Here is a 72,089-nt window from a genome sequence, read left to right as displayed (position 1 = left end):
GGCGGCCTGAGCCCTGAAGGGCCCTGGCCTCATAAGAAGGTCTTGCTCAGGACTTTCAGCAGTTTGTGCCACTGAAGTTGGTGTGGACACAGGCAGAGGTGACAGTGAGTGACTCTTGGGGTGTCCTGAATGAGGCCACCAGGGTGGCTAACTGGCACTCATCCTCCCTGTGGGTGCAAGAGGGCCATGGCATGACTCCTGGAGAGATGGGCACCTGGAGGGAGGTCAGGGTGGCTCATCCCTATGCGACCTGCGTGCCATTGGTGCCTTCCTGAGTGTGAAGCCATGGAGTGTGTGGTCTAGCACAAATCCAGCAGCAGCTGCTGGACCAAGGTTTCCACGGTGGTTTCTAATCTTCCCATGGTGGCCTCAAGGCCATGGTCAGAGCCATGACATTAGACAGAATGTGGACAGACTCTTCCATCATGCGATCTACACTGGCGAGTGACTATCGAAGCTCTACTCAATGTTCCATTGCCTTCTTTTACATCTGCATAATGAACTGACAGCTGCTTCCAAGGCTCATCATCTGACTGAGATTGAGCAGGGGATTGGTTTTCAGCAGCCCTCCGAGTGCCAGAGACCTGGGCTGTCCCTGCCTCTGACTGCTGCGGGGACAGGTCAGTGAGGCATTCTCCAGAAAGAGAGCCTGAGTCTAACCTTGAACTATGTCCGACTGATGTGTGTCTGTGCTGGTGGAGGGTGCAGCAGACCACTGCAACAGTTCTTCCAGAGCCCTCTCACTCTCAGACATGCTTCAGGGGCTTGGAGTGCTGCTGGGCTGGTGAGCTGTCCACAGTCTGCTGGTAGCTATAAAAAAAAGGATATTTTTAGTGGATGAACCTAAGTTAATTCAGAGTATATTGCACTTAGTGTGATTGTGAGAAATGATGGAATTGAGATCCGTACTAGATTGTTAGGAAAGGCCAAGCTCTGCATCGTCACAAATTGGATCCCTGGCGAGCACTGCAAACAGCCTTCTCTAACTCAGTGAGGCCAATAATTGCTTCTATCCTTCCCACCATTTGAGCTCACACCCACTTATTGTATACAAGTTTGGCCTGTGTAGGGACAAAAGAAAAGGGATGAGAGGGGATGGAGTAGAAGTTATGTGAAGTCCATTTCCCCTGTGTTTGGAGCTGGACCAACAAGGGTTATGGGATGGTGTTGTGAACATTTTGCTGAGCGTGAATGCTGTTGATAGGTGTCCCGTGCTAGTGGATGTGTGAGATCTGTGAAGAGAGTAGCATATAGGACATGATATCATGTTGAGAGTTTGATAGAGGAGACAGCTGAGAGAGAACTTACCTTGGCAGAGTGGATGAGATCATTCATCTACTTCCTGCGCTGGATGGTGTTTAATGGACAAGTGACAGTCGTGCTGATCTCCTGGGCAATGGCCTCCCAGGCTGGAGAGGTGAGGTTGATATGCTTCTTTGAACCATCTCTGGGGCAGAGGCCATACCAGTGGATTCAGGCTCTCGAATAAGGACCAGGAGGGTCCTGGCAGTGAAGATTAGGGTGTTGTCATTTTCTTGAAGTTGTTTGCTTTTTTTTGCCTGTGTTGCTGACATGCTGCACTGTCTTGTGAAGAAAGGTGGGTTGCAGAGAGTGACATGAGTGTGCTGGACTGGTGGTGAAGTCTGCCACCTGACCTCCAAACCCATTAGCTGAGGGAAGGCAGACAAATCAGCTGCCAGTCAAGTAGAAAATTGAGGGGTCAACTTCCCTCTGCAAAATTAATGAGGTTCCAAGCACAGAATCGGGTGCAGGATCCCCCGCAATACCGCACTATTAGTCAGATTTAACTTGGCACTTTCACTAAGGAGCTTTTCCAGCATTAATTGCTGCCTTTAGGACATCTTTTTGCATGTTGTGATACAGGAAGGATTAAACCTCAACCTCAAGCATAACCTTTTCTGCTGCGTCTCTTCCAGCAGAATACTTAGGTTTTCTTCTTCAAAAGGGGAAGAGGGTACAGATCAGTCCTTTTGCACCAAGAATAGTAGCAGTGCTTTGTAGCTGATGCCCTCTGAGTGTGATAATGACTGACAAACAGAGAGCTGCTTACACAGTTGAAAATGTGTAGGAAGCATATTGAAATTAGAATCAGTAGCTGACCTCACTGAATCATATCACCCAATCTGCAAGCATGGAATCTCAGGTGTAGACAAATGTCCTGGTACCATTTCAACCTGAAAGACGGAATTGTCCCTAGCAGATAGATGGAAACTTGAAGCATAGAAATTAGAAGCAGGAGTAGGCCATTCAGACATTTAACCCTACTCTGTCATTCATCTTGATCATGGCTGATCATTGAATTCAATGTCCTGATCCCCCCTTCTTCCCATATCCCTTGATCCTTTTAGCCGCAAGCACTATATCTAATTTCTAAATTTATGAAATCATAAATTTTGAAAGAAAGCCCAAAGAAGTTTGTTACTAATAGGTTTTTAAATTAATTCAACAAATTGTTCAATGGTGCTTTTATGTCACTAATTTTGCCACGATATAAAACAGAATTATATGCACAACGTGCAAAACCTGTCGTGCTGTTAGGAGTCATGTCAAACTCAAAATTCCACTAAATGCAAAAGAAATTACCTCCAGGAAGCAGTCTCAGCCTTTATAGGTTTCATTCCAGCTACTGTGTATTGACAGCCTGATTTTAATCCAGGACATTTCCTTGTCGACTTAATCCCTTCCTTGTTCTTTTTCAGGATTTGACTTTTTGCTGGTCGTGCAGCCACTGGTCACTCTGCGATAGGTCTTCGAAATATCTGTCACTGTGAATGTACAAACATATGGAAAAGGAAAGGAAGTAGGCCATTTGGCCCCTCGGGCCTGGTCTGCCATTCAATAAAATCATGGTTAATCTGTTTATGTTGACTTTCACATTCCCCATCAACCCATGATTACATTTAATTCCCTTGCCAAGCGAGAATCTATCCCCTTCTGCCTTAAAAATATTCGGTGATCCTGCTTCCTCCGCCTTCTAAGGCCAACAGTTGCAAATTCACACAACCTTCTGAGAGAAAAAGAACTCTTCATCTCTATCCCATAAGGGTGACCCCTAATTTTAAAACAGTGGCCCCTACTTCTGAGCTTACTGACAACAGGGAACCCTTTCAAAGTCCTCCTTGTCAATACTGTTCAGGATCTTATATACTTCAATAAAGTCACCCGTCACTCTTATATATAAGTCCTGACAGTGAGTGCTGACAGGCTTGTCAATCATGGGAAAGCATTTCAGTGAAGTCAAGTTCTCTTTTAGTGTCTCCGTATAACTTTCTGTACAGGTCATTATAAAAATATCAGGAGTAATTCTCCCCTATTGAAGCCAATTGTAGCTTCCATTTTTCTGCCTCAGCTCAGGTCATGTATCTAAATACAGATCAAGGATTAAATGACTGAGTTCCCTGGTCTGCCGACTGAATTACTTCCTGGACAATCTCTTTAAACAATCAAGTAGTATTGCCAAGCTAAGTGCATAAGATTTCATGCAGTACATTGAAGCAGAGATTTCTGAACTCAATTGTCAATGTTCTGAAGGTGAGTTAACAGCTCATACTACCGCCAGCGCACTCCTCATATGGAAATATAAGCTGCTAAAAGCACGGCTCAGGTGCTGTCTACATATTGTATTCTCTAGGCACATCCCTACCTCCTGTGGCAATCACAACATAATCAATGGTTTTATTTCCTGTTGTTCATTTTCTGCTTTAAGCTCCATTTGGTAAGTCCAAGGAGCCTGTTAAGTGCAATACAATTCCCAAGGTTAAGGACCATTTATTTCTTTTATTTAAGGTTCTTATGAAACATTCAAAAATTTACAAAAGCAAAAAGAAAAATAAAACTGACCTTGCTGTACAGTGCCATACTCAACTGTAAAGAGAGATCGGCTTGACAGAGTTGCCGCAGGAAATAATATTTTATTCAAATATAAGAGCAGTCCAGCAAAAACTCAAAACTATCATAGTGAGAAAAAAAAAGCGATAATTTGTCACTCTAACGAATGATCCCTTATCAATTAAAGAGATTTTTCACTAGGAACTGAGTACCAAATATTCCAAACACTTCCCCGAAATTTGAGTGATTTCAAAATAAACCTGGTATTTTTTGCATTAAAAAAAAATTCTGGGTATATTTTCCTGATATAATCTTATTTTTAATTGTAACCCATGGAAACATGGTGAGAGACACGGATACTCAGTGAGACTTTGATGTCCTCATGCATCAGTTGCTGAAAATTAGCAAACATACAGCAGAGAGTAAAGAAGGTAAATAGTATGTTGGTTTTCATAGTGAAAGGATTTGAGCATAGGAATAGGAATGTTTTACTGCAATCATATAGGGCATTGGTGAGGCCACACCTGGAGTGCAGTCTTGGTATCATTATCTGAGGAAAGATCTCCTTGCTATAGAGGGAGTGCTAGAAGGTTTACAAGGCTGATTCCTGGGATGGCAGGACTAAGTCAGTTATGATTATTTTCATTGGCGTTTAGAAGAGTGAGAGGGGATCTCATGGAAACTTCTAAAATTCAAACAGAGTTAGACAGGGTAGATTCAGAAAGAATTTTCCCAATAATGTGGATGTCCAAAACTAGGGGTCACAGTTTGAGGATAGGGGTAAACCTTTTAGAACTGAGGCGAGGAGAAATTTCTTCACCCAGAGGGTGGTGAATGCATGGAATTCACTGCTACAGAAAGTAGTTAAGGTCAAAACATTGTGTGATTTCAAGAAGGAATTAGATGTAGCTCTTAGGGATAAAAGGATCAAGGGATATTGGGGGAAGGCCAGAACTGAATTTGATGATCAGCCATGCTCAGAATGAATGATAGAGTGGGTTCAAAGGGCCAAATAGCCTACTCCTGCTTCTAGTTTCTATGTTTGATAGTCACTTACTGCTTTGAATCTTCCTCCAGCAAGAAGTTTTGATATGTCTGACTGAAGTCCAGTTTTGAAATCATCTTGCCTCCTGCTAGGGTTGAAAACAGATCTTCTACCCTGGGCAATGGGTAAACTTCCAGCTTGGAAATTTGATTAATGATAAATTGGTAATCCCTAAATATACACACAGTACCACACTATAATAACTGAAGCTTCCCAAGATGACAACTGAATGGGCTCAATGATTTCAAGCCTCTGCAGTGCTCCAAATCCTCCTTCATTTTGTTTTTCATGGCACTGTCCTCAGTTTATAGAAGTGAAGACTAGCCTGTGGATCTACAAACAACTGAGCTGTCGTGCAGAGTTTGTCTTTGAAAACCTCAGGGTATTTCTGAATGACATCCCCTGTCAGTTTTGTGTGATTTATCTCACCCCAGTTCAACTAAATTTTTTTGAGCCAGTCATACCCTGGTAGATTCAGACCATGCCCTTTTACCACAAGAAGCTGTGCTCTTGCTTCTTTGGCTGTAATATGCAGTGTCCACTGCTAACACTCCAAAACAATGATTTAGTCCTGTCGATGTATTTCCAAAAGTTGATGAGGTGTGCCATCGGTGGGACCATAATGTCCTGCCAGCACGAATGGCAGCAAAATGTCAATGATTATCTTGACGATCTCAAGGTGAACAGCTTGATCTCAGGAAAGGCCCACTGCTGACCACTTAAGAACCTGACTGGTAAGGAAGACCACTGTCGCCTGGATTAAATTCTGTCCCAAGTGTGCAGTTGATGATCAGCAGTGCTTGTTAGGCCCCTTAGGTGGAAAGTTGCACAAGAATAATGAGGCTAAATAAAGGTATAGATGCAAAATTAATTTGAAATTAAGTGGACGTAAAAGTGTACAAATTTTTGGAATCAGTAGACAGCCGTAGTAGGCCATTAGATGATCAGTTTGTTGCACTTATATGAACTAACTTATGATGAAGTTGTGTTTGTGATAAATTTGCATAAATGATTTGTGAAGGAAATTGTAAGCTTAAAGTAAATAGAATTGTCACAGACAACTTTAAGTTGTCACCTTTTATTGCCCATGATCATTTATATGTGTATGTGAGTATGTGTTTTCATACCCTTGGATTGTGCGAATCAATCTTACATAAACCTGCCACTTGCTTTAATATTTTAAAAAAAGGAAAAATGTTATTTCTTTGCACCCTCTGCAGCACTTCCTCTCAAACGTACACACACAAACTAGATACAGATAAAGATAAACACAATACTTACAAAAATTGAATAGATGTCAGTCTCTTTTTCGATGCAGGTCAGTTATTTGATAGTCATGTAGTTGCATTGTCTGAGGTGAAGGCTTTGAAATTGCAGATATGTTTCAGCAGTGACATTGGCTCCCATGGTCATTCTTCAGGACATTGGTTTTCTCAGGTAAACTTGAAGATGGAACGAGATGGGGGTGGAGCAATTCTTTATTTTTCTTTTAAGGAACTGTGGGCTAACACTTCTTTGTGACACTTGGTTGATTATAGCAGTTTAGTGGCTATGTTTGTTGATTGCTCTCTCCCTGTGTGCTGAAGTTCTGAAATGGAGATTTGTCTTGCAGTTCTGTCTCTGTAATACATATGTCTACAGGGAGTGAAGATGGCTACACTATCATGTGAGCCCGTAGCAAATACCAAATTATCCTCCAAATAAGGCATTGGAATAATTTTAACTACAATCTGAATTCCTACCACCAGCTGCAGTGGCTTTTCACACTTTAAAATTTGTTCTTTATTGTCATAAGTTGGCTTACAGTAACACTGAAATGAATTTACAGTGAAAACCCCCAAGTCACCGCACTACAGCACCTACTTAGGTACACTGAGGTAGAATTTAGCATGATCAATGCACCTAACCAGCAGGTCTTGTGGACTGTTTGAGGAAACTGGAGCAACAGGAGGAAACCCATGCAGACACAGTGAGAATGTACAGATTTCGCACAGACAATAACCCAAGCCATGAATCAAACCTGGGTTTCTGGCGGTGTGAGGCAGCAGTGCCACTGTCCTTTGAGTTTGGAGAAAGGCCTTCAGAGGCAATAGCTTCCATTTTTACTGTGAAACATCCATTGAATTCTGCGGTGTTTTTCATGTCTGGAAATGTCCTTTGTCTCCTTCGGCGGTAAATGGTAGTTGTCAAATTCATAAGAGATAATTACTTCATCAGAGTCCATTTTGAGGCTGTGCGTTTTTTATAAAGAAAGAAACATTGTAAGATACAGTTTTCATGAGCTATAATCGTTGTAACAAACTAGTGTCAACATTGCTAAATGAAATGAATGCAAAGGAAGTTAACTTGTCCAAATAAAAAGAAAGCAAATAGCTGCACTGATCAGAAGAAATCTTTTTAGCAACCATAGCTAAAAGCTAATCAAATTGTATTCCAAATGAACAATTGCCAGTGTTAAGGTCCAAACCAGAAAATCCAAGGTATTTGTGATGTTAGCCTAGACCCGAAGTTCTACATTTGTTTCTGGCATTGGTGAGCATAAGGTGTTTCACTCCAGATATGATTCCAGTGACCCACTAGGAAGCTTTTTATCGGACAAAGTTTATTTAAATCACAGTTAGAATATAACAAGAATTATCATAGCTTTACCAATTACAAGACTTAAACATGACACAGCATAACTTAATAGCTAGCTATCGCTGTCGTTCCAATTTAAAAGCAACCCCATTGGCATACACCTTTCTGCAGAATTAGTTAGCATTAAAACAAGTATGTTCATGTAATGCGAGATTTCCAGATTTCTAACAGCTATGGACAGAAATTCAAACGGCATTTTTCAGGGGTACCACAGCTTTCACCTGCACCAGCACCACTAGAGATACTCACACCTTTGTAGGTTCACTAAGTGGGTTCTGGTACAGTCACTCATGAACACCTCAGAGCTGAAAATCCACAACAGGCAGAGGCAGAGATGTCCCAAGGAACCAGCAATCGAAGAGATGCTGGAAGCCAGGGCTCTGCTGAGCCCAGGGCCAATAATGTAAACCTGGATCCAGTCAACCCAAAGTTGGTAGAACTGCAAAGGCAGAGTCTCAAGCATCAGGAGGTATGACAGCATCCCTTTGAACTGTAAGGCCAACAGGAGGAGTCCAACTGCCTTCTGTCCAAGGGCATGGTGCCATCACTTTAGCGCATCAAGGTCAACACTGCAAGGGTGGATCTGCGGTAGAGACCTTAGCGCAAGCCACGTGCTCCAAGACAGATGTCTACACCATTGTTCGGCTCATGACCTCCATGACTGAGGGTGTGAGGTCCATGGTGCAATCAAGTGAGAAATCATGAGTGGCTGTGTCAGTGGATGGTGGAGCATCTGGACCTCATTCCAGTTGCCTCTCTATCCCATAGGGGAGACTGGGCCATCGGGAACCCAAAGGGATAAGAATCATCTGGGGCACAACCCAGGGCCTTCTATTCAGGAGGCACTGAGCATGTCCAGTCCATCTGACTCCCCCCGTCTTGTGAGTGACTAATCTTCAGTTCCACACACCGAGGAGGGCAGCACTGTAACACCTGTACTGCCCAAAAGCGGGCCAGGACCCATAAATTCCAGGCTCACAAGGGACACCTGTCAAGGTCATCTCAGGTGACAAGGCACGGGAATCTCAGCTGTGGATTCTGGGGAAGCATTTAGATGTAGTGCAAAGGTAAGAAAGGGTAGGAAGTTGTAGGACCTAGTTGGCACAGGTGAAAATAGACACAAGTATAGAAAGGTCACCACTGTATCTAGTTCTAGAACAAATATTCAGTCTGTTCACCAACCGAGCCTCCACTGTGTCATTTGGTGCTAAAAGCTGGGTAAACTTCTGTGTACACCCAGTGCTTCATCCCTGATGAGTGTGAGAATGGCTGTGCATTATGTCTCCCACACTGAAGACACTATGACACTCAGTTGCAGGCAATCCCCATCCCGACAAAAATCCCGGGAAAACCTTCCCACATCCCTATTCACTGAAGGGACACTCACCCTTCCTGTCCATCCTCATCAAGGCACTTGAAGAGTGCAACATTGCTCAGTGTGCTCGAGGCCAAGGGGTGCACTCTGGGTGAAAGATGAAGCTGAAAAGCCGAGCAGTTACCCCAAAGGGGCCTGTAGTACCTGATGCTCATCTTAATACATCCATGAAGCCCACGATGTGCCTGTTCATTGGCAGGGCACATGCAGCTCTCTGTTAGTCAGGCACATCACTGAGGATGAGAGGGGCATTGTCCTGTCCTCGCTGCAAGTCATCATCATTCTCCCACAGGGTCAGATCAACAGCTTTGGTCCCCTACCCAGCAAGACATGCCACTTTGGCTGGATGATGCTGGCACCACACTTCTTGTTTTATCTAACACTTCGGGGGGGAGATCTGAATAAGGCTGCTATTACTCACCCCCAAAATGACAGTTTATAAGGACTTCTTTTGCTTGGTGGCCATTCTGGCTCTGTCCATAGCCCGGCCTATCTCGTCCTCCTTGGTTTTATCATGCCCACCTCTCTCCTCAACATCCTTCTCATCTGATGAGATGTGGTGCCTGCCCATCACCACTGGTTCCTGGTGGTCTCCCCTCTGCAGCACTAAGTTGTGGACCATGCAGTATATCACAGTAAGGGGGACTTCTGGGGACCTTTTGCTGTAGGGCACCCCCTGACGAGTCCAGCCACTGGAACTGCATCTTCAACAATCTAATTGCCTGCTCCACCAACAAACACATTGAACTGGGAGCCTCACTCTATTGAGTTTCTGCTGGTGTTTGTGGCCGCTGCACTGACAACATCAGCCACATCCTGAGTGGGTACCCTTTGACCCTGAGGAGTCATACCTCTTGCTGCTGCTTTTCCTCAAAGACAGTTGGTGTTTGTGAATGCCCCAAGATGTAACTATCATGGGTATTCCCCAGGAAACAGGCACACACCTGCATGATGAGCATTGTGTTGCAGAGGAATTGCACGTTGAGAGAGTGGAATCCTTTGCGATTTATGAATATTGCCAGTTGCCGCAATGCTGACTAAAGAGCCATGTGGGTGCAGTTAATGATGCCTTTCCCCTGGGGCATCCCTGCTCTGAGGGAAAAGCCCATGGTCCTAGTATCCTGGCTTGCCTGATCCCATCCAACTTTATAAATATCTCTGCCCTTGCATTCCGGGCATTTGTAATCTCCGTGATAAATTTGTGAGTGGCAGAGTGGAAGATGCTTCAGGTGTTCTCCCTCTCTTTCTCTGCATGTGTTTCCTTTGGGTCCTCCAGTTTTCTCCCACAGTCTAAAGATGTGCAGATCAGATGAATTGATCATGCCAAATTGCTCTTAGTGTCCTAAGACGTGCAGGTCACATGGGATTAGCCATGGTAAATATGTGAGATTAAAGGGATAGGGTGGAGGGAGGAGACCTGGGTAGGATACTCTGTCAGACAGTTGGTGCAGACTTGATGGGCCTTCTGCACGATAAGAATTTTATGATTCTATGATGGCTGGCCATGTAACATAACATGCCAAAGGCGCTTAAGAAACCTCATCCCTTTAATGAATCAAAGATATTTGTGCAGGAGCATTAGTAAACTGGTCTTTTGTAAGCCCATAGGAAAGTATTCTGAATGTCGGAGGGGAAGCATCAAAGCAGAAAAAAACATCAACCAAGGTAGAGGGCTAGATCTGAACTGTCCTGGACCAATCCAAATATCAATCGATCAGACTACTTGTGAAGTCACTTGTTGACTTAATTCTGTAAAAGAGGGGGATCCAAAAGAGGACTAAAGATTAATATAATAATTATCTTATTCCAATTGCTTTCTCCTTCATTTTTTTTTTCAATATCTAGATAATAGAGTATTTTTCAATTGAAAGTATTCCCTGCAGGCTTACCTTCTACTTAAAAAGATCAGAAGAACTTCTCTTTGTTCTATATCTGCTCTTAACAGCTGTCAAGAACACCCCATGAGCATCACAGTGTTTTACACATCAGAATTATATTAAAAGCAAAACCTGTGAAAGTGACAAGTTTATTCATCCCGTTTCCAAACATATTAAACCAGTGTCACAACAGTAGAATCTGGGGGAGGAGGAGGAAGAGGAGGAGGAGGGAGGGAAATAGCCAAATCTGAGCTTTTAGCCTTTGAGTTATTATACTCTATATCACTTTGCATGTTATTTAAACAGCCTATAATTAAACCAAAGTGAATACATCTGTCTGGATCAAAAACTAAAATAAATATGATGAGGTAGACTATTTTCAAGTTTACTTATTAGCGTCACAAATAAGCTAACATTAGCACTGCAATGAAGGTATTGTGAAAATCCGCTCGTCACCATAGTCCGATGCCTGTTCGGGTACACTGAGGGAGAATTTAGCATGGCCAATACACCTAATTAAGACATCTTTTGCACTTTAGAGGAAACCGACGCAAACACGAGGAGAACATGCAGACTCTGCACAGATAATGACCCCAGTCGAGAATCAAATTCTGGTCCCTGGCACTGTGAGGCAGCAATGCTAACCACTGTGTGACCATGCTGCCCCAGTAGCTTTCTGCTACTCTACACCAATAATGCTAGTGCAATTTTGGAGGCATTGGCCAAACCAGTGCAAAACGATAAGTGGGTTGAAAGTGTAATGAAAGATATCCATGATCAAGTTTCTGTGATCTTTTATGTTGGCTTAAGATCAGACCAGCTAAATCTACTATGGTTACAATGTTAGCCATGTCCCCAGGTCGGCAGTGCAAGCTTCCATTGGTTCATCAGATTAAACTCTTCCAATTGTATGGCACCGTGGCTGAGTGATTGGCACTGTGGCTGAGTGGTTAGCACTGCTGCCTTACAGTACTGTGAACCCAGGTTCAGTTCTCAGCTTGGGTCACTAGCTGTGCAGTGTTTGTATGTTCTCCTTGTGTTTCTTCCCACAGTCTGATAGTTTGGTGTATTGGCCATGCTGAATTTTTCCTCAGTGTACCTGAGCAGCTGCCGGAGTGTGACGACTTGGGGATTTTTCACAGTAACTTCATTGCTGTGTTAATGTTAGCCTACTTGTGACACTAATCAATAAACCTAATTTTCCTAGGTACACAAACACCTTCAAAATTATTTTGCATGCTGAAAAATATTTAATTTAGCTGAAAAACGACTTAGAGTGCATCAATGAAATTAGTCAATTGTTCAACTTAGTTCGATGAAAGTCCTTTTTGGTGGCAGACCAGATAATATTCCTCCAAAAAAAGATTTGCATGTGTGTGGTGAAAGTCAGTTTCAGCTGTATGAGTGAAACGGCACCAGTTATTTAATAATTTCATTATTTTAAAGCATGAATACTTCTTAATGCAAAGGGGAAAAATGATTATGTTCCATGACTGTCCAATTATGTTGGCTCATGCAGAATAATTCGTGGTGACGCAAAACGATTTTCTTTGAATAATGAACTGTAACCTAACCAGCGGAAATTTCCCCGTCACAATCAGTTATAATTTAAGTTGCACAACTGGAATATATCAGGACTTGTGGCTTCTAAAGCATGAAATCACATTATTAGTTTATAAATGTTGGCACCACTTGGTGTTTTATTCAAACGATGGGCTGGGGCATGCATTTTTTTTATGCGGAACTTTTTTTTACCATTTCCTGCCTCCGGTGTTTCTTGGGCATAAAAGTAACTCAAAAAAACTAAAGTAAGAACTCTCACAATATCAGGTTAAAGTCCAACAGGTTTAGTTAGTATTCTTACTTTATTCTTTGCTGATGGTGGAGATGGAATTTGTTGCTATCATCATGTAGCCGTTTCAATTATTCTTCGCTGTGAGCCCAAAGCAAGAAAATGTCATCGAAATATCTATTGTGTAGCGTTCGTTGAAGGTATTGTGAGACTTCTTACTGTGCCCACCCCAATCCAACGCTGGCATCTCCACATCATTGCGACCAAAAAGTAAAATCCCGACAGTGCGGAAGAGGCCCGTTGCCCCATCTGCATCGACACATTAGAAACTCAAATGTAATCCCACCTGCCAACATTTGGCCCTGAATGTTGGAGAACTGCAGGTTAAAAATGGGCAAACATAGGCGAGTAGGACTACCGGGGAGAAATGGATTGAACCGGTAAGTGCATCTTGTCAGCAAATGCAGGGAGGGAGCGGGGAAGTCCATAGTAAAACATTGATATTAAGTGCTGATATGTGTGTGTAGTCCTTTTCCCAGTTTCGGGAAGAACCAACAATGTTGTCATGAATTTTCAGCTCCAAACGGATGCAGAATGATCATTGAAGATCATATCCTTTGGGAAATCCGCGCCCCGATCCTACCCCTGCCCCACTCCAACTTCACAAGGCGTTGCAGGAACATTGGTCAGACTGTAGCCGCCGCTGTGAATTCGTGTACTCAATACTTACCGAAGAAATTCAGATATTGCGAATCCCTCTTTCAAGTCTACGGTCAGAAGAGGGCGGTGTTGAATTGGAAATCCTGGTTTATCTGTTGCTCACCAGACTTCTTTCTGTCACAAAAGCGCGGAATATTCCAAGGCGACCAGACAGATCACAGTGAAGTGGCGGGACCCATCATTTCACCCAAATTCCGCCTTAGTAACTCCACTCCGTCACCGGAGAGCGTGGACAGAGGATACCAACCTGCTGCTGATTTAACATGGAGAATTGGACCATCGAACATTGTTAGTCTGATACTCACTTAGCAAAGCACATAAAAGAAATATGATAACCCGGGACACAGTGTTATATTTATCAGAAGCATACTGAGTTGGTGCGTGGTATCTTAGTCTGAAATCAGCCCCAGCAATTATACTTTTAGGGAGTTAAGTTTCCTTCTGTAATGAGAGTCACTTTAATGGGACTATCTGATCCGGCTACAGAGATGGATACATAGTTAGTCCGTGCTGCAACTTGCGAAGGAGACCTTTACTATATCCCATTCTCTGGGAAGTCTGTTTAATATCACAAATATTAAGTTAGCAGCGATGCATATTCTGTTCTACAATCTTCATTGCAGTGTTAATGTAAGCCTACTTGTGACACTAATAAACACTTTTTTAAAAAAAAATGAGATAATGTTGGGTGATTTTATTTGTAAAACATGGTAACATGTCACCGTGCGATTAAAGTAAGAATCACCGAGATTCCGAGTTGCAAAACCGAATTATTTGGAGTGTAAGGGGACCATGTTCTTTACTTTGCACCGTGTAGAAATCCTGTACTGGGCGCTGCAGGATCAAGGGTCCCTGCTGTTTTTATTTTATTCAAGATTAGATTGCCGTTTTCTCTGCTAAAGCCGAGAAAATGCAAGCAACGCAGTGCTTGCCTACGTGCTGAGGGAGTAATGATGCATAAAGTCGCGGGTTTAAATCCGCGTTTCCCCATCGTCTTTTTTTTTAAAAAAAAGAAAAACTTTGCCCATATTCATCACAAGAAGCTTGAATGAAGTTGACAGTTTCATTCAGGCGCTGTTTCTTGGTACAGCCCGCAGCTCTATTCATCGCCCTCCTCTCTCCCTCTCATCACTCTTCCCTCCGTTTATTATGTGGCCGGTGTGAAAAGCGAGTGGGACCGAGAGGAAGATTACCCTTCTTTTTGATATACGACTGATCATAACAAAAAGGCTGTCTGACTTTGTACTTCCCGGTTGGAGTCAAGCTCGCTGCATCAATTCGCCGGGGGCGGGGGGAGGTTGCAACGTGACATTTAGTTGTTGCAGTCACAAGTGGAACCTGCTTGTTAGAGATCCCACTAGGAGCAGATGTGTGCACCTACATTAAGTTCAGGATCATCTAGGCGCTGCTCTGAGAGGCTAGGGAGGGGAACGGGACGAGATATTATGCAAATAGCCAGGGTGGAGCTGCCTGATGTGTGTGTGAGAGAGAGGAGATTAAAGCGATCTGAAAAAGGAGGCAGGGCTTTCGCGCTGATTCAGAAGTCAAGAAGTCTCCAAGTAAAAAGCCTCTGGCAATCTGATTACTAAATGAACACCGGAGAAGATTAGCTTGCAGCTTCCAGTGCGGATTTTGACTGCTTTATTTCGTGTTCTCTCATTCTCTCTCTGTCTCCTGTTGGCTTCTATTTTACAAAGAAAAGTACTTATTTTAAAACAGAAAACCACAGCAGCAGCTGAGGAAGCTGCAGCGAGTTGAGTCTGTTGACCTGGAGTGTGAACGCAACCTTGAAGTATCACAGAGGAATCATCCCATCCGCTTCGACTGATTAACTTTTGATCGGTTCGAAACAAGCAATTGCAAGTTAGTTTTGGCTCTCCCGCAGCCTCAGTACAATTCCGGACCTGTTGGTAAACTGACAGCTGAGGTCAAAATGAAACGCTTGCGTTCTCCGAGGGGAAAGGCGAAGTGATAGAAACTTCACTGATAATTTATCCAAATTTGTCAATCAGCAAACTGGACAGCTCGGATCCTGGGTGTGGGTAAGTGAATTTTAATCTATTGTACCTTACCCGCCCCCTCCACCTCCACGGGGAATGCACTTTACATTTTAATGTGTGGTTCTGTCTGATCTGATTGGGATCTAACCAGGCTCGATCTGTCCCTGGGTCAGCCCAACTACTGGTAAATGACCCACTATATAACAACAGATCCAGAACCGACGCTGTTTTTAATTCATCTTTTCAACAAACATCGATTTCTAAGGGGAGGGGGGAAGGAGAATGCGTCCCTCTGACTCAACACAAACAAAAGTGTTCCAACGAATACCCGCGATGCGAACAGCCACTGGGGCCGAATTGGTTTAAGTTGTTTGCTTGATGATGATAAGGTGGTGTTTTATGGGGCTCCTTCTGTTTATAATTACGCGTTTTCTAGGTTTTCCTGAGGCACGTTTGGGAATCAGAGTTTCAGTGTGTACCCGAGTAGGCGCTGGAGTGTGGTGATTAGGAGATTTTCACAATAATTTCACTGCAGTGTTAATACTTGTGACACTAATGAATAAACTTAACAGCCTTCGGGATAATCACTAAGAAGACATATTTCTGTAACTTCAAACGAGAATAACTATAGTGTCTATTTTAAAGCGAGGAATTATGATAGTGAAATGGTAGAAAAAAAATTCCGATTCCTGTAGGACCATGTAGTTCACACTTCGTTTTATTGGCTACATCTACCATCATTGTAATGGAAAGTGCCATTCTTGTGTTGGGAGTGTGCTGTCACCTCATAAGGTTGGAGGACAGTGCAGGTGATGAGAGAGACAGCGCTCATTCTCCATTGCTTCCCCCAGCACCCCAGTCAGGGGAAAGTTCCTCCTTGCGGATGTGTGCTTCTGAAACGGCTCCAGGCATGTTGTCCCCGTCGCAATATTCAAACTGTGCTGGTGTTCCAGGCGAATCATGTCAGATTTTCTACTTGAACACAGAAAGACAGTGCTGTTCGTTTCCAGCAGAAGTGAGTCCGAACTAACAATATCATTCAGACTAAAGATGTTCCGCCATCAACTTATTGAGCCGTGGACCTGAAGTGAATGCTGGCCAATCCACTTCAGTGGAAATGAAGCCTTAGCAGATTCCTATTGTGCCTGGCTGTCTTCCTGATTCAGGAGCTGATGCAAGTTGTTCTGGGCGTCTAGTGTTGATCGCTTTGTATGCACGCTGACCTACATTCACAGTCGAATCCTGTTCCGTGCAATAGGTCAGAAAAAGCAATCGAGTTAGCAGTTAACCAGGCTGTTGTATAACAGCTTGCGACAACCATGCAGTATAAAGTAAGGAGCACAGGTCACTGTTGGTAACAGCTTGCATCTATTAGGACTGTTGTGCTTGGGACTTGCGACGCCTATTCAGAGCCCCTTCAGCGTGGAGACGACCAAACAAATTCTATTGTCCCCTCCTAATCCCAGATTTCAAAAAAGAAAAGACCCATTCTTCAACTGTTTTAGTCTTGAAAATTTCGGAGATGGCATTTCGGAACAAAATTGGGAAAGTGGATCAGAAAGACAAACAAAAACTTTCTAAAACACAACTGAATGATGATCAAAAGTAGGAACACAAATAAAATGTCTTCTTAAATTTTTGAGCAGGATTTTGATTTATGTATTAAAGTATCACCAAAAAAGTTGTGGCTTCTCAATACCACAAAACCCAGAACCCAGATGTCTCAAAGTGCTTTAGAGTTAATGAACTATGTTTAAAGTGTGGTTACTGTTACATGTTGGAAAAACAAGAGCCACATTGCACACAGTGAACTACAAAGAGCAATGTGGCAATGACAGGATAATCTGTTTAAGTGATGTTGATTGAAGGATAAATAGTGGCCAGGGAATTACGGCCTTGATGTTCTTTGCAATAGTGGCATAGAATTTTCTACATCCACTTGAGAGGGCAGACGGAGCATTTCCTCTTAAAGACAGCACCTGCCCTACAACATTACACTAGAGCGTCCACCTTAAGGTTTATGCTCAAGATCTGAAATGGGACTTAAACCTGCAACCTTCTGAGTTAAAAGTTAAAAATAAAACTGCACAATAACAAATAAAAACAGGAAATGCTGAAAGAATTCAACAGGTCTGGTAGCATCTGTGGAAAGAGAAACAGAGTCAACATTTTGAGTCTTTATGTCTTTCTCAGAGCACAATAATACGCAACCTCTGTGCCAGTCACTCATCTGACTTTCAGGGCAATAAAACAGGTATGAAACCTTCTCCAGAAGCTGTGTCACAGAAGTCTCAGGTGCTTTAGGCAGTCTGTATGATCACTTGGGTGCTTTGCAAGCTCATTCGCCAAATTAAGTGGCATTGTCCAGTGTGATATTAGAAATACATTATGATTTGTCCACAATTTTAATAAAGGCATTCATTTAAAATAATTATTTTGTGATGCCTTAATTATAATAATTGTCTGCACAAATATATATGAATACATTGATATGCCAATATGGTATTGTTCAGTTTCACTCTAAATCTTCTAAATGTTAAAGCAAACACTTCTGCCCACTCCTAATGTTCTTTACATTTACAGAGTTCCATTCTTACTGACCTCAGTGTGTTACACAATTGGTGGAAAACCTTGATCTACTAACTCTGCATTATGCTCCACTGATATTGCTATGAGGCTGGTATCTGCAGCACAACTACAAGCTTACTTTCACATTTCAGCATGGATGTATGTGCATACAAGTCTTGCATCAAACTCACAGTCATCACATTTCAGATATATACTCAAATGCAGACTTGATGGTCTGTTTCTGTGCTGTGATTTTCTATGATTAGCCAAAAGTAGGATGTGCATTATGGAAAATCATATCGCAAATGTCAAACAAAGCTTTTTTTTTTCTGAACATAATTGTCACTTTAAATAGTAAATTGACCAAGAAAGAAAATCTTTTTGAAAATTTCCCTTATGTTGACTATGTGATATGGTTTGGAATTTTTATAATCCTGAATATTAGTGAACTGATGCAATTGTATGGCGTCTGCATCATTAATCTGTAATTTCCCTTTGCGTTTCACTACACACCTACACATTTACGTGAATCACCACAAAATTGTTAAAACATTAATTTCAGAGGCAGGCGTGAATAGCGCATGTTTATCTGCGCTGGTAGCAGATGTAATGCCAGCTTTTAGGAATAACACATTAGAAATCAACTTGTGTCATGATCCCTCTAAAAACAAGTAACAGAGTGGTAATTCTATTATCATTCTCAGATATGACACAAGCATTTGTGGGGAAAGATGGCATATAATTATGACAGCAAGATCTTCTAGACCCCAATTATCCTAATTCTGTTATCAGTAAGATGAATCCTAGGCATATATATATATGATAATGTTTCTGGTTTGCAGCCCCTAAGCCTGTCAAGCATTGTTTACCATATGACTTCTATGTATTAAGAAATTCTGCGTCCATCATTACTTACATTGTGTTCTCTATTCATGGCCAAATTCAGTCCTAAACAAAGTGGCTTTGCCTAGCTATTTACATGTATGTTGGATAAATCTCAGAGCTTCTTTATTTATATATTACCTATGCCACCAGTTTTCTTCTGATGATATTCAGAAATAGCTGACAGAGAGTCCTGTCACTAATTGTTTTGCTAAAATGTGCAACACCCCAACCTGTGCTAACAATGGATAAGGAAAGAAATCACAGATAGAAAAAGATCAGTACCATTTGGGAAACATTCAGATAGAAAGAAAAATAGAAATGCTAAAAAATGTATACATTGAGACTGACAATATTATATATTTAATTTGGAAACAACATGAAGTAAGCAACAAAGCTTAAAAATAGAATATGGGACTAGATGCCAAGTTGTTATACAAATTGGCAACATAAAATAGGGAAGAGAGAGAGAGGGAGATTAGATTATAGTTTTGGATGAAGTTCCAAGGAGGTCATATTCACACATGTGGCACTTCATATTAATAAACCTAACTTTAGTTAGTCATGCCAAGGGCAACATTGAGTTTCTGGCTGAGCACAATAGAAACTAAGAAGGAGAAAATAACTTCAATAGCTTGGACACCAGTGGTTGAATATAATGGTGCCAAATGTAATTTTTAAGTAATGTATTTGTTTATGGGACGTGTGCATCACTGATTTGCATTTATTGTTCAGCCCTGATTGTCCTTGAGAAGGTGGTGGAGAGCTGCCTTCTTGAACCACTGGAGTCCATTGGTGTAGCAACACCCACTGTGCTGTTTGGATGGGAGGTTTAGGATTGTGACACAACAACGGCGAAGGAACGGCAATATATTTCCAAATTGGGATGTGGGTGACTTGGAGGGGAACTTTCATGTTGTTGTGTTGTCATGCGTCTGTTGCCCTTGCCCTTCTAGGTTCTAGATGCCTTGTGTTTGCAACTTGGAGTCGAAGGGAATATTGCGCATTTTGACACAGTAATAAGCGATATACCAATGGAACAGAATTAAACTGGGAAGTGTGAGAAAGGGAACTTTGGATATTAATCTGCTATCATAGTCAATCTGGGAAGATAATTTTTAAAAGATCATAAAAACACTAGATGCACGTTACCTTAACAGTGGAATACAATTCTACAAAGATCATTTTAGGGACAATTGTACCAAAAAAAATCCAAAGCCCAGGACAGGCGGGAAAATAGGAAAATTTTTCACCTGATTTTTGGGCAAGTTTTGTGTCTATACAATGCACTGATGGGAAGACATGCAATATTCAGGGACTTGGTTCTCATTATCATTATAATTATGCTCAATGGATGCAAGAGTCAGTAAAATCAATATGAATTAACACTGGTTGCTTTCAATGAAGTATGTATGGTCCTCATCACCTATTGAACATTATGGCAGCAAGTTGAAAATCTGCTCGATTGAATCGGATTTGAAGAATTATTTTTATTAGTCAAAATTAAGGCTTACATTAACACTGCAATGAAGTTACAGTGAAATTCCCCTGGTCACCACGCTCCGGGCCAGTGCACCTAATGAGCACATCTTTCAGACTGGGAGGAAACTAGAGCACCTGAAGGAAACCCATGCAAACACGGGGAGGATGTGTAAACTCCACACAGACAGTAACCAAACCAGGAATCAAACCCAGGTCCCTGGCACTGTGAGGCAGCAGTGCTAACCACCGTGCCACCATGACGTCACTTCATTTATCAAACATATGATGCTCTCAGTTTCCTGCACATTAAAATTAATGACCTGTGCAATCAATTCTTTAACTCGTGCTCCAATTGAGTCTGATTCCACTTCCAGGCACCATTTTTTCATTCCAAAGTGTGCAATCCTAAATTTTACTGTACAAAGGCATGCTCAAGCCCTGAAAGGGTGCAGAGAAAAGAAACAGTGATCATTCTGGATGGTGGAGGATGGGTTGTGAGAAAACTCAATCTCTACAGGTTGAAGAGAAGACAATTCAATTTTTCAGAAATTATATGGCTTAATTAAATTGGGTCCAGATTATCATTACCACATAATTTCCCTCTCTTTGTGTAGCATTCTTTCTTGTCTGAGAGTTGCTATTCATAGTTGCACGATATGACAATGAGGCAGTGAGGAGAGGTCAATCCCAAGAACTACTTCAGCAGTACAGAGACCAAACCCACACCACTGGTGTTATTAAGTGCGTGCTCCAACTAACTGAGCTAACCAGCCTCCTCAAAGTAAACTGGCAGGATCAAAAGCTGTACCTGAAATAAATTTGAAAGAACAGAATTTCTTTACACATAGGATAATTGTTGGAGTAAGTGATCAGACTGTGTGCAAGGGAAGCACTATTGAGTGTGCTTTGCTCAAAGATTTGAGAACTAATTTCAGAATATTCTACTGCTGGAACTGAACTTTAGTGTTGACAGGAATACTTAAAAGTTTTGGCATACCATTTGTTTAGACAGTAAAATTATTGCTAGACTGTGAATCCAGAAACTCAGCTAATGTTCTGGGGATCCGGGTTCGAATCCCACCATGGCAGCTGGTGGAATTTGAAATCAATAAAAAATATCTGGAATTAAGAATCTATTGATGACCGTGAAACCATTGTCATTTGTTGGAAAAACCCATCTGGTTCACTAATGTCTTTTAGGGAAGCAAACCTGCCTTCCTTACCTAGTCTGGCCTAGATGTGACTCCAGAGCCACAACAATATGGTCGACTCTCAACTGCCCTCCAAGGGCAACTAGGGATGGCAGTTAAATGCTGTCCAGCTAATGACACCCAAGTCCCACGATAGAATGAAAAAAATATAGATTGCATGGTCACTTTGATGTTCAAAGAGGAGCAGAATCTTTATATAGAGCAGATTCAGTGGGTATATTGAAACTTAAGCCGCCGTGATAACCAATACAGCACTGATCAGCTTCCAAAGTGACACAAATAATAACACAATTTATGAAAATAAATGCCTCAATATTTGGATGCTAAGAATAAGTTTAAAAAATGCAAATTAAATACAAGCACACCGAAGGTTCTACATCTGAGAAAACAAAACTCAAGTAACCTACAAGTATTGGGGCCCAAGACTGGATCACAGGACACAATGATGCAGGTGCTGGCTCTTTCTAACACTGGTTAGTATATATAATTTTCTGAGACTGCAAGGCACTATAGGTATCTTATTGACAAATTATGCCAATGAACTTCCTTATATCTTTTTCTGTTGGTTTAATATTTCATATTTAGGACATTTGTACACAATGAGTTTCAGTAAGACTGGAGTTTTGATTTGAAGTATGCTTGCAGCCTTTATCCTCAGCACTGCAGAGATCCTGCAGAAAGAAAATGGGTAGCTTGCTGTGATTGTCAGAACAGGCTTGAGGAGCTAAATGCCTTGCCTCTGCTGTTGTGTTCCTGATATACTTCCCTGGCAGGTGAGGCATCATGTCAAGATTGCCCATGCCTAAAATCACCTTCGCTATGTTGCAGTGGTTGGCTGCTTGATGAAAAGCAGTTACCTCTATTTGAGTAAGAAACATTTATGGAGAATTATCCAAAGGGCACTTTATTACCCTTCCTCATGAGTGATAATTTGGCAGATGTCACAAAGTCCTTTTCTTGCCCACTTTCTTCACTATGGAGGCAAGAAGAAGACTTTTAAAAATCAGTCTCACTGTCACAATAAAATACATAATGTTATTACAAATTCCACAGCATCATATGGCAGTTGCTCCTTGGACAACACCTTCCAAGCCGTGACCTCTACAACCTGGAAGGACAAGGGCAGCAGATGCATGGGAACAAGTTTTTCTCCAGGTTCCCCTTCGAGTCAAACACCACTTTGACTTGAGCTCTATCACTGTACCTTCACTCTCACTGGGTTAAAATCCTCGAACTCCCTTCCTAATGGCACTGTGGCTGTACCTACACCACATGTATTGCACTATTCAAGAAACTGACTCACCACCACCTTCTCAAAGGCAATTAGGGATGGGCAATAAATTCTGGGCAAGCCTGTAGCACCTACATCCTGTGAAACAATAAAAATAAATCTAGCCACGTTCAAAGAGCTTTGCAATATATCAGAACATTTAATGTATCTCCCATTTTGTTTTAGGATCCCTTTATACAGGGATTAGTAATGCTAAAACAGATTAACTTATGTTTATAAAGACTTGGCATAAGTAAGCTTTTTTGTTTGAATGTCTCCAATTGATGACAGAAGTTAATAGTTAATAACATATGACTTGTCGGTGACTTGGGCAGTTAGTTTGCAGAGACATGAGAAAAGTTGGACTATCACTTTCACAGCATCAAATAACAGTATCTCACAAATTTGACTAAGCTTTTTGAAGGGGTAACCAAGAAGGTAGATGAAAGTAGTGCAGTTGACATTATTTACATGGACTTTAGCAAGGCTTTGACAAGGTACCACGAGGCACATTGTTGCATAACGTTAAATCTCATGGGATCTAAAGTGAGGTAACTAATTGGATACAAAATTGGCTTGATGACAAAAGACGGAGGATTGTTGTAGAGAGTTGTTTTGCAAACAGGAGGGCCGTGACCAGTGGTGTACCTCAGGGATCAGTGCTGGGTACACTGTTATTTGTTATTTACATTAATGATTTGAATGAAAATTTAGGAGGCATGGTTAATAAGTTTGCAGATGACACCAAGCTTGGTGGCATAGCAGACAGTGAAAAAGGTTATCTAGGATTGCAATGGGATCTTGATCAATTGGGCCAGTGTGCCAATGAATGGCAGATGGAGTTCAATTTAGATAAATGTGAGGTGATGTATTTTGGTAAAATGAATCAGGGTAGGACTTACTCAGTTAATGGTAGGGCGTTGGGGAGAGTTACATAAGAAAAAGATCTAGGACTACAGGTTCATAGCTCCTTGAAAGTGGAGTCACAGATGGATAGGGTGGTGAAGAAGGCATTTGGCATACTTGGTTTCATTGGTCAGAACATTGAATACAGGGGTTGGGATGTCTTGTTGAAGTTGTACAAGACATTGGTAAGGCCACACTTGGAATACTGTGCACAGTTCTGGTCACCCTATTATAGAAAGGATATTATTAAACTAGAAAGAGTGCAGAAAAGATTTACTAGGGAGCTGCTGGACTTGATGGTTTGAATTGTAAAAAGAGGTTGGATAGACTGGAATTATTTTCTCTGGAGCATAGGAAGCTTAGAGGTAATCTTAAAGATAAAATAATGAGGGGCATATATAAGGCAGATAGCCAACATCTTTTCCCAAAGGTAGGAGAGATTGAAACTAGAGGGTGTTGGTTTAAGGTGAGAGGGGAGACTTACAAAAAGTCCCAGGAGGCAATTTTTTTCCCTCAGAGGGTGATGAGTGTCTGGAATGAGCTGCTAGAGGCAGTAGTAGAAGCAGATACAATTTTGTATTTTAAAAATATTCAGACAGTTATATGGGTAAGATGGGTACAGAAGAATTTGGGCCAAATTTGGGCAATTGGGCTTAGCTTTGTAGTAAAAAACTGGGCAGAATGGACAAGTTGGGCCAAAGGGCCTGTTTCCATGCTGTAAACCCCTATGAATTGATGAGTATATTTTGGATGTCAGGGTTCAGTGCAACTGACTCATGCATTAAGCCAAGCGAAATGCATCTTTGAAATAGAAAGATTTCACATAACCTGCTGGTGCATAACTGAGTTTTAGAATTGTCCATTAGTTCATTGAATCTCATGTGAACTTCCAGAACATTGAATGAAATGTTTTTTAACTTAGGGCATCCCACAACTCTAGGAGCATCAAGCATTATCATTGCCAGAAAATCTCTATTGCAACTGCACTTGGACGCTGTTCAGAATCAGCATGTGTTTTAACAAAGATGTGCCAACTTTGCATAACAGCTGGCAGATACTACTCTCAAACTGCTTGCTACAATGGGTGGAAGCATAGCTGAGTCTAAATCTACCCTCGCCCAGTATCCAGTTATGTGTGCCTTGCAGCTAGGGCCAGTTGGATAATGATGAAAATCAGAAACTGCAATCAATTCTTTAGCTTGGGAAAAGGTGAGGTCAAGGTAAGTATGACCCCAATTAAGATTAGTAAAGTCATCATGAGAAATGGGACCCATATCCTTTTGGTTTATGTGATGCTATATCTCATTTTGCAGAAGTGATTAACCACTGAGCTAACATGAACGTGCTCTCTTCGATTCTAAGTGCTGTCTGGTGAATAAACATGTCGAGAATCATATTTGCCTACATAGCAAGGTCAAAGTGTGAAATCTTTAGTGATATTCTGACTGTTGAGGTGCTTTGTAATGTTGGCAATATGTAACTGATAATGTCAATCCTTGGCTTGGATTTTGGGGTCATTGCCAAAACTACTGCACAGTTCAGCTCTTAATTGAATGGACTAATATTTAAATGCTTTGAAATTACTTTTTTTTTCAAATTTTGCATGTGCATACTTAATATGTTCATTTTCAATCAACTGATGCTCCTGTTAAAATAGAGAATAAAGGAACTGCATACCAAAGTAGTCATTGAATAATAATTTAACCAGCTAAGGATTTTCACAATTTGAAACATATTACAACAGTTAATGGACATAATTTTCATGTGGAAATGTGTTCAATCTGTGGACTAGTGGTTTAATAATATATTGATAGCCAATTGCTACATTGAGAGTAATAACCTAAACATAAATAGATGTGATTTATTATAATGAATACCAATGCACATATTTGAATACAATTATAAATGTTAGAGCTGAATTGAAGGATTAAGCTGCTGGTATAAGACCAGAGAATGAAATTCAAGTCGCTAATAAAAATAATTTGGTGTGTGGCGTTACATTACAGGCTTTTCTCCAATCCAAACTTCTTTCCTATTCCACACTCGTCGTGGATATACTTGTGTATTTTTTTTAATCATTATAAGCAGGATAGACTATTGATTTTCTTGGAAAAGGGTGCTGTGCTCAAGGGAATTATAATATTTTTAATGTGAAAGTTATACCATAATGACAGGTGTATGTGGAATTATCATGAAGGAATACACTATTCCATATGATATTGGAGCAGTGAATTCATGTTATTTAAGTGGGTAAACAATTAATTTTCTTATGTCCCAAAGAATATATTCATTTCCTTTGTAACTTGGAAGAGTTGTATGCTCCATTCAGTTTCCTTAATCAAATATAGTTATTTTGTTTGATCAGTCTGACATATGCTACTAATCAATGCAAAATGCTGTCTGTGTCCCTTTTATACTCAAAGAAAGCTACCAGAGAAAGTCACCTTCCTTTGTCAATGCTATTTATTCTATGTGATGCTCTGCAGAACAAGTGTGCTGCAGATTAGTGTAAATTCCAGATGGTCTCTGATAGATGTGAAAGGCATAATTCTGGAATGATGCAACATATGTACTTTACATATCAGTGAAAGAATGTACGGGATCTCTGAGTCAAATAGCAAAAGATCATCTGAATTTAATGTGGCTTATTAATCATTAAAGTGGTGCTGATTGTTAATTGATGTGTGCACTACTTTTGTTTTTATTGGTGAAAATAGCCCACTCCAAAATAGAACAATAATTTATGCTGATAGAGCATTAATGGCACAGTAGTTAGCACTGCTGCCTCACAGCACTAGCGATCAGGCTCAATTCTGGCTTGGGTCACTGTCTGTGTGGAATTTGCACATTCTCCCCATGTCTGTGTGGGTTTCCTCCAGGTGCTCCCGAATGGCCTTTCTTCTGCACTGTAGGGATTCTATGATTCTATGAATTAAAAGTGTAGCCATGTTGCATTAATTTCGGAGATGTGTGTCATGAATTGTTGGATATTAAGACACTTCGTACATTTGTCAAGGTGGTTTAGTGTGTTTAACTGTCACGTAGTCACATAGTCAATAATACTTCCATCTGCGCCATCTTAACCTATGGCTTATAGTAAGATAAGCCCATCTAATGAAATATTTGAAATTGTTCAAATTTACTTAATTAACTTGTGACAAGGGAATACTTAATATATGCTAATAAATGTAATATACACAAATAGCAATAAATCACAGATTTAGTGCAAAATCACTGAGTAAATATAACAAGATTTTCTGCAGCTGAACAGTTTGTTTTGATGGAACTATTTGTTAAAAGTAAAGCTTTTTCTCACAGAAGCCATTATCCCAGATACAGAAGATCTCAAAAAAATTTGAGCAAATTTGTAAATGAAGTCGATAAACGTTTCTAAAATTCCAAGAAGTGCAAAGCATTACATATCATGTAGCTAAAGTTAGTAGATAAACAATTACATTTGATTCCAATAAACAATGGACAGGATATTATAGCCCTTTCCACTGATGATATATTCTGGTCCCACCAAAGGCGATCCCCAGTGGTGGGATCTTGTCCACCAAAGGGGCAGGCGAGCCACACAAAACACCATAGACTTTGGCAGAATCGTTCACACCTGGCGACGGCAGAGGCAGCTCACCACTGGCCACCGGAAAATACGCCGCAACGGGGGTGGAAGATCCCAGCCATTGAGTGATATGTCGCCAAAACAGATTAGAAGTACCATCTTTTTCTTGTTTACACAGATGATCTGCATTTATCCAGATCTGGCACATCCAAGCCAAAGGCGATAGCACTCAAAATGTCAAATGATCTGCCATAGGGAACCAAGGGATTGGAGCTTAAATTGGGCAATGAGGGATAGAATGAGACTCTTCAATTTCACTGGCTTATTCACATGGCTTTACCTGGAGTATGGCTCAAAGTTAAAAGATCTGCAAGAACATACTATTGCTGGGTCAGATTTCTGCAACTCTCTCCCGAACAGCATTGCAGATATACCTACACCACATTGACTGCGGCTGTTCTCGAAGGTAGCTCACCACCACCTTCTCAAGAGCAATTAGAGATGGGCAATAAATGCTGGCCTAGCCAGCAACATTACATCCCATAAAATCAATCTATAAAAAAATGCCAGGGACATGTCAACAAGACACGGTGGTGGATGCTGGCTGTTCAGCAGCTGGACCGTAACTTCAAAACTTGTATCAAGCCTATAACAGTGTTCGTGCCAATTTGCTGATGCACAGTAACAGTCACCCTGCACAGCTGTTAGATTTAACACTGTTTTACTCAATGGGCTGCAATTTCCTAGTCCTGCAGATGGTTTTGGGGGCAGTACTGGGAGCAAAGTTGAAGGTTCTTCCTTTGAAGTGGCTCTTAAACCTGATTCTCCAAGCAGTGTTGTAGGAATTGAATCTGATTGGTATTAGCTGCACACCAGACTGCAGCAGTTAACTTTTTAGGCCAGCTCAGTGCCCGTGTGGAATCATGTTAGTGATGCTGCCAGGATCTTGTCAGTGGAGAATGAGTTCCTTGTAGAGGCTGAATCCCAGCCTTTCCCTGGAGCTAGCCTCCATGTAGTAGATCAGTGAGGTGTACATCAGAGCCAGCAGCCTGGCTTTAATGCCTGTGGTATCTTTTTGTAAATTTATTTTTCAAATCCATATTTTATATATGATTCAAAAGGTGGGATTCTCTGGCTACACACTCTCAAAAAAAGAAATTCCCACTTGAGCTCAATGGACCTTTGAATGGTTTGCCAAATGTTCTGTCATGTCTGTTATGATTCCCACTGCAGGTGAGATGGGAGCATTTTGGCCAAAGTTTCTAACAGATTGGATGTCAGTTTTGACTACGTGCTGGTGATTTTTTCTTCTGGATCATGGATTTAATCCCCAACCCAGACTTTGTGAACATCATTTAGGCCAGCACTCCAGTGCAGTTCTGAAGGAATACTGCACTGCCAGACATGTTGCCGTTTGGATGGAAGTCCTTCCTGCTCTTTCAGGCAGTCATACAGGATTCACTACTGTTCAAAGAAGAACTTGCGATTTTCTTGGTATCCTAGATGTTGTGTAGGATTTTCTGGCCGTTCCCACCAGTATGATCTTCCGGTCCCCCCATTACGAGTTCCCTGGTGGCAAAGAATGCAAACAACACGAAATCAGTGAGAGAAACCATGACAGGCCACCTCCATCATCATAAAACCCGTCACTAGGGGTCATGCCAAGAGGGGTGGTTTCAAGAGGGCAGGGGACAAGCATTAAAGGGAGAATGACCTTGACAGGGCGGTGCCTCCAATGCACCTAGGAGATCTTTGCCTCACACCAGTCCATACCATGAAGGAAATACTGCCAGGGGCAGGATGAGGGCCTTAAGTCGATGTGCCACTTAAAGACCTCAATGGATCTAAGGGCAGATAAGTCAACTGATACCTCTCCCACCAACCTCCCTTAAAGTTCTGGACAGGTCAGGAGGGAACAGATCGGGAAGCCCAACCCCTGTGTTTTACATTCCCCACACATCTTCAAACCCACTGGTCAGGGAGAGTAAAACATGGGCCAAGATTTTTCAGAAACAAGAAGAGATTATCCTATCCACCAAGCCTTTGCGGCTCCTTCAGATAACAGCCTCACCAGCTCACCTTTTCACAAATTCATTCATAAAAGATGATATGCAACTCAATGGCCTTCTCTATTACATTGCTCCATTTTCACTCATGGTCCCTGATTTGTAACTTGTGTTCCTTGCCAGTTTGGCCATATGCCATTTGGTGAAGCCAGGCAAACTCTGCACTGGAGAGAAAACATTCTTCATTTCTATGTTCCATATATTTGTTCAAAGTCTCTCTTACAGTTTACACATTTTTTTAAAACATTCATTTTCAAAAAGAAAATGATTAGAAATAAATCATGATTTAAAATCTCTTTAAACAGACAATGAAAGGTGACTTTGCCGTGATAAAACACAAGTATTTTTGGTTCGCACCTTGTCAAAATATTCCTTTTCTGCAATTTGTTTTATTACAGCAAGTGAATATTTATGTATCTGTTCACAATTCCATTCTGTCACAGCTGACAAACACCTGAATCAGTGCTAGGAGAAAATAAAAACTTGCTGGTGTACATCTGCTACAGATTATAACAATATGGTGGAACTTCAAAATGCCTAATTTGAAGTAAAATAGTAGAGTCTTTCACTCTGGGATTTGACATAAAATGCTTCATACTTCTAAGTGGACCTTTCAGACAGAGAGAGCATCACAACTGGATTACAGAGAGAGAAGACTTTCTGTGCCAGGTCACCTCGGGTACTATTTGATCATTTCTTACACACCTTGTCCAAGTCTTCCTGCTTCATGGGTGGCATGATGGTGCAGAGGCTAGCACTGCTGCCTCAATGTGCCAGAAACATAGGTTCAATTCTGGCCTCAGGTGATTGTGTGGAGCTTGTGCATTCTCCCCGTGTCTGCCTGGGTTTCCTCCAGGTGCCCCAGTTTCCTACCACACTCTAACGATGCATGGATTGGGTTGATTGGCCATGCTAAAATACAGAGATAGAACGTGGGTGTCGATGCAGGCTTGATAGGCCAAATGGCCTCTTCTGTACTGTAGTGATTCTATGAGTCGCATCATATGGGGTCATCATGTTGCTTTGAACATGATACTGCCACAGCACAAACAGATGTTGTTTACATTGCTATTACCAGGAAGTTGTCACTGAATGCTAAATAAAAATGTGTTTGAGTAAAGGAATGAAAACAGAAAGTGCTGGAAATATGCTGGAGCTCTGCTGCTTCTGTGGAGAAAGAAACAAGCTTAATCAAATATGACTCCTTTTCATAAATGCTGCCAGACCTGCTGATATTTTTGGCAACTGCAGCTTTGATTACATATTTTCATAGAATCCCCACAGTATAAAAGGAGGCTATTCAGCCCAATAAGCCTGCGCCGACAATAGTCCCACCCAGGCCCTTTCCCCATAACTGTATGTATTTACTCTGCAAATCCCCTTGACAATCAGGAACAATTTATCATGGCCAGTCCACCTAACCTGCATACCTTTGGACTATGGAAGGAATCTGGAGCACCCGGAGGAAACCCACCCAGACACAGGAAGAATGTGCAGGCTCCACACAGACAGCGATCCAAGGCCGGAATTGAACAGAGGCCCTTGGGACTGAGAGGCAGTAATGCATCCCACTGTGCCACAAAACTGCCAGCGCCCATGGTACTTTGCATTTATGTACCATCAATAATCTGATTAACCTTTAATGGGGACTAGTCAGAAAGAGATTTTTCTAGAGAGGATGTCATACTTTGTTGTTTCAGACATTTTCATCTAACAAGGCATTGCAGTGAGGGTGTGATCAGTTGGATTCCTCACATATGTCTTCATAATGATGATATGTAACACCTGAGAGAGTAACCAGTACAGTATCTTTTTGTGTCAGGACTACTGCAGCAAACATCTGTTCACATTACCATTCTGTTCAAGTTGACAGACAGAACAGTGCTAGGAAAAATATTTTTATAAAACCTGCTGAAGTAGCATCTGCTGAAGATCAGAAGTATGTGCTGAATGAGGAGTAAAATGGTAAAAGAATCCTTCATACATTAAAGTCTGGGCATGGTGCGAAACACTTCATCTTTCTATATTGATCCGTGCTAATCCAGTCATTTTTTTGATGAAGTAACAAAGAAGGTTATTGAAGGGAAATCAGCGGATTTGAAGAAAAATGTTCTTTTGTTTGACGACTTGCAGATTTGAAGGAAGTGTTTGACAAAGTGTCACATAAAAGGCTGGTTCACGAAATTGAGGCTGATGGAATAGGATGAGCTCATGGAATAGGATGGCATTGTGGTTCAGGTCAGAAACTCAAAAATGTCTTATGAAGCCTGCCTGGATCATAAGTTTTGCATCTTGAATTTGGCTAGGATAAGCATGATATGTTTCACCTCAGGTATGATTCAAATAACCCACTAGGGAGCTTTTCTCAAACAAAGTATTTAAGAATGTAGGCAACATGTATGGAAAAAATAACAATAACTTTTAGCAATTACAAACAAAGCAAATCAACCATAATAATGTATAACCCGTAACAAATATATCTGAAACGTTCCAATCAAAACCAAACTCCCTCTAGACAAAGCCCTTTTAACACAGCAAAGACTAATGCTCACACAATACTGGAACTGAGTCCTTTGGATGAATGCTGCAGTCCCCTTAAAACACTCGGAACAGTTTGAAATCAGAAAATCTTTCTAGACCAGCAGGGAGAGGCTCTGTCAAGCCACCAGCAGCAGATTTTATGCTATAGGAAGGCAAGAAGCCTCGCTTTCAGCTGACCAGCAGAACTTCCAAAAGCCCAGAGAGAGAAAGGGAGACTGCTTTCAGTCTGATGCCCACTCCCTTCTAAACTAAAAACTGCTGCCAGCCAAAAATTGAACATGAAACCTTGAATTCTTTGGGAAGGAAAAGAAAACTGACCAGAACCCATGACCTTCCTCCTAACAATGTAGAGTCATAAAACAACACAGAGTAAAAATAAACAAAGCCCCATTGAAGAAACAATAAAAGGACGTCTCCAGACAAGTTGGCAACCATGACATCCGATAAGTCTGTGAGCATGATTTAAAAAATCAATCTCCTAAAGTTACACTAATATCAAAACAGTCAGACTCACCTTGGATAATAGAGTGAGTTATCATCGGACTGATGCAAAGTATGAATCATAGAGTCATGGATTACAAATGGAGGCCATTCAGCCCATTGGGTCTGCACTGACAAAAATCCTATCCACGTAATTCCATACATTTACCCTGCTTATTCCCCTGATATTAATAGGCAATTTATCATGTCCAATTCATCTAATATGCACATCTTTGGAGTGTGAGAGGAAACCTGAGCACCTGTCAAAAACCCACACAGACAGCAGGAAAACATGCAAACTCCACACAATAACCCAAGTCCGGAATTAACCCAGATCCCTGGCACTGTGAGGCAGCAGTGCTAACTATTATGTCACCATGTGGCCAAAGTAAACAGTGGTGTCCCAAGGATCAATGTTAGGATCATTCTTTTCTTGATATCTATAACACTTGGACATTGGAATTGAGAACAATATTTCAAATGTTGTCAATAATACCAAACTTGGAGGTTCGGCTTACAAGAAAGATAATATGAATCAATTTTAATAGAAAAAAAATCAGCCAAGAGAATGGACAGATATGTGCATATTAAATTTAATACAAACATCTAAGTTAACTTTGACAGAAAGGATTGGGAGAGGCAATAAAGGCTTAATGACATACCTCTAAAGTATTTCCAGAGCTGCAGAGGAGCCTGGAGATTCATGTGTATGGATCTTTGAAAGTGGCAGCACAAATTGCAAGCATAGTTCTTTGATTTCATAAGTAGGAATATGAGTACAAAAGCTGGGAAATTAAGCTGAATCTTTATAAAGTTCCAGTTTGACCCCAACTCGAGTACTGTGCTCAGTTCTGAGAACATACAGTGGAGGTTTACCAGAATGGTTCCCGGAATGAGAAGATTTAGTTGGAGAGTTAGGTTGGATGAGCTAACAATTTTCTTCTTGGAGCAAACAAAATTGAGGAGTGAATAGGGTGGCACAGTAGTGAGCACTGCTGCCTCACAGCACCAGGGACTTGGGTTCAATTCCTGGTTTGGGTCACTGTCCTTGCAGAGTTTGCACGTTCTGCCCATGTCTGTGTGAGTTTCTGCCGGGTGCTCCAGTTTCCTCCCACAGTCCAAAGATGTGCAGATTAGATGGTAAATTGCATCTTTATGTCAGGGGGACTAGCAGGATAAATACATGGGGTTTTGGGGACAGGGCCTAGGTGGGATTGTTGTCATTGCAGGCTCAATGGGCCAAATGGCCTCTTTCTGCACTGCAAGGATTCTACAACTTTAGAAAGGTGTACAAGATTATGACAGTCTTAGATAAGACAGCCAAAAAATGCTATTAGCTAATTGCGTAGGAAGCAGGTTTAAGGTCTTGGGCAAGTAATATAAGGCAATGAGAGAAAGAACATTTTTACACAGCGAATGGTAATGACCTGCCCTACTGTCAATGAGGCTGGTGTGGAAAAGGAAAAAAAAGTTGGATAGAAATGTGGAAAGTAACCTTGCTGGTCTTTGGAGCTAGAATGGAGGGTTAGGATTGATTGGATTATTTACAAATAACCAGCATGGGTTCAATGGGTCAAATAGCCTCTTTCTAACAACTCCAAAGCTAACGGGAATAACACAGCAACTGGAGTACAATAATCTATGGTGGGGAGAGTGACCAATAAGATTTACAACAAGTCACTCGAAAGGCATCAAGGTTTATTCCATGACATGTAAATATCTGAGACTGGCAGATATTTTCTGGAAGGAAGCAATACTGACGCTTGTGCTGAAACATGCAAAGTCCTGGCATAGCAGGAAACATAGAGTGGGTGCTTTCAGAAGATCCCCCCTAGGCAGACACATGCGTGGGATTTTCCAGCCCTTTCTGTTGGCGGGATCTTCTGATCCTGCCAAAGTCAACTCTGCTGTGGGTTCTCCAGCGGTAGGGCAGGTGCGGCATGCATATTGCCAAATTCTATTGACTTAGCTGGATCCCTGCCATGGGAAGTCCCCCCCCCCTCTGCCCCCCCCCCCGCCCCCCGCCCCCACCCCCACCCCACTCCCCTGCCCTCAGCTGTGGTCGGGGCTGTGTGGGAGGGTGGAAGTTGGAGGTGGAAGTGTTAGGAAATTCCAGTCTAATAGTTGCGATAAAATGAAACATGGATAAGTTAAGAAATTTCAGTGCGGTCTTTTGCATTCACTTTCATTCTATTACTATTACCAACAAGAACAATCTTAAGCCAAGCAGTACATGTTCTGAGAACCTAGTTATGCATTTTTAAGAACTCAAACTAAAGCAAAACAATAACCAAATAGACTGGGAACCAACATGCTCACAAACTACGTCAATCATCAGATCCATTTCAGTCCAAAAATCCTCTTGCCCCCCACCAACAAATACAGAGTCATAGAGGTATACAGCGTGGAATCAGGCCCTTTGGTCCATGACGACCAGGTTTCCTAAACTGAACTAGTCCCATTTTCCTGTGTTTGGCCCATATCCCTCTAAACCTTTCCCATCCATGTATCTGTCTAAATGTTTTTTAAATGTTGTAATTTTACCAGCCTCTATAACCTCCTCTGGCAGCTTATTCCACATACGCAGCACCCTCTCTCTGAAAAAGTTGCTCATCGGGTCCCTTTTAAATCTTCCCTTTCTCACTGTAAATCTAGGTCATCTAGTTTTGGACTCCCCTATCTGGGGGGAAAAGACCTTGGCTATTCACTTCATCTATGCCCCTTATGATTTTATAAATCTGTAGAAAGTCACCCCTCATCCACCTACGCTCCAGGGGAAAAAAAAGTCTCAGCCTCTCCAACCTCTCAACTTTACAATTTAAATCTTCCAGTCCTGGTAATATCCTTGTAAATGTTTTCTGTACACCCTTTCTAGTTAATAACATCCTTCCAATAGCAGAGCAGCATATGTTTTGCTCCCAAATATCCTGTACAGAGACAACGGGAAGCTCAGTTGTGTCTTCTCTCTGACACTTCTCCCTATTGCAACTTAGCTTTTGCATCAAATCGTGTATAACATTGGAATATAAATGTTAGTGATTTTGAATTGAACAAGTGAGATGTAAATTTCAGATGGAGCATGGTGGCCTCAATCCTCCCCCTCCTCCATATAAAGCATTCATTGATGAATCCCACTGCTGCTATTAAAGTTTTCTGGCAATGCGAAACCTGGCATAAACACAAGCTGCACTTGAAAAGGGATTGACAAATCACAGTGTTCAGCAAATAGCACTTGCAGTATTTTGCCAAAGATAAAAATCCACCCAACGCCTTCTTCACTTCTTTCATAAAATAAAATAAACCTTTAATCAGATTTTATTCTTTTTATCTGCCGCTGGGGGAAAGACAGGACTTTTATTGCTAAACTTCCACAGAAATGTTGGGGCTCATTGAACACGTGGCTTGTCATTATTCAGATATCATGGATCAAATACGAGTGGGAAGCCAGTGAGAGTGCTGATGAGCGAAGTTGATGAGCTGGACATCCTACCAAACTTAACTATCGGTCCTCATTAACATTTTGTAAAGATGCCTGCCTCCCAGCAATGGTCAAATTGACATGTTTGCTGGGGTGGTGGAGGAAACATCAGTGACAGGATGCTGCAGCCAGGAACTTTTTCAAAGTGTTAAAATTGAATTCATTAGTATCACAAGTAGCTTGCATTAACACTCAGTGAAAATCACTGAGTCGCTGCACTTTGGCGCTTGTTCAGATGCATTGAGGGAGAATTTAGCATGGCCAGTGCACCAAACTAGCATGTAGGAAACTGGAGCACCTGGAGGAGACCCACACAGATGTGGAGGACGTGCAGACAGTGACCCAAGCCAGCAATCAAACCCGGATCCCTGATGCTGTGAGGCAGCAGTGCTAACCACCGTGTCACGTGCCACCCCTACAAGAACCTTTTGGGATGGTTCCAAATGAACATCAAGTGTAGACTGTGATTGAGGGGCAGGGGTGAGAATGCTGAGGAAGGGTCAATGATCTGGCAAGAGGACTGGGAAGGAGGGGAAGATGAAAATCGGGTGCTGGGGAAGTCAAAGGCCTCCTTGTAGGTGCTGAGGGGAGCACTAATGCCTTCAAGGAGCCAGGAACAACCAGTTTACCTCAGATCAGTTGTCGAGTATCACAAAGCTCAGGCATATCTCTCCCTATTAATATTAAGCCATGAAACTGATGACAACATTACGCCCTGGTTTTGGGAGGTTAGTTTGGCCGACCTTTTGTGGGAGCCTTATCCAGGCGTTTATTCTGCACTTCAAAATTTAAAGTGAAATGTGTGGGGTAGGGTCGGAGTTGTGTTGCCGGTCCTGGTATTTTAACTACACCAAACACTGTGAAAGGATACTCAGAGTTAAATTTGAAACTTGTATATGCATATAAGATGTATCCGACTGTATAAACATTCAGCACATTTTCTGACTGAAGATACATAGAAGCATAGAAAATAAGAACAGAAGGAGGCCATTCGGCTCTTCCAATCTGCTCCACCATTCATTATGATCCTGGCTGATTATTCAACTCAATAACTGATCCCACCTTTCCCCAAATCCTTTGATTCCGTTTGCTCAAGTGCTTTATCTAACTGCTTCTTGGAAATTTACAATGTTTTGGCCTCAGTTATTTCCTATGGTAGCAAATTCCATAGGCTTGCCTCTCTGGGTGAAGAAATTTCTCCTCATCTCTGTCCTAAACGATCTATTCTATATCCTCAAGCTTTCACCCCTAGTGAAACTTTCACCTCCTGCTTGCATCTACCTTGTCTAGTCCTGTTGGAATTTTATAGGTTTCTCCGAGATTCTCCTTCATTCTTCTGAAATCCAGCACATACAGTCCTAACTGACTCAACAGTTTTTCATATGTCACTTCTTTTATGTCCATATGTCAAACCTTTTCTGCACCTCCTTGAGAGGAAGAACATCCTTCCTCAAGTAAGGAGACCAAAACTGCACACAATATTCCAAGTGTGGCCTCACCAAGGCTCTATATAATTACAGGAAGATACCTCTGCTCCTGCACTCGAATCCTTCCGCCTTGAAAGCCATCATATCATTTACTATTTTTACTCCCTGCTGCACCTGTGTACTTAGCTTCAGTGACTGGTGTATGAGGACACCCAGGTCTTGATGCACATGTCCCTCTCCTAATTTATGGCCATTTAGATAGTAACCTGCCTTCCTATTTTTTGCTACCAAAGCTGATAACCTTACATTGATCCAAATTATGCTCATCCGCCATTTATATGCCCACTCACTCAACTTGTCCAAATCACATTGAAGAATCTCTGTATCCTCATACTCATCATCCCACCCAATTTTGTGTCATCTGGTAATTTGTAGATATTACACTGAGTTCCCTCATCTAAATTATTAATATTTAATGAATAGCAGGGGTCCCAGGACTGATCCCTGCAGTATACCACTAGACACTACCTGCCATTTGAAAAAGACCTATTTATTCCCTGTCTCTGTTTCCTGTTTGCCGGCCAATTTTTGTGTCCATCTCAAAACACTAACCCAACTCCACTCGCTTTGGCTTTACATGCTCATCTCTTATGCGGGACTTTTTCTGGATGTCCAAATAAACCATCCACTGAACGACCAAACATCCACTCCCCCCACAACCGTTCCCCCCCCACCAACTCTACGAGTTACATCCTTAAAGAATTCCAGTAGATTTGCCAAGCATGATTTCCCTGTTATAAATCAATGCAGATGCTGTCCAATCCTGCCACTGTTTTCCAAGTGTTTTGCTATAAAATCTTTGATAATGGATTCTAGAATGTCCTCTAAGAGCAACATCAAACTTACTGGTTTGTAATTCCCTGTTTTCTCTATACGTCCCTTTTATATAGTGGAGTTACATTAGCTGCCTTTCCAGAGTGTATAGAATTTTGGAAGATGACCAACAACACATCCACTATTTCTCAAACCATTTTCTTAAGTAGTCTGAGACTTATATTATCAGGCCCTGGGGATTCATCGACCTTCAATCCCATCAATTTCCCCAATACCAATACTCTACTTATACTGATCTCCATCAGTTCTCCCCCTCACTAAATTCTGTGTTCCCCAACAGTCCTTGTATCTTATTTCCCATTTTCCATTGGGAAAGCTTATTTTTTAAAAAAAGTTCAAATGCAAGGTGTCCTAATTTCATTGTTTTCTTAATTAACATAAATTGATTGAATTAGACTAAATTCAGATTTTATAATCAGATTTGAGCTGAAAACTGGCTTTTCATTTTGTATCAGCATGAAGTGTGGTCCTAAACAGATTGTAAAAGGCTGTCAGTGTGGAATTACATGAAAATCCTTCATTTTGCAGAAAGCCACCAGCCTCACAATATTTCCTAATTCATTAGTAAGTAGCGAAGGGTCATGGACCTGAAATGTTGGCTGGAACTCGCCAACTTCACCTATGGCTGGAATTCTCCGGTCCTGCTGCAGTGAATGGAGATGTAGCTAAGCGTCAAATTCTCTGTTCTGGTTGGCAGCAGTAGTGGGATGCGCAAAACCAGAGAATCCTGGCCATTAACTCTGTTGGTCTCCAAAAGTGCTGCCTGAGCTGCTGAGCATTCCCAGCATTTTCTGTTTTTATTTCAAATTTGCAGCATTTTCTGTTTATTTTAGCTTCCTAATTAATAACCATTTAGAATATAACAAAAATTCCCCTTAAAGTCATAGAGGTTTACAACATGGAAACAGGCCCTTTGGTCCAACTTGTCCATGCCATGCAGTTTTTATCACTAAGCTATTCCTAATTGCCCGCATTTGGCTCATATCCCTCTATACCCATCTTATCCATGTAATTGTTTAAATGCTTTTTAAAAGACAAAATTGTACCCACCTCTACTACTACCTCTGGCAGCTCATTCCAGCCACTCACCATCTTCTGTGTGAAAAAAATGTCCCTTTGGATCCTTTTCTATCTCTTCCGCCTCGCCTTTAATCTATGCCGTCTAGTTTTAGACTCCCCTACTTTTGGGATAAGATGTTAACTCTCTACCTTATCTATGCACCTCATTATTTTATAGAACTCTATATGATCACACCTATGTCTCCTAAAAAGGGGAAAAAGTCACAGTCTATCCAGCTTCTCGCTATAGCTCACACCATCAAGTCCCAGTAGCATCTTATTAAATATTTTCTGCACTTTTCTAGTTTAATAATATCCTTTCTATAATAGAGTGACCAGATTTGTACAGAGTATTCCAAATGTGGCCATACTAATATCTTGTACAACTTCAACAAAACGTCCCAACTCCTGGATTCAGTGTTTTGACCAATGAAACCAAGCATTGTGAATGCCTTCCTCACCACCCTGTCCCCTTGTTACTCCACTTTCAAGGAGCTATGAACCTGTATCCCTACATCTCTTTGTTCTATAACTCTCCCCAGTGCCTTACCATTAACTGATTAAGTCCCACCATGATTTGATCTACTAAAATGCATCATCTCACATTTATCTAAATTAAACTCCATCTGCCATTCATCACTCCACTGGCCCAATTGATCAAGATCCCATTACAATCCTCGATAACCTTCTTCACTGTCCACTATGCCACCAATCACGGTGTCATCTTCAAACTTACTAATTATGCCTCCTACATTCTCATCCAAATCACTAATATAAATGACAAATAACAGTAGACCCAGTGCCAGCCCCTGAGGCACACCACTGGTCACAGGCCTCCAATTTGAAAAACAAACCTTTCCAACCACCCTTTATCTTCTGTCAAGCCAATTTTGTATCCAATTGGCTGCTTTATCCTAGATCCTGTGAGATTTAACTTATGCAGCAACCTACCGTGTGGTGCCTTGTCAGCCTGGCATCCTGGCTTCACATTTGTTTGCAATGTCTAATTTGTTGTAGAAGTGTATTATATACTTAAGTTAAGCATTGACATATGTCTAAGGATTCAGTTCTTGTCTGCATGCTAATTTACACACAGAATTTAAAAAGGCTATGTAACATGCATCATTTTCAAAGACAATTTAATTAATTTTAAAATGTTTGCCTGTGATCTAGTCTGAAGCTTTAAAAATGTTCAAGTAACAATTGACAAGAGCTACATAATGAAAGTTGATGTCCAATTCCATGTCCCTGGTGGGGAATTGTTCTTGCAGTGAGCACACACCATGAGACATGTAACTCTCAAGTTATGATTTTTTCCACTTCGCAATTTTAATGGAAGAAATATCCTACACTGCTCAGAATATGTTCCCTGCAAGCATATCTCCCTACTGGGAACAAAAGAGTTGTCTTTTGTTTACTGAACCAAATAAATTATTGCGGTGTTGGACATCTAACTTCAGCCCAAACTGTTTTCTGGTCACACATTGGTATCTGTGGAGTTGGCATACTGACAACAAACTGAATTTTGCTGTTTGTGTACTTGGGTCTATTGGGCATGTAGCATATTGTAGAAAATCGGATAGGGATAATCATAGCACTGTGAAAGATCACAATCTATCCATTTAATAGGTAGGAAATTGAACTGACATCCTGTGGGCATGTAATCCTGCTTGCCAGATTTACTTCCCTGTTCAGGCAATGTTGATGTTTATCTGTTGGATTTATGTTTATTAAATGATGGGGCGGCACAGTGGCAGAGTGATTAGCACTGCTCCCTCACAGGGTCAGGAGTCCGCGTTCGATTCCGGCTTTTGCTGAATTGTCTCTGTGGAATTTGTACATTTTCCATCTGCATGTGTTTCCTGTGGGTGCTCCTGGGGTTTCCTCCCACACTGCAAAGATGTGTATGTTAAGTGGATTGGCTTTTAGTGTCCCAAGATGTTTAGATTAGCTGGATTAGCCATGGAAAATGTGTAGGGCTATTGGAATAGAGCAGGGGAGAGGGCTGAGGTAAGACACTCTATCAGAGAGTTGGTGCCTAGTCGATGGACCAAATGGCCTCTTTCTGCCCTGTAGGGACTCTTTGATTCTGTGAAAAGAATTAGGAACTGCTTGTGTCTACTTATCTCCCCAGTATGATCTGCTAAGCCTGATGACTTACAAACATCTAAAAGGCTGTAAATGGCTTACTATTTTTCCATCAGCAAAATTGGCCTAAGATGCGACGAAAAATGTGATATCACAGTAGGAAGAATTGGTAGCTTGAAGACCAACAGAAAATAGTATGTTTTCATCCTCAGAGTTCCCCAGTGCAAAGCCTCATGTTTTCATGGACCTCACTGAGGGAGTTATAAATGAACAACAAGCAATCTTCTTATCCATTAAGCAGTTTTAGCCCTTTAAGGCATTTAAACTTAAAGGCCTTAAGCCATGATTCTCAGACTATTTACAGTAAGTGGTTAGAAAGTCCTGGCCCATACTTGAATTGCTCAGTCGTTTGCCTCCAGTGTGCAAAGATCTGAACGAGGAAAGTCAAAGATGAAAATTAAAACCCTTAAATAATTCAAATTTAGGATATTAGTGTTTACAGAGTGCCTGTTCAGATGCTGAGGGTATATCCAGTCTGCTGCATGTTGCCTAAGTGCTCTGTTCATGTTTGCTTGCTGAAACTTCTGTTAAGGCGAGATCCCTGTTGCCTGTTTGTTTGTAAGCGTGTGGACCCTCTCCAGGCATTGACATTTTAAATGTTTAGGCAGTGAATCTGCAGCATCTATATTGTATAAACTTTAAAATTAATGGGCTAAACAGAAGTTTCAAATGATACTAATGCATATCAATCTTGACAATAAATGTAGAAATATAGGAACGGGGGTGGACTATTTTGTCCTTTATGTTTGTATGGAACTCACAGAGGGAATTGTGATTGTACAACATGCAATTCTTTATCCAGCTCTACCATTCAGTAAGGTAATAACTGATCTGAGACTTTACCCCATTTACCCACCCTTACCCCACTTCCTTAATACCTCAGGTTCAGAAAGCTATCAATCCGAGATTTAAAATTAAAAATTATTCTAATTTTAACTGTACTTTGTGGAAGAGTTTTACGATTGTACCGCCTTCTAGGCTGGGATTTTACATACAGGGCAAGGTTCCCTCACGGCAACACAGAAGTCAGGGGCGAACCCAACCATGCTGGGCTGGCTCACCTTGCAGCCATTTAGTGGCTTGAGGCAAGCCTTTCATCCTCATCTGAAGAAGAAGTCCTTCAGGACCGGGGGCCACTGCTGGGACTACATCCAGTGCCCAATGGCAATCAGCAATGGAGCCAGACTTAACAGTAATTGGTGGCAGTTTTCGGCAGGGCCTGCCAGCTCTAAGGGGATAAGGGGGATGGGGGGTGGACATGGGAAAAGGGGAAGAGCAAAATGGGATTTGAAAAACTTGGAGGCTGGCCTCCACTGGGCACAGAAGGGCCCATAAAGAAGGCATCTCTGCCCTTTGCCAAGCCACAGTCCCGAGCAGTGTACATTGTGCAGCAATGGGAGGAAGACCTTCAGTGACCAATGGGTGAATGGACCTTCTGACAATTCACCCACAACTCATACATTTGCAGCACAGAGCAGCCGGGAAGATACCAGAAATGGCACAAGTGGCATGGTACTCAAATTCATGCCACCTTTGCACCCTTCTTCCCATCTGCCAATCTGACCTTTATGTTTCCCAACTTCATCTCTGAAAAATCTGCCTCTAATTTGGAAGCTCTGTTCCCTAGTCTTGGAGTGCTATTAGTGGAAATAGTTTTTCTCCCTATATATCCAATCAGTTCACCTTAATATCCTGATAATTTTGATCAGATTACTACTTAACGTTCTAAATTCCAGGCAATACAAACCTAATTTGAGACTCCCCTACCTTTGGGAAAAGATATTGACTATCTACCTTGACTATGCACCTCATTGTTTTATGGACCTCTATAAGGTCACCCCTCAGCCACCTACGCTCCAGAGAAAAAAAGTCCCAGCCCCTCCTTACAACTCCTTATAACTCAATCCATCAAGTCCTGGTAGCATCCTGGTAAATCTTTTCTGCACTCTTTCTAGTTTAATAATTTCCTTTCTATAATAGGGTGGCCAGAATTTCACATAGTATTCCAAATGCGGCCTTACCAATGTCTTGTATAACTTCAACAAGTCGTCCCAACTCCAGTATTCAATGTTCTGACCGATGAAACCAAGCATACCAAATGCCTTCTTCACCACTCTGTCCACCTGTGACTCCACATTCAAGGAGCGATGAACATGTACCCCTAGATCTTATACGTCTCAATGAGATCTCCCCTCATTCTTCTAAACTCTAACGAGTACAAGCCTAGTTTATTCAGCCTCTCCTCATAGCTCAATCCCCTCAACTCCGGTATCAGCCTAGTAAACCTCCTCTGCACTCCCTCCAGGGCCAAAATATCCTTGCGCAGGTGCGGCGCCCAAAACTGCACACAGTACTCCAGCTGCGGCCTCACCAATGCCCTATACAGCTGCAGCAAGACCTCCCTACTTTTATATTCAATCCCCCTCGCTATGAAGGCCAGCATCCCATTTGCCTTCCTGACCACCTGCTGCACCTGCAAGCTGGGTTTTTGCGACTCATGCACAAGGACCCCGAGATCTCATTGAGACGTATAAGATGATGAATGGGATGGATAGGATAGAGGTGGAGAGACTCTTCCCGCTCAAAAAAGACAGTAGGACTAGGGGGCACAGCCTCAAGATAAAGGGGAGGTGGTTTAGAACGGAGTTGAGGAGGAACTTCTTCACTCAAAGGGTGGTGAATCTCTGGAATTCTCTGCCCGTTGAAGTGGTGGAGGCTGCCTCGCTAAATATTTTTAAGAAGCGGGTTGATGGGTTCTTGATAAGAGAGGGGATTAAGGGTTATGGGGAGAGGGCGGGAAAGTGGAACTGAGCCACAACAGATCAGCCATGATCTTATTGAATGGCGGGGCAGGCTCGAAGGGCTAGATGGCCTACTCCTGCTCCTATTTCTTATGTTCTTATCTCTTTGTTCTATAACTCTCCCCAACACCCTGCCCTTAACTGAGTAAGTCCTGTCCTGGTTCAATCTACCAAAATGCATCATTTCACATTTGTCTAAATTAAGCTCCATCTGTCATTCGTCAGCCCGTTGGCCCAATTGTTCAAGATCCCGTTGCAATTGGACATAACTTTCTTCACTGTCCACTATGCCACCAATCTTGGTGTCATCTGCAAACTTACTAACCATGCCCCCTATATTCTCATCCAAATCATTAATATAAATGACAAATAACAGTGGGCCCAGCACGGATCCCTGAGGCAACCGCTGGTCACATGGACTCCTATTCTCTTCTAGCTGTTCATCATTTAGAAAGTACGTTGATTGATTTTTTTTTAAAAGGGTGATAATGCACTAGAGTTACATTCCATCTGATAGTAAGCAAAAGCAGTGTGAGTCTACAACACCAGTGTTTCTTTGTGTTGAATCAGTCGACTGTTGACTCCAGGATTACACTTCACGTGAGTGCCTGTTTGGCATAACCATTTAATTTGCAATGCAAACACCATCAGAAACGTGATTCTGTTTGTCATAACTTAAGTCCCTTAATTCAGATTTTATTTTTAGCATGAAATAAGTGACATATTTTATGTTCCTTTAAATATACAGTGGTCATAATATATCAAAAATTGTGTTTTTCTTCAGATACTACCGTGAAGCTTTGATGGACTTTAATTCTAAGAAAATGTTGACCTGGATCCTCCTTCTAAGTACAGTCTTAGTTCTAATCGATTCCCAGAAGACAGATCCTTCTGATAAGCAAGTCTGCGATAGTCTTTGCTCATGTGAGGAAAGAGACGGTTTGTTGCATATAAACTGTCAAAACAGGGACATTACTGAAATAGCCCAAATTAAACCGCCTCAGATGTGTACCTATAATCTTAACCTGCAAGAAAACTTTGTCACCAGACTACATCGCAATGGCTTTATCAAATTCAAGAATGCTCTGTCGCTCCACCTGGGCAAAAATAACTTGGAAACTTTAGAACCTGGGGTCTTCACTGGCCTTAGTTCTCTGAAGCGGCTGCATATAAATGGCAACTATTTGGTAGTACTGCAAGAGGGTGTATTTCGAGGGCTGGACAATTTGGAATTCCTTCAAGCAGATAATAATTTAATCCACATTATTGAGCCTGGCGCATTCAGCAAACTTCACCGGCTAAAAGTGCTGATCCTCAACGACAACGCGATCCCCTTTCTCCCAACCAATATCTTCCGCTTTGTGCCCCTGACCCACCTTGACCTTCGAGGAAATCATTTAGATTCGCTTCCTTACGTCGGGCTGCTGGAGCATATTGGCAGGATAATGGAGCTTCAACTGGAGGATAACTTATGGAGATGTGATTGTGATTTATTGCCACTCAGATCCTGGCTGGAAAATATGCCTCCTCAATCGAATATTGGTGACGTGGTTTGTGTACACCCATTCAGACTGAAAGGTAAAGTTTTAACCAAAATACCCATTACTGAGATTTGCCCAACTGGATCTGGGACTGACTTTGAAGAACCCAACAATTCGATTCCTTTGGTGGTGACGCCAGTTACTGATAATACTCACACCAACATTCATAGTGCAACTAAAACAGTTACTAAAGAACCTGAAAAGGGTCCTTATATTCCACAACCCGATGGGCAAGATGATGGAAGAATTCCTCCAATAAAGCCTGAAAAATCACCCTGCAAAACAACTTGTCATTGCAGCACGCAATCAAATGTAGGACAAATAATGAAATGTCAACTAAGAAATATTAAGAGTCTCTCCGACCTTGTGCCCAGCCCACCAAATCCAATTAAGCTTTATTTGACTGATAACATTATCCAAGCTGTCATGAAATACGACCTCCTGGATTATGGCACCCTGGATTTACTCCATTTAGGAAATAACCGAATAACCGTAATTGAGGATGGTGCTTTTTCAAACCTCACCAATCTCCACAAGATGTATTTGAACGGAAACAGCATTGTACGATTGACAAAAGAAATGCTCACTGGACTCCATTCCCTCCAATACTTGTATTTGGATCACAATATAATCAAGGAGATATTACCAGGGACCTTCAGTGTCCTACCCCAGCTCAAGGTCTTATATTTGAACAATAACCTCCTTCATAGTTTGCCTCCACATATATTTTCTGGCGTCCCACTTTTACGGTTAAATCTTAAACATAACCACTTTATGCATCTCCCTGTAAGCAATGTAATAGATCAACTTGCATTCCTAGTTCAAATTGACCTCGAAGACAACCCATGGGATTGCACTTGTGACTTGGTCAGCTTGAAACAATGGATGGAAAAGCTCAACAAAAATGTGACTGTGAGCGAGATTATGTGCGAGTCTCCCGAGAAGTTTGCCAAGAAAGATTTGCAAATGTTAAACAATGAATTGATATGTCCCGGATTGGTAAATACTCTGGCCGCACCGACCCAGCCCAATGATATCAGCCTGGCCACGGCAGCCACTAGTACAGCCTCTAGCCTCCTGAGTTCGATCATGGACACAGTGCCTCTTTCAGTTTTGATTCTTAGTATGTTGGTGGTCTTCATATTGATTGTATTCAGTGCCGCTGGGATAGTGGTCCTTGTCCTCCATCGCCGGAGGAGATCAAAGCGAAAACAAAAAACCACTCCAGTACAAGATTGCAGCCCATTGCACGTTCAATATAGTGTATATGGACATAAGAGGACCCATCATACTGAAGAACGACCAGATGGAAATATATATGAGCAGCACGCAATTAATGCAATAGGTCCAGTGTGCAGAAGCCGTCCTTACAACCTTCGGGATGTAGAGTTGGACAATGAAAGCAAAGATGGAAGTGAACCAAAAATGATTTACAGGAGTCACATGATGAGGGAAAAGGATTCTCTGATCGCAGGTTCCAAGTTCAGCGTGATAGAACAGACGCCAGAGTTTATGCCCCTCCGGGATCCTGGTTCAGTGTACAGAAATATCCTTGAGAAAGAAAGGGAACTGCAGCAAATTGGGATCACTGAATACCTGAAGAAAAATATCCCACCACTGCAATCAGAACTTGATGTTCGCTATCCATCTCGGCATGAAGAGCTGAAACTGATGGAAGCGATCATGTATTCAAGACCTAAAAAGGTTGTAGTAGAAGAGACAAAAAATGAGTATTTTGAGCTGAAAGCAAAGCTACAAACTGAGCCTGACTACCTAGAGGTACTGGAACAACAGACAGCATTGAACCAACCATGACTTCTGGAAGGACATTAATGTTTTTACCTTGGCTGTTACATTGTGATAAATGAGCTCATTTGCTATACTAAGACATTAGTGCCTTTTCAGATGATCCTCTTTTTTTTCTACACACAATACAGCAGTAATCCTTATTAAACTCAGGGATCGACAGACAAACCATTGGGAACAGCCATTAAGAATGCAGATACAGGTACAGTAACTGCCAACAGCATTTTTGTTTCACAGTAAAACAAGACTGTGCAGTAGTCAAGCACAAAGCTTTATAAAGCGTCAGGACGATCATTTTGTAGTCGTAAAGACAATCCTATTAATGTAACTAAAAATGTTGTCATGTGAACCAATGGTGGTTAAAGGAGGGCACCTGAAGGTGCGATTACTGCTAGTATGCACATTGACTGGGAGCCTTATTTTCAAGGCTACTGGTCTGTGGTTTTCATGGAAAAATGGATGAAATCGTGGAACGTGATCCCCAAAACAACAGTAATAATTGCATGTAACAAAGCAAAATCTGACTTACTTGGTCAATGTAAACGAGTGACCTTGCTTTTTTTTTATTTTAGTTAACATGTATACTCTTACAGTTTTCTGTCATGATTTTATTGTCTGATCTGGGGGTGTGTTACATGACTTCTGACAATCCACTCGTTTGATGCTGCTGGATTTTGTTTTACATGAAAGAATTTACATGAAAGACATGAAAGCCAGTGCTTGCAAACCCGCAAGTCTGAAATAACTACTGTAAGAAGCAGACACAGAGGTGGCTGCGCACTGTATTTAGACTGCGTCATGATCTCTTTGTGGTGTTTCTCTTTTTGTGTCAGTTATAACACTCGGCATTCCCAGTTCCTCTAAGCCTGGGACTCCCTTCACTGCTTTTTTTTTAAGCGATTTTTATTTGTAAATCTTTAAATCACTCTTGTTTAAAAGCTGACACATGTAGGGTAAAAAAAAAGCACACAAAGACCAAAATGCTGAAGGATATAATTTGTTTCAAATACAGTATAGAACTCTGCAAGCTATTTTTTCAGTTACAAAAATGTAAGATTCCTGTAAGCTATTTATTCTGTACAGTTTTGCAAATAAATCAGGGGTGCCTTTCTTGTAAAAAAAAATGAAATACGCGCACTGAACTTTTAGTTGAAATAAAGTCTGGATTAAATAAGCTCGCCTTTCTTTGTGTCTTTCCCTTCTGCCTTTCTTCTGGCAAGGATCCAGTCTTATTCCTGCTGTTTGTGTCTGCATAGGCTATACCAGGAGTTCTCCTAGCACTGCATCTGCTCAATTGATGCAACTTTTATGAGAGAGAGACCATTTTTACCTGGGCAAGCAGGATTTTCATTATAATTCTGGCTCAGTTACGCTAATCAGAATGAGAGGAGAGGAGAATGCCAGTTAACATGAAACATGTTTTTGTTGGATAGTCTCAACCGCATGTGCTGCCACAGGTATCATAGATAGCCACCCATTTCAGGGCATTCATTTCAGTGCTTGCTCCACTGATCTTGGAAAATACTAGGTATTTAAGCAGCTGCAATCAATTGTTTGCATTATAATTCATGGGAAGCAGACAGTGTCAATAGGTGTAGTTACTAACAGTGCCAACAACTGAGTGAAGCTGTTAAATGAGTATGAGTCAATTTCACTGTCCACTGCATATAAAGGTTGTAATAAACTGAGGGTGACGCAATGTGGTTTGAAATAACAAAAGTTTTATTGGCAACAATAAATATGTGCATACAGAAAAGGTCAGACTGAATCACTTCAAAGATGGGCAGATTTGGTTGATTGGCTTTGCAAAATTGCCCCTTAGGGTCAAAGAAACTAGCATGGTAAATACCTAGTAATGGCATTTACTTTGCTAGTCCCCTGAACCTAAGTAAGGGAGTTACAAGGATGGGACGTGGGTGAGGTTGTTGTTGGTGCAGGCTCAATGAGTCGATTGGCCTCCTTCTGCACTGTAGGGATTCAATGATTCTATGATTCTAACTGTGCGACTGAATAACTCTCCTCCCAGGCACCAACTGTAGGAACTCCTTAACCCGGAGTGCACGCCCTCACTCCTGATTGGCTCAGTTTCCCGCCTTGACAATCCATGGGGTTCGACCCGATTAAGTGTCCCTCAGGATAACAGTCCCTTAAAGGGTCCTGCTACCGCAAAGGCCAAATCACATTAGTACAAATGCATCTGCAATATGAGGTGCAAGCTATACTTGAAGAACATTACAAGGGAAAGGTATTGCGCAAGAGGAAGAAGTCTAAGAAAAGAATTTCAAGATTACTATCAGCTATCACTCGGTTAACACATCTCAAGTATCTTGTCATCATATTTGTGTGCTCCTGTTCCAAGTGTAAATAGAGAATATCATTATGAATAGGATACTGCATATTCCATGGTTCACTGAGTTTCAAAATACTGCAAGGAGACATTTACTGACATACAGATCTTTGTTGATAAAGAAATGTTCTAACAAACAAATTTCCTAGTTTTGCCTTTGTAAACATATTTCACATTACTAGAATAGAATACCTTCTGATTAATGAAACATATTCGGGCTCATCATAGGTAAAAGTGGAGAACAGGTAACCACCTACTCTTTCATTATTCTTACTGTGGAAGTGTCCAAGCTATTTGGAGGGCTAGACCTCATTTACATGCTGCCAGTGAAAGGCAAGTTTCAAGTAATGACCCAGGAGTGAGCCGAAGTGAAACAGGAGGTCACTCCTACCTCCCAGCTAAGAATCGTGTTGTGGGGGTGTAAGGCCTCACACTGTATACTTTCTAATAAAATATATGCAAATATTCTCATGACTGCTTGTGAAATTTATAAACTGAACAAAAATCCTTAAAATGGCTGAATTTATGTCTGTATGTGACCCCCCTGAACAGATGGAGCTGCCTAGCAGTATCAAGGAAATTTGCACCCCGTCATCTTTGGGGAGTCACTAATGACCCCGTGTGGACAAATTCAAAGAGAGCTGCACAAGGGCCATCTATATTTCAAAGCCCAGATTGGCTGACCTGCCAGACCTGCTGAGATGTTCCTGCATTTTCTCTTTTGGTTTCAGATTCCAACATCTGCAGTAAGTTGCTTTTGGCCGATAGCTGTCTGTCGTCTGCTAAGACAAAAATCCTTGCAACCTTTCTTTCAATTCTTCATGGTTAACAATCTGAGGACTTAGGTGAGGGACACAGACGCTTTGTCAAAGACAGTGTGGACAGGTGGGAATCTTGTGACATGGGCTTGTTGAACAAGTGATATTGCCTTGCTGACCTACAAACCTTGTATGCTGTTTATCATCTAACTGATGGCCTTTCGGAAGTGGAGCTCTGCCTGGGTTGGTTCCATCTACACTGATTCTGCTGTAAATTCTGTACCATTGCCTGCAAGACTGATGCATCTCTGCATATCTCTTTGAAGTGAATACAACTGGAACAGTGAATTGTACAGCATCAGTTTCTAATCCACCAAGCTCAGCGTCATAACATCCTATTAGACTTTGCTTCTTGATTTTGGAACCCAGGTGAATCAGTGTTTATTTTCTCTGTGCCATAAATCTTCCTTTTCCCTATCCATCTCTTTACTGTCTGAGTGCAGAGTCAATGTTCTGACCACCTCTCACTTTTGGAGTGCGGTGGAAATCAACTAACCCATTGAGTTCATCCTATCCCAACTTTTCTAAGAGATTGCTATTAGAAAATTAAGTCACACCAGAACAGAGATGTTGGGACATATGCCACTGCATATAAACTGGGAAACAATACTACCTCTGTGTTTACAGTCATGTGGTAAGAGAAGTTACTGCAGTTGAAGTTAACCATTCCTCCTGCCTATAACAGTACTTAAGATGATGATAACTGCAGCTTCATTGTGTAGTAAGTGTCCCAAAGACATTTTCCTGCCTCAGAGAGCCTGTGTACACTGGATCAAGGGTGTTAAAGTTATTCTTGTTGTGAGGAAAACAAGTGACACATGATTAGTCCTCAAAACCAGGATCTAAGAAACAGCTCAAGTCAACATGTATCATATTGTGTATAGTCTTAATTTATAAATGCTTGAGGGAGATTTATACTTTGGTGCTCAGGATTATTCCAGAAGTGTATGAGAAATTATTTTCTGTTCATTGTGATGTGTATGCAGGGAATGAAAAGCTCCCTTTTAATTGCTTGGTGCCTGTTACTGAGGTCAAATTGTGAAAGGCATTATCATTGTCTCAAATAAAATAACGGAAGTGTTAAAATGAAATGAAAGATAATGAATTATACCAAAAGCAAAAGGATCAAGTCCAGAAGAACTGAACGGCAAAATCTAGACATGAAACAGCAAGTGTGGTATGTGTTTAAATTGAATTCCATAGGATATGTACAGAAAACATTGTAACCAAGAATGAAAACAGTTCCAGCAAAGGTCACCGTTCTATGAATGAATAAGGAGGTTCAGTCAAATACAAAGTCCAAGAAATAGAGTGTTGTGTTTGCAACAGATTTCATCCTTTCAGTCTATTTAAAAGTACCTTATAACAAATAAATTACCGTTGAAGGTCAGGAATTGTTGTGGTATAGGCAAACATGGCAGACAATTTGTGATAAGAAAGTACACAAATCTCAAAGAAATAGTCAGATCATAAGAGATATGGGAAAATACGTAAGAAACACCAGAAACGTAAAACTAAAGATTCACCCTTCTACATTCTCCACCTAACATTGGTCTCCCGGTTTGATAGAGCTATTATGGTAAGGGATACATTGGCTTGTAAGGCTACAAATTAATGCAGTATGAAATTATGATGTTGATGGCCCACGGTATCTCCTGAATGCCATCTCTTCTTTACTAGGTCTATAGACAATCCTAATGCACAACAGAGGAGATACAAATACTACCATCATCAGACTTGCCTCCAACAGATGAATTGGTGAGAATGAGATTCCTTCATGTTGGCTCCTTCATCACTTGTGAAGATATAATTTAATAATGCCTCAGCTTAGTCAATTTTACTAAGCTGCTCTTGATGGTGGACATTGTAATCACCTACACAACACATGTTATATTTATGCTTCCCTCAGTGCTTTCTCTCAAGGGTGTCCCAAAGAATAATTTTGATTCATCAGGAGCAAAGAAAGTGGTGGCCAGCTGGACATTTGCAATATCATAAGGTTCAGAATCAATATTGAGAATTCCTGCTCATCTGCTCGTATAATACTGTGCTTTCGCCTCTAGTAAGTCTAAGCTATTGGTGATACAGGACATAGAGAGGAGTTTAAGTGCTGATGACTATATTAGGCTTGGATCCGGATAAAATGACAAGGAATAAGTAAGTCAAGAGAATGATTATAAATATAGATGTTTTAAGTTTATTTATTAGTATCACAAGTAGGCCTACATTAACACTGCAGTAAAGTTACTGGGAAAATCCACTAGTCGCCACATTCTGGTGCCTGTTCAGGTACTTTGAGGGAGAATTTAGCATGGTCAATGCACCTAACCAGCACGTCTTTCAGGATTTTGACTAATCGGCTTCAACCTCCAAAGCCAGTGAGTTCCACCATCGAGAAGCACAGGGCAATGGGTGCATGGGAACACCATCATCCTCTCCAGGTCACTCACCCCCCCCCCCGACTTGATTTTTTATCTCCATTCGATCATAGCTGAGTTATAATCCTCAAACTTCCTACCTGATGGATTGTGGGTTGAACATTTACCACATGAGCTAAAGTAATGCAAGAAGAACTCCCATCACTGCATTCTCAAGAGTAAATAAGAATGGTCAATTCATGCTGGCTTTGTCAACAATAACGCTGTCCTGTCAATGAGAATAGGATGAGTGTATATTTCAGAAAAAAAACAGGGAATGGAAATATAACATAACAAAGACAAGTGTCAATGGAGAAAAAAAGATCTAGAGGTGCAAAATCTTTCAGTTGGATTCAGCATTTTCAAAAATCTGGAGATAAGGCAATTTTCATGAAATTGGGTCATGTATTTTAATTTAAATCCTACTGGTTCACTAATATCCTTTTAGGGAAATATTCTTGCTCGTCTGGCCGATATGTGACTCTGGCCTCAAACTTATGTGATTGATAACTGCCCTCTGAAGTGGTGTACACACTCAATGGTATCATAAGAAGCCAGGTTAACTGTGCATTCGCAGAACACTTAGAGGCGGACAGGGGTGGGGAGGAAACAATCATGTTAATCCTTTATATTGGTATGAAATGCATCAGGCAGCGGCAGAAAGTAAGTACCCATTTTGGAGTGGACTGGTGGGAATTTACAGAAACAAGTATCAGGTGCCTCCAAAGCACTGACAAAACATGGAGGTGTCCATCTACATAAACTACGAAGACCATTTATTTCCAAGACAGTATATCAACAACTTTTCTTCTCAAGGACAGTTCCACAGTGCAAGAAGCTGACAGACGTAATAGTTACAGTCCCATAACTTGAAATCTTCAAGACTCATATCTTTATATTATTTCTGTTTATAAGTTGCATTATCAGGACAACCATCTTCAGATTAGTATTGTGGTTTAGCCAACGCTACTGATATCAATGCTGGCGAAATCTGGATGTTAGTCTGTGATGTCGACACAACTAAAACAGAAGCAGAACTACTCAAAGGAGAAAAATATACATTAAAAATAATAAGAAATACAATTTGGTTAGATCTTCAAAAATGTGTGGGTTAGGTTGATTGGCCATGCTAAAATGCCCCTTGATGTCAGGGGAACTCGCAGAGTAAATATGTGTGGTTATGATATAGGGCCTGGGTGGGATTGTTGTTGGTGCAGGGAGCTGGGTTTGATTCCCGACTCCTGTCTGTGTGGAGTTTACACATTCTCCCCATGTATGCATGGGTTTCCTCCATGTGCTCCGGTTTCCTCCCACAGTCTGAAAGACGTATTGGTGAGGTGCATTGGCTATGCTAAATTCTCCCTCTGTGTACCCAAACAGACTCCAAACTGTGGCAGTTAGGGGACTTTCATAGTAACCTCATTACATTGTTAACGTGAGCCTACTTGTGACATTATTAAATAAACTTAAAACTTAAACTTAAACTTAGCCTTGATAGGTCAAATGGCTTTCTTCTGCACTGTAGGAATTATATGATTCTTACCTCTGATGTTGAACAAGCATCAGGCTTAGCACAATGAGCCAGATGCATGGTTAGATTTTTATCATTCTTAGTATCTGCATAAATATGGATGATTTGAATGTTCTTCATTTCCATTTTGCACTCATGTCTTTGTTTAGAAAAAGTCAATGCTAAAAATATTTGTGAGCAGCTCTTACCTAATTATTCTGCAGTGATAAGTACCTTGTGTGTTATCTACAGTGTGGTTTCTAAATATCGTAGTCCTACACACCAATCTCATAGCTACATTGCTGACAGACCTATCCAGCAGGTTGAATCAAAGGATTCAATAAAAACATCAAATGGGATAGTTCATTTACTTGTTTGCAAAAGTTTCTCTCCATCAACCATATGCCCATCACATTTGGCACGAACACAATCCTTGCTTAGCCACACACCCAAAGTTTGAACTATGAATGTCAGTCATGCTGATAAGACTGCAATTCGAATGTTATTTACTCCCAAGTGCCTTTTGATCTCCAAGATTGCATGAAATTCTAACACGTTTCTTCCACACTGGTGGCCTACATAATTCTTCATGTAGGTCACCAGGACATCAACTCCACACACCATTGATCCACAACTTTATGCCATCCTTATCCCTACAATTATTGTCATGGACATGCACAAAAAGTTCTGCAGGAAACATGTTTTCCAGCATGGGATTTACATGTAATAGCTACCATAGGTTCTAATTCCATTCTGTCCACTGTGCAGGCTTGTACCACCATGAGTTTATGTCTTCTCTTGAACTGTGGTTTTCACTAGTTCTGTTTTTGAATATTTTCATTCCACAGTTCCATTTCTGGCACATTGAAATACACCTGCCTTTCATCAATGTTGCCTATGTGACAAAATGGGTACTTATATTTCTGCTGTTGTCTGATAATAAAACACTGGAAACTAATTTTTTTGACATTGAGATCTTTTGGTAACTCTGGGTGATCTTATTCTTCTGCAACAACATGATATATTTTCAATCTGTAAAGCCATTACACCAGCTAATTGTTTCTCTGAAATCTTTGCTGGATGTACATTGCTTGGCCCAGCTAAATGTGTACATACGCATTGCATTTCTGGTGGCAGTGTAACTTCTGATGATTTCTGAGGATTCATTCTGATACAAGCTTTTCAAGATCAGAGTAGTGACTTTCTTGCACCCTCATTATGCATTTGGTCTTAGGCATATTCAGGGTGGATTCTTCCTTCTTTCATTCTTACATCTGCTCTTCACTAATACTGAATTCCTTTGTGGCAGCAACTACTTGATGTTTTAGACAGCATCATACTTCATCAGTTGGATCCAGCTTCATGCTTCATTAATTTTGCTGGAAGGCTTATTCCTCCTTGCCATTTGCTGCACACAATCCGCTGTTTCTGCCTCTTGTAAACTGCTGTGCATCTTTGCAACACTGCCTACTTGATCCTTTGCACCCAAAGAACAAAACAGCCCGGGAAACAGGTCCTTCGGCCCAATGAGCCCGTGCCGCTATTTTAACATTATGAGTCCCCCCTTGTCTATGCTATGGCATTCCATATTGAGGGAAGACTAATTTAGGGACAAATTTGTGACACCAACCAGCCTAATAGCACATCTTTGGGGTGTGGGAGGAAACCGGAGCACCCGGAGAAAACCCACGCAAGCACAGGGAGAATGCGCAAACTCCCACAGACACTGGCCCAAATCCATGTATCTGCACAGCAAACAGTGATAGTCACTGAGCTGTCGTGTTGCCCAGCATCTGGTCCAGTTTAAGCATACAGTAACAACATGAAGTACTAGGCTATTCTCGAAACAACCAAGAGCAGCCCTCGTACAACCCATCGTGTGTATGGGATTGGGCTGACTGGAACATTGTATATATCTTTGTTAAGGGTTATACGTTATCATGATTGTTTGTAATTGACTAAAGTTCTTGCTAATTTTCTTACTGCACATGTTAACTATATCCTTAAATAAACTTTGTTTCCTAAAAGATCACAAATGGGTCACTTGAATCATACCTGAAGTGAAACACCTCATGCTTATCTTAGCCAAATTCAGGATGCAAAACTTATGATCCAGGTGGGCTCCAAAGCACACTTTGGAATTCCTGACCTGAACCATAACAATGGTAAGATTACCATTAATGATACACTTCCCATAAGCATTTAAGTTAAAGCAAAATATTGCAGATACTGAAATCTGAAATAAAGTTTTGGAAATACTCATCAGGTCTCTGTGGCATCTGTGGAGAGAGAAAAATGGAGGGAATGATTTATCTGAAGCCCACAAGAGAGGGAAAAATGCAAAGAAGGGTGACTTAATTGGGCAGGGCGCAAAATGTCAGCTGAGATGCAAAGCTGAAGTCAGCAGTGTGTTTGTGTTGTTTGTTGAATGTTACGTTAGTCTGTGGTGGACTCACACTTGTCGTACATGTGGATGCCATGAATACTCATTAGCATGAGCCAGCTTCTAATGGATTCCTAACCATGGAATAAAAACAATGATGCACAATTATCATTTGTTTACAATGATTCAAAGGTGACATTCACCAGCCCACTTTGTATAACTGTGTCTGAAGTGAGCAGCTTCCTTTGCTGAACACCATGGCACAAGGCAGGGGCACAGAAGAATGGCAGTTCACATGGAGGCTTGCAATCCATAAGGAAGTCAGTGGGATGTTGGGATGTGTTCAGGTCCATGGAGAAGTGAAGTGGGAAGGACTTGGCATCCTGGGTGCAGTTGGGGTGGTGTGGTCAATCAGTGAATGTAAGAAAATGAGAGGGCTAAAGGGAGGCGTCAGTATTGCCCACACGTGGACCCATCTCAAAATGTTGGCTGGTAGAGTATTACCGGGCTTTGAATTCATCAATACCAGCCCAAGTCTCCCAGCTGAGAATAATTATGGACAATATCATTTATATTGCAAAGAAAGGAGAGCAAGCTCAGCCCTGAGCCACAGAGCGGTGAAGACAACACCAGACATGGACATGAACATTCAAGAAAGAATGAACATAGAAATGTGTTGCTTCAACAATAACAGAATTGCCCCATCTCTTCTGTAATCATTGATGCATACTAAGAAGTCTCACAACACCAGGTTAAAGTCCAACAGCTTTATTTGGTAGTAAACACCATGAGCTTTCAGGGTTTGCCCCGTTGTCAGGTGAGTGACAAAAGGGCAACCCCCCCGAAAGCTAGTGGCGTTTACTACCAAATAAACCTGTTGGACTTTAACCTGGTGTTGTGAGACTTCTTACTGTGTTTATCCTCCCGTCCAACGCTGGCATCTCCACAACATTGATGCGTGCCAATCACGAGGTGTGCTGGTACATTTAGCTCCCCGACTAAGCTAGTCTCAATGAATAATGATGACGCATTAAAGTTAAATAAATAACGTGAAACCAATGTGTTGTGAAACACGTTCAGGTGAAATCTACCATTTGAAAAATAGCCCTGTCACTTTTATGCTCTTAAGCCTTATGCTGACAGCAATGGAGTTGGGCAGGAATGTTATAGTTGTGATTGCAGAGCCTCCTTGTTTAACCAGTAGGTGCTTTTAAAGCCTGCCTGTTCTTGCTTGTTGCATTATCAGCTGGTGGTTGGTATAACCACTGAAAAGCATCTCCCATTCTTCAACTGCAAATATTTTCCATGCATGCCACCAGAACTTAAGGTGGGATTATGGGATTTTCCATCCCACTCTCCACAACGTCACTCCCTCCACCACCTCCGCTCCCTCCCCCTCCCTCCCCACCCCGGCTCCCCCACATCCTCCAACAGTTTCATCGCAACACTTGCACACGTATATGGATCCCAATTCCAAAGTGTCCCTTAATCTTTTCCCTGACAATTGGCCAGTCAACAGCCAGATCTGCTTCTAACATTTTTGTTTGTATTTCCCAAAACACTGAGAGCAATGAAAGAGTACAGGAAGTGCAGGGTGTTACTTAACAAAGAAATTAGGAAAGAGGGGACATGAAGAAATAGTATTGGGCAAAATAAAGCAAAATCCCAAGGTGTTTTATAAGTATATTAAAGACAAGAGGGTCAAACAGGGAAAGAATAGGGTCCATTAGGGATCAAAATGGCAACCTATGTGGATTGGAAACATATAGGTGAGGTATGGAATGAGTATTTTACTTCTGTGTTGACTATGCAGAAGAATGATGGAGGGGTATAGAAAGCAAGGAGGGGCACTGTGATACAATTGGACAGATTAGCATTGAGAAAGAGGAGGTGTTAGCAGTTTCAGCGGAATTAAAAGCTGATAAATCCCCAGGCCCAGATGAGATGTATCTGAGGCTGCTGTGTGAGGCAAGGGAGGAGGTTGCATGTTAATTTTCAAATCCTCTCCGGCCATAGGCCAGTGTTTTTGAAGGCAGCTAATGTGATGCCAATATTCAAGAAGAGGAAAACCAGGTAATTACAGGCCAGTGAGTCTAACATCAGTGGTAGGAAACTTATTGAAAAAAAATTCTGAGGGACAAAGTTAATTTCCTCTTAGGGAGGCACAGATAAATCAAGAAGAATCATCACAGTTTTGTCAGGAGGAGAACATGTCTAACGAATTTGATTATATTTTTTGAGGAAATGACTAGTTGCGTAGGTAAAGGCAGTGCACTTGATGTGGTCTATATGGATTTTAGTAATGTTTTTGACATGATCACACATGGGAGACTGATCAAGAAGGTAAGGGCCTATAGGATCCAGGGCAATTTGGTAAATTAAGTACAAAGTTGGCTTTGTGGTAGGTGGCAGAGGGAGAAGGTCAGAGGTTGCTTCTCTGTCTAGAAAACTGTGTCCAGTGGTTTATTACAAGGATTGGGATTGGATCGCTTGCTGTTTGTAGTGTACATTAGTGATCCAGATGGGAATGTAGGGGAGGGGTGGGGGTTTGATATGGTCAGTGAGCTGGCAAAATAAATAGTAGTGTGGTAGATAGTGAGAAAAAAGCTTTACATTACAGGGTGATACAGATAGGCTGGTCAGGTGGGCAGAACAGTGGCAAATGGAATTTAATGCTGAAAAGTGTGAGGTGATGCATTTTGGGAGGACTAACAAGGCAAGTGGATATATGATGATCAGCAGGACACTGGAAAGTTCAGAGGGACAGAAGGACATTGGGGTGCATTGCAAAAGATCCCTGAAGGCAACAGGACAGGCAGATATGATGGTATATAAGAAGGCATATGGGATACCTGCCTTTACTACCTGAAACATAGAATATAAAAGTAGGAAGGTTATGGTGGAGTTGTATAAAATGCTTATTAGGCCACAGCGAGAGTATTGTGTGCAGTTCTGGTCACCACACTCTCGAGATGATGTGATCACATTAGAAAGAGTGCAGAGAAGATTCACCAGGATGTTGCCTGGGCTGGAGTATGTCAGCTATGAAGAGAGACTGGTTAATCCTCTCATTAGGTGTACCGTTATACCGTTACGTGTTGTTTTCCTTCGAGCACAGAAGGCTGTGAGGGTCCTCACCGAGGTACAAAATTATGAGGGACATGGATTGGATGGATTGGAAGAAAGAAGGGAGACTAACCAAGGGGCATAGATTTAAGGTAAGAAGCAAGGCATTTAGAGGGCATTTGAGGTAATACTTTTTCACCCAGTGGGTGAAGGGGATCTGGAACTCAGTGTCTGAAAGGCTGTTAGAAGTGGGAATCCTCACAACATTTAAGAACTATTTACTTGAACTCTTGAAACTCCATACTGTAAAGGCTATGGATCAAGTGCTGGAAAATGGAGTTAGAACAGTTTGATATTTGATGGCTGGCGTGATCACAATGGGCTGAAGGGCTTCTTTCTGCGCGATAGAGTCTATGACTAACACATGCTCAACTGCGAGCAGTCATTATTAACCTAACTTTATTTCAGAATTTCAGCATTGGTAATACTTTGCTTTTATAACTTTATTTACTGTTTATTTTATTTATTGTTCTTTGTTCTTTGTACTTCCCAACACAGTAGTGAGGGCAATAGAACAACACACACCTTGCACTGCCTTCCCTCCAATTCCATTAAATAGCATTCACTTAAATGGAATATCTCAGGGATATTTTAGAGACCTTTGCAAACCCAGCCCAATTTGTTAGTATCAATTAATCATTCCGAGGAATCTAAATGTATAAGAGTTAAGCATACCATCTGACAACGATTCCGGTATTACAGGAAGTTTGGCAATGATTGATCTAAGTAGAGAATGCTTTGCAGGCCAGGCAACATTATAATGGTCTTTGTTCATTGCATAAATCCAAATTGAATGCAGCCTAGTATCACAGCAACAGATAGTCAACCATCTTTCCCACAAGTAATTGTAAGACTCATTACAAAAAACCATAAGATGAATATTCAAAAGCTTTGGGGGACATGGTGGTTAGGTGCATTGACCATGCTAAATTCTCTCTCAGTGTACCTGAACAGGCGCTGGAGTGTGACAACTAGGGGATTTTCACAGTAACTTCATTGCTATGTGACACTAATAAATAAACTAAAAACCTTCCTTTTTCAGCGACTTGTGCAGACTAACAATATCAACCGACTGTTCATAAAAAGCAGACGATTTGTCAGGTTTTGCTTCTCATTCTGTCACTTGTGTTTCTCTATCTCTTTCTGTGCTCCCTGGAAAGTCTGTGCTGAACTCCAGGTGTCAAATCACCCCAATTTATGAACCAATCTGCCACGAACATGGCTATTTCACTGACAGAGGACAACCAGCACTGTCAGCAAAAACATAGCATGAATTGTCCAACAGAAAGGCTGGATCTTCCTTCTTTTTCTCTTGATTTAAATCTGTCAACATCACAGACACAATTCCCTGTTCTGGCAAAATTTATATGGGGAGCACTGGATAAACCAATGCTTTTGAAATGGCAGTACTGCCCTTGAAAACTTACAAATGGAGTTAATCTGAAGATGGTCTTGGAAAACGTTGTAATAACTCGTCAACTTTGGGAAGATCTTCAATCACTTTCATTAGCATGTTGGTGTGTTTAGAAAAAAATTAATTTATGAGGTTTATGTGATTAAAACACTGCTGTTTGTGTCTTATCTTATAGGAAATTCCATTCTCCCACCACTCCTGTGCTCACTGATTTGCATTTGTTCCTGATCAAGAAACAGCTCCTTTTTAAAATTGTTTTCAAGCCTCTCCATAGCTTTGCCTTTTATCATTGTGTTCTCCTCCAGGCACACAGCTCTCAGAGATATCTACACTTCACCTAACTCTGGCATCTTGTGCATTCCCATTTTGCAATTGCTCCAACATTGCCTTCATTCAGGCCCCAAGCTCAGCAATATTTCCCTACACTTCTCTGCCACACTTTCACCCTTTAAGACAGATGCATAAATCTACATCTTTGACTAAGCCTTTGGTCAATTGACTTAGGATCTCCTTATCTGATTTGGTGTCATACTTCATTTTGTAATGCTCCATTAAGCATCTTGGGATGTTTTATCATGTTGAAGGGGAAGCAAAGGCTTAGTGGTATTATCACTAAGCTATTAATTCTGAAACTTTTTGGACCTGGTTTGAATCCTGCCACGGCAGATGGTGGAATTTGAATTCAATAAAAAATATCTGGAATTAAGAATCTACTGATCATCATGAAACCATCAGAGACCGATAGCCAAGTTCTGCACACATGAGGACGGTCTCAACAGGGGTCTTGGGTTCATGTCGCACTATCTGTAACCCCCATGACTTGCCTGGGTTTGCTAAACCTTACTTACTGTACTGTCTGGAGACAATACACATCTCTTTAACCTGGGCTTAATGCTCCTTCCACTCACATTGTTGGCCTCTTTAAGACTTGAATAGCAGGTTAGGTGTAAAGACTCGCATTGTAATCAGTAATCTGCAAACTGTCTGTGCTGTTATATGCTCTGTCTGAGGCCAGAGCTCTCCAGTCACCTGACGAAGGGGCAAACACCAAAGCTTGCGAGTTTACTATCAAATAAATCCGTTGGGCTTAAACCTGATGTTGTCATACCTGTTAGAGACAGAAAACTTGTGTATGTCATCTTAAGAAATACACTTTTCTAAAGCATTTCCTATAGCCAGGTTTACATATTTCCCACTCTAAATGTACAACACATTTCACCTTCTATCTTATGAGGCTTTTGGGGAGCAACATTACATCAGGGAAACTATTAAAAATAGAGAGAAATGACATTGCTTAAAAAAACATTGCAAAGTGCAAATGGACTTTAGCTAAAAACCTATCACAGACACTGCAAATCCACTTTGTTACATATGAACATACTTTTCACTGGAATTAACAATGTGTCGTGACAAAGTTGTCAAAACTTTTTTAAGAAGTCTATCTTTCACTTGCTACGCATTACATATATTTCAAACATACTTTAAACACACTTACAAAAAAATTAGTCCAATCGAAGAATGTTTCTGCTTCACCATTGAGAAAACACATTGGACACAATTCTCCCATCCCGCCTGCCACCAGAATTTTAGTGAGATGGAATTGGACCATATAAAGGCACATTGAAGTCAGGCGGTATTCAGGTGAGCGTGGCCAGAGGAACCCGCCCATCATGTGTGGTTGCATTGGTTCCTGTGAATTTCCAGGAGAAGCCTAACCAGATTGAAGACATGCTAAAAACTTTACCTCTTTCCTATCCTTCAGGGAATTTTGGAGCTAACTCGAAGCTGCAGTGCGATTAAATGGCAGCCATTTTGAAACTATCAGATGCATTGGTTCATCAACAATTCTGCAGGCATGTATCACTTTAAATGATTGTGCTTTAAAAGTCAGTTTATTGTTTAATGTTGAAGAGAATACTTTTGTTCTCTTTAACATTTAGAGGAGGTTAATAAAGTCATTGATTATTGTAACCATAGAGTAAGATATACGACCAGATTCAGCATCATTAGATCGGACCCGAGAGAGGAAAATTGGGTATAAAAGATTAAATATCTGTCAGAGAATGCCCAATTCTCATTATAATCATTGAAAATCAGATAGGTTCTATAATAAATATGATTCTATGCACCCAATTATCCTATCTGTGTCTCACAAGCAATGCTTAACATCAAAAGGAAAATAAACCAATCCATCTGAACGTGATTGCAATAAGTATTGTTCATGTTAAATAAATTGTTGTCTGGTACATAAAGTAGTGGACAGCTTTACGGCCTGGTCTATGGTTTGATATTCTTTCAATCTTCTGAACACAAGGAGATCACATGATGGCACAATATATCTTCCAGCAAGCTGTCAAAAATTGTTTATTCCTTCCATGAGTATCACTGTAAGGGACCAAGTACTGGTCAGGGAAAGACTGTGGGGACGATCTTATCAGAATTTGGCAAGGTGAAAGGGTTTGACTTGTAAGCGCGAGTGGGCGAAACGACCACTACGGACACAGGGTGTAGTTCAATAACGGCACAGCTTTATTTTCTTTTACGTCGACGGAGGTGCAGTCAGGACATATAATCGGACTGTCCCGAAAGCACTCTACAGGTCCATCGTAACGGGCTTTAGTTATACCTGAACTTCGGTGCAGTATGCGATTCAAATGCTAATACTTTATTTACAGTATTTGACTTTGGCCAACCTGTCTCGATGTTTTTGAGTGTTAGGGCAATTGTTTTTAAGTGTGTGTTAATCGTTTTTGTCTGATTGGTTATTAATGGTCTAGAATCTCTGGGGTTTGAACAATAGGTGTGTGATTGATCTCAAAGAGTTTTGAGGGGCCAGGGACGTTTCCTTAGCTATGCTAATTTTTTAGGTGTCTCCACAGGTTGTTTGACTGGTTTAGAAGTGCTGATTTTGGTGGGGTGGGGATGTGTTCTTTAATGTATTTCCTGTAGGTGCCATCCTGTCCAGCTTCCCTTGTGTGCTAGCCCTCATTTGCATTCTAAAAGCATGCTCTTGCCTACTGATCAGTGCCTGTTACTTTGTGATTTTTAGTGGAGGGGCTCTGAGTGCAATTTTAGTCTGCTTCCATATTGTGTGCCCAATTTCATAAAATTTGTTGTCCGAAAACAGACCGAAAATCGAATTGTTTCTCTCTGAAGGGGTTGTGAAGGCTGGTATTCAGGCAGCACCCCCGTGTCCTCCTTCCTGGATTCCTGTCCATATCACAGCTGAGGAGTGCCCATCCTTAGTCGGGGCTGGCAAGAGCTTGGGAGGGACGTAGCATCACCATTTTCACAGTCCACTGGGATGAGGTGCTGGGTGAGTGTGCTGATTTCCCCAAGCTTGGCAGCAAGAGTAGGCAGGGCGGAGACTCTGCAGGTGAACAAAGTGAAATTTATTGACAAATATTCAGTATCGAAATGGTGACCTTACTGCAACAGTGCCTATATTCACCCGTGCCCACTAAGTGCCACCAGTTTCTTAATCTTCCTCACCTTCATGCACCATCTATGTGTATCTCCAGGATTCAAACCTAAGATTGAGGTGGCCTATTGACTTCCACATCATGTTGCCTGAGATTACCTTTGCAGGCAAAACCCTGGGGGACTGGGACATTGATGGTTCAATCCTGCTTTGGGGCAGTGCAGTTATTGACTGCTGCCCCCTTCAGTGTCAAGAGCTGGAGGTGTGCTGCTCACAGGAAGCGGGAAGGACTGCGGGGTCAGAAGGGCCGGAGATGCCCTGGGTCCCCTGGCTGGAGAGACCTGTGCTGTATCTCTGCCAATCCTCTTCCCTTCGACGTCTGGTGTTGGCAGAGGCCAAGATGGCTGAGTGAAAGAAGGGGTTGGCCTGCAAAGTGTGTGTGAGGGGGTGCAGTGGGAGATTCATTTACCCTGACTGAGTGAAGATCATTCACCTACTTCCGAAACTTCTGCCGTGCACTCATATTCACCAGGGGAAGCCACTGTGTCCCAGGCAGGGGTGGTCACCTGTTGGACGACGGCTTCCTGGAGCATGAGTAGAGGATTTCCTGCCTCTCCATTGAGCAGCCTTGTTAGTGACCCCTCTGTGATGTGCAGTGCTGGCTTTTTGACTGCCATCTCCTGCAGTCATGAAGGAACAAGTGCTGGGGAGTGTTGGGGAGCGGTTTGTATGGAGCTTCCCAGTGACTCCAGCAGTTAAGTTATTATGTAGCAGGGGAATCAGAAGGAATGCAGTGTTGGAGTGGCTTGAAACTCGCGGGAATAAAAATTAACAGTAACGATCCGTAAGATTTGGCACAAAATCATGCTGACCCTGTCAGGAGGAAACATTTCATTTTCACACCGGAACCAACATTCTTCCATTTCTTGGTTAGATTTCATGCATTGTGATAACATGCATTTTGTTCTTAGTGGTATAAGACTAGCCCGTACATAGAAAAACTGAGATATATGCTGTATGAACCTGTAAATGTTCAAATGAACTCAAAACTATCTTAACATACATATAGTAGCTTGGAGTAAGTAGCGTATCAATGAAACTGCAAGTTTGTCCATTCTATCATTTAATTTTTGATTGGTTTCTGAAAAAATGATGCCATATATTTGACAAAGAAAATAAACCAGTAAACCAAACTATTTCTGAAATTCATTGATGTTAATGAATGTATATCAAAAATATAACTTCAACTACAAACAGTTCTCAACTTAAAATTCTATGTGATTGATCTGTAGACCAACTTTTCTAACTAAATGTTTCCAGATTTGCACCAGAGCTAGTGCGAAGGGCAAGTTTAAAAGGGCACGCAATATCAATGTCGGAGCTGTCTATAAGTCTTAGTCGTGCCGGGGGCAATGCGGGCGGCAGGGTGGGAGGAGGGAGCTGTGCCAGGGGCAGTGCCCGGAGCAGTGCCTGGATGCTGGTGTTTTTGGGGGAAGGGGGCAAGGGGAGAGTGGGGTGTGGCGAAGGGGGCGTGGGATGTTGCATGAGTTGGTGTTTCGTGAAACGGGGTTCCAAGGAGGAGGATTCCGTAGGGTGGGGAAGGAGGATTTATTTTGTGTTGGGGGGTGGTGGGATTACATGGGGGGAGGGTGATTCCATGGAGGGAGAGCAATCTTTGCAGTGTCTTGGGGGTGTTCAAAGGGGTGGTAATTGGGGTGGAGGCATTTTATTTTAATTTTTTTTGTATTGTGACAGCCTTTAAAAATCCCGATCTTTTAGAACAGGAGTTGCTGGCGGTGTGGACTCATTCAAAGCCGACCCTGCTAGCATGACAGTGTGACCTGCTCTTTGGGTTTTTTTTCCCTTAACTCCCTAACAATGTGACAGAAGAAGCTGTTGTTGGAGCCATGGCCTCCATACCATTTTTCCCCACCTGCTGCCACAGTCTGTAAAAAAAAGAGAAAATTCTGCCCCGTGTCAAACCTCGATTTCACATCCAGCTGCCACTGAACCTAATTTACATTAGCATGAGTAATGAATTAGAACCAATTGCTTACATACATATTCATACACTGAGAAGGGTACTGAAAATAAAACAAATCTTTTGAGCCTTTGTTGCAATTTCAGTTAAATACATTTCCTGCAGCAAAGTCTGAAGTTATTATATTGTGTGTTACCTGTTGTCTCTATTCTTTTCTAACCTTGAATTATTGTGTCTTGAAAGGAGACTTAGTTCACCAGCTGTGTCACAAAACAAGACTGATAACACTAAAGCAGCAGCAAGCAGGTTCTGTTGCTCAATAATCTTGCCCCCACCCCACCTCCCCTCTGGCATTTCTAGTTTGTCATGCATTACACACCAAGAGGACAAACATTTCCCATTATCATGAAAGGTCAAATTGCTGGGGTGCAGTTGCAAATCTGTCAGCTTTGGTATTTATATATATATCTCTACAATACATATTTACTTTTGTATGTTTAAGGTGTTGATCTCGGAATACTTTTATTTGCCAAGCTTACCTACAGAGCCCATTGCTCGTCTTTAAAACTAAGGACAGAAATTTCAATTCCCTTCCTGCAACTAGTGATGCATTAAGGCAGACTTTCATCTGTTTCCACAGCTAATAATTCCTGGGACAAGTTGCTAGTCCATTGTCAGGAGCTTATTGCTTGAGAAGTGCCACTGCCCATCAAGAATGGCTAACCAGGAGTGTCTCCCGCTCATACACCAACCATTGGAAGGATTTACAGGCTCAACATTGAACCTGTTTTGCTACATTATGAACACACCTTCCTTGGCCATCATGTCCTGGGGTGGGGCTTGAACCTGGAGCTTCGAGCTCAGAAGCAGAAATTCTACCAGCTATACCACATGAGCCCCATGTAAGGAAATAATGAGCTTTACTAAATAGGTATCATTGATGGGAAGTTATGGGAATGTTTCCTTCAGATGGAAGGTGAAGGGAAATCTAGTTATTGAGGAAATATAATTAGGTTCCACATCATTAAGGTGTAAAATTCCAAATGGCAAAAGGCAATGAACACACTTCGGAGTGGATTGCCTTGAAACAGCTAATAGAGATTTATTCACAGCATCTGCATTTCATTCCTTTACAAATTTTATCCATGTATAAATGGGAATTATTTTCATAGAATCACTGCTTTCAGCAAATCCAGTTCAAAGGCTTTTTTCACAGACATGTTTCTGAACTTTGAACAGATTTCCTACTTAAAAGCATCTTTGCTTCTCTTCAGAGAATCTCTCCAGATGAAAGGGAGGGAACAGACTGGCCCTCTCCTCGCTGCCCATTTGACCCAATCCAGCAATTTCTTCAGCCTGAGATTTGGCATTGGGTACACCTGGTAGTTTCATTTTGTTTCAGCTGCAGATTGGCATTGATCTTGCCCAATATCACCTACACATTCTATCCTGTCACTAAGTATTTTAAAGCAAGATTACCCAGCCATTTGAGAGAGATTTGAAGTGGTTCAGCAAGTCTTTAGCAGAGGAAAAAGGCTGAAGGCTGTTCTAGCAGAGAGTATTATTCACTTTTGGATTAAGAATGTTGCCCAGTTCGAGAGGCCAGCTCTACCAGAAACTTACTAGCGAACCAAGATTTTGTAATAATTGCAATGGTTGGAATCTTCTGGCTGTTCCTACTAGTGGAATCATCCATCAATGAATCCCATTGGCACCAGCGGGACCAGAAGATCCTGTCACGGGTCAATGGCAGGCTGCATCCTCTGCAACAAAACAGACTGTGGGGGCCACAGGAAATCCCTCACAGCATCTTCCAAATCTAACTGCACCCAACAAAGCAACTAACCTACATCGGCTGCAGCATTTAAAATCTACATCTCAAGGACAATCAAAGAACACAATCATATATTCTTTAATTTTTTTGTGGAACTCGAAATCCTCCTAATTCTAAAACCTGTGTGTGTGTGTGTGTGTGTGTGTGTGTGTGTGTGTGTGTGTGTGTGTGTGTGTGTGTGTACTTGTGTATACACATGTGTATGTATGTGTGCATGTGTTTGTGTGTATGTATGTGTGTATATGCATGTATGTATGTATGTATGTTTGTACGTGTGTATATATATATGTTTGTGTTTGCATGTGTGTATGTATGTTTATATATATGTGTGTATGAATGTGTATGTGTGTGTGTTTATATATGCCTGTGTGTGTATACATATGCATTTGTGAGTGTGTCTATATACCTGTGTGTATGTGTGTGTGTATATATATATATATATACATGTATATCTATATATGTGTTGCGCTTGAGAAATATTTTTATTATTTTTCTTCGGTTCAGTGGTTAATAAATATTCTCTTTCTTGAGGCAAGGAAACCTTGTTTGATTGGATCCTTATTTCTCACAGCTTAAATAGTTAAACACGTTATGTTTTGGAAAAGACATTTCCTTATGCATAACAAACATCTACATTTGTTGTGACTAATCTGGGAGGTTGAATCCAGGGGAGCCAGGTCACCCTTCTCTCCCGGTCATAACACTGCACATTATCCTTTATTCAGTATCGTCATTAATAAAGTAATAGACAACCTGTCTAAACTAAAGGTTACACAGAACAAGACTTATTCATCAATTAAAGTTGACCAGACATTGGAAATGCTTGAGGTGAGAAGATGCCACACAAAGTTTCCGACAGAACAATTCTTCATTTTAACACAGCACAATGTCATACTGTTTCATCAGAAAATGGATACATTCAGAAGCTATTACCTAGACTTACATCGCCCAGATAACCCAGCTAGATTGATTTTAGATTAACACTATTGGATTTTTAAGAAACTTTCATTCCAAAAAGTAGTTTTTGGACTTTTTGTGAAGTGAAAATTATCTCACAGTCATGCTTAATGATTAACATAACTGGAAACGGACAAGGGAGCTGACTCTATTGCTCACTGAACAGGAATGAAATTGAAGGAATCTAAGCTTGAATTCCAATTTGCAGACATCAATAGAACTTTAAGTTGCTGGAGTTGTCAGGAAACATGTGGAGTGTCTGATACAGCAGCTGGACAGAGATTGGGGTGCTATTTTAAATGGCGCCCCGATCATAACCTGAGTAAATCTAGCGCACTGACACCCCCCCCCCCCCACCCCCCCCACCCCCACCACTCCCACCACTTTCACCATGGAGGTTTCAGGGACCCCCCCTTCCCGATCGGATTCGGCACTTCTTTATTCCACCACAACCATCAGCCCCCCTCCCCCCAATCATTGGCCCCCCTGTCCCCCCGACCCGATCACACTTCCCCCTGATTCCACAATAATCAGCCCTCGGCTCCCGAACCCCTCTAACCCACTCCACCCCAGTCTGAGCTTGCACACACCCCCTCCCCCAATGGCCATCAACAGCATCCCCAGCTCCTCTGGCCACTTCCGGCCACCACCACATTGGAATAAGTCTCCTCCTAACCCCTCTCCCCCTCTACCCCCCTGCCATGAGGTTCCCACTAGGGTCCAATCCTTGACACAGGTTGACAGTGCTAGGTTGGTGCTGCCAGATCGGCGGCACCATGTTGATCTGGGAGCACCAACCTGATAGTGAAAATCTATGCCAAGAGGCAGTGCCATGGAGCATTGGCAGGACACTGTCTGACCAAGTCCTTCTCTTCCAGGAGCTGTACTTACCTTTATGCCACTGGGAAGACCCCACCATTGTAGGTTCACAATGTATGTTCACATTGTATGTAACTGTTGTAAACTTCGCTTGATGTCAAATTGCATGATGTTAATATACGGCGGGGTGATCAAGTCAATATCTGGCAAGGGGATTGGCTAATGCAGTTTGGATTCTCATAATGGACGTGAAGCTGATGACATTGCCGGTGAGGGGCGGGGAAGATCCGGAATCGTGGACTCGCCAGTGAGAACTGCGACTTCTGAATCTTGGCCCCCTGCAGCACATGCTTATTCGGTCAGGCTGGGCTCAGGATTGGCCTGAATATGGTATGATCGTATGCCAGTTGTGTGAGGACTTGGTTGTGGAAAAGGAGACCTGACCAAGTCAAGTGTTGAGGTGGGTAACCAGTGATAGTCATGAGGCAACTACAATCAGTTCCTCAGCTTCCAGACTTGATGTTGTGAAAATGAGAACTTTATCTGGAAGTGATGGAGCAGGAGACACAAAAGCATACAAAATATAACAAGAGGAGATCATAAGCTCCCCCCGCAATCCTGTTCTGTCAGGGCTGAACTTTTATCTCAGCTCCCACACAATCATTCTCATTCATATTTACTAGGCCATGATGCCCACTCTTATGTCAAAATCCCACAGTAGGTAAAGTTGGAATGAGCACACAGAGGTTTCAATCTTCTGGTCCCTTCCACCATGGGAATCATCATGTACGAGATGGAGAGTTTGACAGACAAACAAAAAGGTCCATAGATTTTCCTGTCCCACAGTTGACAGGACTGGAAACTCACACCCAGAGGCTGGACTTTTACTGCCCCATGTACCATGGGAATCGGAGTAGGCGAGGGGCAAGGCATGGGAAGGTCCATTGATCTTGAGTGGGAGATTATGGTTTCAGGATGAGCGAGGCCATAAAATTTGCCCAGAGTGTTCAGACCGGTGTTGATTTATAGAGGTTAGACAAATCAACTTCTTCTTTCCCTTGAGTTCTCTGTCTGAAAGCAGGTCTGACCCATATCACCACAATCTCCACCATGGGTACTCCAAGGAGGCAGGCCCTCAATCCATTCCAACCGGAACAGGGGTCGAATCCTGCAGTGCCCATTCACCTGCTGAAGGGGCTAACCCGAAAGCTAGTGAATTTACTATCAAATAAATCGGTTGGACTGAAACTGGTGTTGTCAGACTTTTTACTGTGTTTACCCCAGTCCAACGCCGGCATATCCACATCAGTGTCAATCTGACCCACATAAGCTGTACAGTCAACTGAGCCAAATGAGCACCACCCCCCCACCCCCCCCAAGGAGAATGACTGCAACTGACAACAAATAGAATTGCTCTATCAGAAGCTTGTTGTGACAAAGAGCACACATTTACTTTCTGCCCACATGTATAGATAGAAAGGGATTAGGAAAGATAAGATTACTTTCTCCAATTTGAAAGTATTGAGTGACCTTAAAATGAATCCCTAAGCAGACAGCATACTTTTTACAGCACTGACAACTAATTGGAACCCTAGGGCAATATGAAAGATTGTAATTGAGTGTTTTATTTAAAACTGCTGTC

At 41.6% G+C, this 72,089-nt stretch overlaps 1 protein-coding gene across 1 annotated transcript; it reads left to right on the top strand.

Annotated features, from left to right (window-relative positions):
- Positions 1–14,658: 14,658 nt before the first annotated feature.
- Positions 14,659–48,594, top strand: slitrk6 (SLIT and NTRK-like family, member 6). Its single transcript, XM_080198137.1, has 2 exons — positions 14,659–15,337; positions 44,858–48,594. The coding sequence occupies exon 2, from the start codon at positions 44,877–44,879 to the stop codon at positions 47,427–47,429; it is 2,553 nt and encodes an 850-aa protein (XP_080054263.1). The 5' UTR covers positions 14,659–15,337; positions 44,858–44,876; the 3' UTR covers positions 47,430–48,594.
- The last annotated feature ends 23,495 nt before the right edge of the window (positions 48,595–72,089 follow it).

This window comes from Carcharhinus amblyrhynchos, chromosome 10, assembly GCF_965287045.1.
Source record: "Carcharhinus amblyrhynchos chromosome 10, sCarAmb.v2.hapA, whole genome shotgun sequence".
NCBI classification, from domain to species: domain Eukaryota; kingdom Metazoa; phylum Chordata; class Chondrichthyes; order Carcharhiniformes; family Carcharhinidae; genus Carcharhinus; species Carcharhinus amblyrhynchos.
This window is presented reverse-complemented; position numbering and strand designations above follow the sequence as displayed.

Excerpts from the sequence above, each read along its gene's own strand:
- slitrk6 (XM_080198137.1), top strand. The coding sequence starts at position 44,877 with ATGGACTTTAATTCTAAGAAAATGTTGACCTGGATCCTCCTTCTAAGT.